The 64,255-nt window shown below is 39.9% G+C and overlaps 4 protein-coding genes across 4 annotated transcripts; 3 read left to right on the top strand and 1 right to left on the bottom strand.

Annotated features, from left to right (window-relative positions):
• Positions 1-24,616: 24,616 nt before the first annotated feature.
• Positions 24,617-26,976, top strand: LOC124880985 (tripartite motif-containing protein 16-like). Its single transcript, XM_047386455.1, has one exon. It carries the CDS (start codon positions 24,617-24,619, stop codon positions 26,261-26,263), a length of 1,647 nt encoding a protein of 548 aa, XP_047242411.1. The 3' UTR covers positions 26,264-26,976.
• A 6,974-nt stretch (positions 26,977-33,950) lies between these two features.
• On the bottom strand, positions 33,951-37,276 carry LOC124880895 (tripartite motif-containing protein 16-like). The gene is made up of 2 exons (XM_047386298.1): positions 37,231-37,276; positions 33,951-36,222 (listed from the first exon to the last, which is right to left on the bottom strand). The coding sequence occupies exon 2, from the start codon at positions 36,110-36,112 to the stop codon at positions 34,499-34,501; it is 1,614 nt and encodes a 537-aa protein (XP_047242254.1). The 5' UTR covers positions 36,113-36,222; positions 37,231-37,276; the 3' UTR covers positions 33,951-34,498.
• Positions 37,277-43,192: 5,916 nt separating this feature from the next.
• On the top strand, positions 43,193-44,928 carry LOC124881008 (tripartite motif-containing protein 16-like). The gene has a single exon (XM_047386484.1). It carries the CDS (start codon positions 43,261-43,263, stop codon positions 44,926-44,928), a length of 1,668 nt encoding a protein of 555 aa, XP_047242440.1. The 5' UTR covers positions 43,193-43,260.
• A 12,366-nt stretch (positions 44,929-57,294) lies between these two features.
• LOC124881031 (tripartite motif-containing protein 16-like) lies at positions 57,295-58,993 on the top strand. Its single transcript, XM_047386515.1, has one exon. The coding sequence runs from the start codon at positions 57,325-57,327 to the stop codon at positions 58,990-58,992; it is 1,668 nt and encodes a 555-aa protein (XP_047242471.1). The 5' UTR covers positions 57,295-57,324; the 3' UTR covers position 58,993.
• Positions 58,994-64,255: the final 5,262 nt, after the last annotated feature.

The following is a 64,255-nucleotide window of genomic DNA, read 5'->3' as shown; positions in this document are numbered from 1 at the left end:
AAAACACCATGAAAATCCTTTTGAAAACTTGGGAGATGTCATTTTGTTCAAAAAAAGCTCTAACCCACATACAGAAGGACACTCCAGAGAACGAGAATCAGTAAAATGATGTTTATTGTGAAACTAATTATCAGGAACGAGAACCGGTAAATCTCCAACTGTATGGAAGGAAAGGGAAGAGAACTGATGAGACAAGGGACTGCAATTAAATGAAAACTAATGATTATAATTCTAAACTGGGGTAGTAAACAGCTTACTGGTTTGAAGTAGTCAGGTCGCCAGTGGTTGAAGGATTCGGGGTTTAAATCCATAGAAGCAGTGTCCGTCTTGATGTTTCCTCCTGGTGCTGTTCTGAGGTGGAGCAAAAACCGTGAGGTAATCCAAATTGAGATGGCTTACGTGGGAGGGTGGACAGGATACGCTTAATGTCCAGATGCTGAGAGACGAAGGAATCAGGATGGCTGCCAGCCAGAACGAAATCCAGTCAAAGGCAATAATCCTGGAAGCGAAGTCTAGAAGGTAGCCTTTAGCCACAGGAAGTCTTCGCATTCATTCTACGTTTCATGTGTCCCGAATTAAGCCTGTGATCACTACGAAGCAGTAGTGATCACAAGCTTAATTTGGGACACATGAAACATAGGATGAATGCGAAGACTAGCAGGTAGACGAAGGCGAACTGCAGAGGGACTGACCACACTCTCTATTTCATAGGGTCCGACGAAACGAGGCGACAGCTTTTGGGACATGGACTTCAGGGGAACATCACACGCCGACAACCAGACTGTTGGGGGTTATGATTATTGATTGATTAATCTTGATCAATAATTATAATTACAAATCATAATTTGACAAAATCAATTTCTTAACCAAAATCCTCATTTATGAATCGAGACCAGAGATGTTTCTGGTGTTGTAATTGCGGCTCAATGCCTTTGACAATTACAACCGTTAAATACTCCGTAATAATTAATAACTATTGCCGGAGATGTCACTGTTTAATCGACACAAATAAGGGCATTTCTCCAATCACGGGGATGGTTAGCTCTAAGTCATGATAAGAACTGTCTATGAGCATGCCCAGGGGTTTCCTTGCGGCTACCTGGATCGGCACTTGGGTTGGATTCTCCACCAAAAGCATGGGCGTGCCACAGACCACCAGGTTCAAGTCCCGGAAGTAGGGAAGAGGTTGGAAGAAAACGCGGGTGTTCTGAAGCTTCTGTGCGGTTTTGACCGTCAGTCGCATCGGTACCCCTGCTGTTCGCTGCGGTATTAGTGAATCGGTCTCACTGATGGCCTGGAAGGCCTGAGGGGTAGTTTGTCCCGACACCATGACCTCAGGGGTTCCCAGGAAGGGACTTGAGGGAGCGTTGGCTCGGGCCCAAACAACCTGGTTAAAGGTGTCTAACTGGGCGCCTAGCCGAACCAGTAGATCTGCCCCGATGAAAACCGGCGGGTGTAGGTGTTGAGCAATACTGAAGGTATGGGAGAGCTGTCTCACGCCCAGCTGACAATTGAGGATGCAGACTCCGGTTGCCTTCAGCAGGCGGCGTGGCCAGCCTGCTGAGAGCAGACTGTGGCTACGTCGCGCCTCAATTAGATGTGGGTTTTCCCGGGACAGACGGTCATATAACTCCCTGCTGATTTCGGACTTCTCCAGCCAAAGTGCTAAGATCACTTGTGAAGGTGTCCTCCAGGTGCACACCTTCCACTATTTTGGGGTTGTAAGGTTTCACCCCTTCGCTTTCCAGAGAGCAGAGAAACGAGTCATGACTGTGAAGGGCAGTTCCCTGGGTGGCCGGATGCACTTGTGCCCCACAGGTGCCCGAGACTGGTTCTGTCGAAGGCATAAGCTTCGCTAGAGGTTCTTTGGGACCCTCCACACTGGAAACTTGGTTGGTGGAAAAGGGCGGTTTACTGCTCGTGCCCAGGGGTTTTGGAGTCTCCACCTGGGCCCAGAGTTGGCCGTGGTGGCAGTCAATGAGCGGGGCTAAGCTGCCCAGCAGGTCCTGGCCAACAAGGAGAGGCTCTGTGTCCAATGTGCAAATGTAAATGGGGTGGACCAAAGTCATGTCTTGCAATGAAACATCCAACCACACCCGACTGGTTATGTATGAGCGGTCTTGGGTGTAGCTGGTTATGCTTACATCGCAACCCTCAATTTGAAATGGTTTACCGAGAGCGAGCATAGCTCTACTCACCTCCTCAAACAGGGTTGAGCACATCAGGCTAATTTCTGATCCGGTGTCCAGGAGTGCGTTCGCCTTAACGCACCCCCCTATAATTGTCAGACAGTATAGGCGACCGGCATGTGTGTTGTTCACCTAAGAATTTTAGGAAGGGAGTCCGGGGTGTTTTTCCTGACGAGGTCTCAAGGGGTACTTGAGGTTTCTCAGGTTTGTCTCCCCACCCGACCAGATAGACTCTCTTGGAGTCTCTCAACGTTCTCTTTACAATATCCCACAGATTCTCTATGGGGTTCAGGTCAGGAGAGTTGGCAGGCCAATTGAGTACAGTGATACCATGGTCAGTAAACCATTTACCAGTGGTTTTGGCACTGTGAGCAGGTGCCAGGTCGTGCTGAAAAATTTAATCTTCATCTCCATAAAGCTTTTCAGCAGATGGAAGCATGAAGTGCTCCAAAATCTCCTGATAGCTAGCTGCATTGACCCTGCCCTTGATAAAACACAGTGGACCAACACCAGCAGCTGACACGGCACCCCAGACCATCACTGACTGTGGGTACTTGACATTGGACTTCTGGCATTTTGGCATTTCCTCCTCCCCAGTCTTCCTCCAGACTCTGGCACCTTGATTTCTGAATGACATGCAGAATTTGCTTTCATCCGAAAAAAGTACTTTGGACCACTGAGCAACAGTCCAGTGCTGCTTCTCTGTAGCCCAGGTCAGGCGCTTCTGCTGCTGTTTCTGGTTCAAAAGTGGCTTGACCTGGGGAATGCGGCACCTGTAGCCCATTTCCTGCACACGCCTGTGCACGGTGGCTCTGGATGTTTCTACTCCAGACTCAGTCCACTGCTTCCGCAGGTCCCCCAAGGTCTGGAATCGGCCCTTCTCCACAATCTTCCTCAGGGTCCAGTCACCTCTTCTCGTTGTGCAGCGTTTTCTGCCACACTTTTTCCTTCCCACAGACTTCCCACTGAGGTGCCTTGATACAGCACTCTGGGAACAGCCTATTCGTTCAGAAATTTCTTTCTGAGTCTTACCCTCTTGCTTGAGGGTGTCAATAGTGGCCTTCTGGACAGCAGTCAAGTCGGCAGTCTTACCCATGATTGGGGTTTTGAGTGATGAACCAGGCTGGGAGTTTTAAAGGCCTCAGGAATCTTTTGCAGGTGTTTAGAGTTAACTCGTTGATTCAGATGATTAGGTTCATAGCTCGTTTAGAGACCCTTTTAATGATATGCTAATTTTGTGAGATAGAAATTTTGGGTTTTCATGAGCTGTATGCCGAAATCATCCGTATTAAGACAATAAAAGACCTGAAATATTTCAGTTAGTGTGCAATTAATCTAAAATATATGAATGTTAAATTTTCATCATGACATTATGGAAAATAATTAACTTTATCACAATATGCTAATATTTTGAGAAGGACCTGTATGCTTTAATGGGGGTAATCAAGCAAACACACAAAAAGGGGAAGAAGGAAGAAGGGAAATAATTTTGAAATAACCCAAACCAAATTCAAAATAAAATTTAAAAAATGGGAACCGAAACTAAACATTCAATGCTGTTCTTAGCTTCAAATAAATGTTAGTGTTCTCTAATATGAATCACCTACCTTCCTGTTAGACAACTAAGTTAGTTTTATGAGTCAGATCAAAACATGCTTCACACAATAAAACCCAGCAAAAATGCTTAAATTTTATCCAAAAGTGGTAATGAATGATTTGTAACTTCAACTTTCAACTTTAAGTTATGTCCTTTTGATCATAGGTGATGGAATAATCTGCCTGTGTTACTGAATTGAGTGATTAAAAAAAAAGAAATCAAAGTAGGAAATGCAATTCGCACTAGTGACCACCAGATGGTACTGAGTGCAGGTCTGCGGTTTGGGAAATCCAGCTGCAATCTGTAATCTATTAAATGGCCACCAGATGTAGGTGTTGTTCTCTAACTGACTGGGAGAATGTTGGTCACAACTGTAATTACGCCCAGCGGACACTGGGGCAGGTCTGCTGCTTATCAGCGCTGGTTTTCTACAGCTGCAGCAGCAGGCTGGCGACTGGAAATTAACTTTAACTTTTCCACAAGTTAAACCAACTTTCACCTTGCATCCACAAGAAATACCTCTGAAAGATAATGCTATCCTTTGCAGTAGAACTGAACACAACCTAGTCAAAATATCCCCTAATTCACAAACGTTCTGTGCGAAACTCAAAAGTCTCACAATACACGTCTAGTTAACGGAGATCACAACTGTTCATTCTGTGCAATAGTGATTTGATGTCTGTCTTTTTAAGGCCCGTCAAAGGAACGCCATATGTTGGGGGTTATGATTATTGATTGATTAATGTTGATCAATAATTATAATTACAAATCATAATTTGACAAAATCAACTTCCTAACCAAAATCCTCATTTATGAATCGAGACCAGAGATGTTTCTGGTGTTGTAATTGCGGCTCAACGCCTTTGATAATTACAACCGTTAAATATTCCGTAATAATTCATAACTATTGCCGGAGATGTCACTGTTTAATCGACCGTTTCTGCCGAAACGTGTGGAACGTTAACCTTATTTTGACTGACGAATCACTTTCGCACACAATGAACACAAAACGCTCTCTCTTTATCTATGTGAATATTTATTAATCTTCACCTACTCAACATGCAAAATTCTACATAACAAGGGTAACACGTCTAACTAAGCAAAAATAAAGAAAACAGCAGTGGGTGTTGAATCAACCAGCATTTATGGCAAAATTGAGAATATGACGAAGAGGTGTGGTGGTGAGTGGAGAGTGGGCGGGGACGCAACTTCAACTGTAACTCAGTGATGTCCTGACCATAAAACTTCCCCCCAACTCCTAAGCACACACAGAGTTATAAAACTTTTGGCGGCAAGCTAGCAAGCAGTGAGGTTGAAGACAAAGGAAAATGGAGAATTTTACCATGAGGTAATTTTAACAGTCCAGTCTTACAACGCACCCGCATTGACTCCCAGATAGTAAAACACGCACAAAGCTAGGAACGCGGTGGCTCCAGATATCAAAATAACACATCAAAGTTTCAATAAGCAAGGTTACATGCACATATCATTCAGAACACATGAGATCCTAACTAGCGATTCTGATCGCTCTACAACCTCTGACCCTGCCCAGGCCTTCTAATAAAGAAATAAAAGATTAAATAAAAGATTGTTTTTACTTGGTGAAGCTCCTTCTGGGGCAGCGAGTGAGAGGGAAAAAGGGGGGTGTTTTGAACCGTTGTTGCGCGTCCGCAGTTACACTCCAAGAGAGCGGTCAGTCCCGTCCTTTGGCCTTCTTGACGAAAAGGAAAAATAGGATCCGACCATCAGCAGTCGACTAGGGATGAAACACGGTGGCGGTTCGTTTCCTCGAACTCTGTGTTTTTAGTTACGCATTAAACTCATGTCTTCGATCGGCAAAGTGAAATTTCTGGCCTTCCTAGTCCAGAAACCTCAGTTATGACTTGTTCGTTGGCCAACGAGAGAGAATAAATGAAGACTCCACATGGGATCTCTTCTTCTCCAGAGGATGCTTCAGTTGCGTGGTAACCGTGTCAAGATTTCCAGCTGAAGGCGGGGTTTTCAACATGGAGGCCTCCATATATAGCGCCCTGTGACGTCAGACGTGGGGCATGTCATATCAGCCGCCATGTCCTGGATACAAAATGGCCAAAAGCACCAGGAGGCCTGGTGTCTGTGCAAGTAGTCCAATATTCAGCAACAAGTGGTCCAACAAGACCTTCGGTCCAGGCTGGTATGTAGGTGCAGGTCGGCGTTTCCGGTCCGCGAAATGCTTGTTTTGCTTGGCAGTCCTCTGAAGAGCTTGGATGGTTGAAGACCAGACAGATTTACAGCGGCGGACATGCTGATGGACCGAGGAAACAGTGATGTCCTTCTCATCACCTGAAAACAAGGGAGGCTGGTAACCAAGGGCAACCTCAAACGGGGACTGACCTGTAGCAGAAGATACATGCGAGTTAAGTGCATATTCCACCCATGGTAAATGGGAGCACCAATCTGTGGGGTTTGTAGATGTGAGACATCGTAGTGTGGATTCCAGCTGTTGATTTAATTGTTCGGTTTGGCCGTTGGACTGAGGGTGGTAACCAGAAGTCAATGAAACCTTTGCTCCAAGAGATGAACAAAACTGTTTCCAGACCTGGGAGATGAACTGTGGACCTCGATCGGACAAAATGTCTTGGGGTATGCCATGTAAACGGAAAAGGTGCTTGGTGAGTAATTTGGCGGTTTGCAGAGCTTCCTGCAAACCGAGTTTCCTGAGTGGAATGAGATGACAAGACTTAGAGAACCGGTCTACAATCGTAAGAATGGTTGTCTTCCCTGATGAAAGTGGTAGTCCGGTAACAAAATCCAGTGCAATGTGGGACCAAGGCCGGCCAGGAATAATGAGGGGTTGGAGAAGACCTGCTGGTGGTTGGTTACTAGACTTGTTTCTAGCACATGTGGCACATGCCTGAACAAATTCCTTTACATCCTTATATAGGGATGGCCACCAAAACCTCCTCTGAATCAAAGCAATAGTTCTGCTAACTCCTAGATGAGCCGAAAACCTGGCCGTATAATACCAGTCAATAAGCTTATAACGAACTTGGGAGGGAACATAAATACAGTTGGTGGGTCCAGTGCCAGGATCCGGCTCCTGATGTTGTGCCCTAAGAATGGTGTCCTCCATCTCCACCGGAGTGCCCCTATCGTCCAGCTGGGCGGCATGATGGGAGCTGGGTCCTTCACAGAGTCATCAGTAGCAAACTGTCTAGAGAGGGCATCGGGTTTGGCGTTCTTCGATCCGGGTCTGAAAGAATTACATAAATCGAAATGAGAGAAGAAGCAGGACCATCGAGACTGACGTGGATTGAGTCTTTTGGCAGATTTAAGGTAAGCCAGGTTCTTATGATCTGTCCAGACTTGGATAGGATGCTCGGCCCCCTCTAGCCAGTGGCGCCACGTCTCGAGGGCTAGTTTTATGCCAAGTAGTTCTTGGTCCCCCACATCGTAATTTCTCTCGGCGCTGCTGAATCTGCAGGAAAAGAAAGCACACAGATAAAATCTCCCATCCTCAGAGTTCTGGGACAGGACAGCACCCACACCGATGTCAGAAGCGTCGACCTTCAAGATTTACTGTTTAGAGAAATCTGGGTGTACTAAGATGGGGGCTTGAGAGAACCTATCCTTTAGATCCTGAAAAGCCGCATCGGATTCTGCTGTCCATGAAAAGGTGACCTTGGAAGAAGTCAGTGCAGTGAGTGGCGTGGCAGTCAGACTATAGTCTTTGATAAATCGTCTATAAAAATTTACAAATCCCAAAAAGCGCTGCAAAGATTTGCGAGAGTCTGGCACAGGCCACTCCAGGGCTGCTCTGATCTTCTCGGGGTCTGAACGTACCTGTCCACCCTCAAGGATGTATCCCAAAAAGGTGATGAATGGTTGGTGAAATTTGCATTTCTCGGCCTTCACAAACAGGCGGTTTTCCAGAAGGCATTGAAGCACTTGGCGAACGTTTGTCTGATGCTCCTGTCTATTCCTTGAATAGATCAAAATGTCATCCAAATATACAAATACAAAAATGTTCAAAAAGTCTCTGAGAACATCATTGATTAAGGCCTGAAAAAGGGCAGGAGCATTACAAAGTCCAAAAGGCATGACCAAGTACTCAAAATGGCCCAGCGGTTATTTTGAACGCCGTCTTCCACTCATCCTCCTGGCGAATCCTGACAAGGTGATAAGCGTTTCTGAGATCTAATTTTGAAAAGATAGTCACACCATAAACCGGTTCAAAAGCAGATGTAATTAGTGGAAGTGGGTATTTATTCTTTACAGTGATCTGATTTAAGCCCCTGTAATCAATACAGGGACGTAATGAACCATCTTTCTTCCCAACAAAGAAAAACCCCACCCCGAGTGGTGAGGAGGAAGGCCTAATAATACCTGCAGACAGTGACTTATTAATGTAATCAGCCATAGACTTTTGTTCTGGATGGGAGACACACACAAACCAAAACCCCAACAGGGGAAACCTCGGGCCCTGTCCCAATACCTGCACTTCCACCCTTGTGTCCCTGAATTGCGCGTTCCCGTTGATGGGTTCGAGTGCGTAGTGTGTCCCAATTCTTCAGAGTCGTCCTTCGCCCCCTCTTTGTGCCCCACATCCGCCCTTCGGCGAAGCCCGCATCTAAGCGGACTTTGCTGAAGTATATTACCCACAATTCACTGCTGCAGATGACGTTCTGAGCAAAAACCAATCACAACCATCAACGTAACCAGCCATCAAATCAGAATAATAAGAACTACGTAAACTTTAGACAACAAGCCAACAAATATATTTTTTTACTGGTTTTCCAGGCTCAACATTGTAAGATACCACTGAGTTCAGAGTGAGTCTGGGCAGTCAGTAGGCCATAACACTGAAGTTACCTTTTAAACAAACACTGGCGCGGTGAAGGTCTGGTGTATAAGCCTCCGTCGCTTCCTGCACTTTCTTCTCCTCAAAACAATTGCTTGTTGCAGTTTTAAATTGTTTTTTAGCAGCAAGACTGTGGAAACAGCGCTGGTTCCCGCCCTTTTTGATGTTGCAGTTAAGGTGCAGAGGTGCAAGTCGATGACGTAACCCCTACTGTCCCAATTCTCCAATTTTGCACGCTTGTAACCTGCGCACTTCAACCCTTACATGCACTTGTACAAAGTAAACACTTCATAGAGGGGCGTAGGGTGTAGTGTGGGTATTGGGGCAGGGCCTCAGGTTGGATCCACCAACATCTTGACTACAAGTGCAGCAAATTTGGACTGAATCAGTTGAAGCATATTTGCTCCACAAAGGTTTCAGTGGGCAGGCGGAGCTGGCATTTTGGCACAATTTAGCCAAATGTGCCAAAACTGTCAGATGTGATTTTACCTCATAAAATGGAACCTGGTCACATAACATTGCTGATTTCCAATGTAGGACGCCTTCTGCATGGAACATAGCCGTTTTGGGCATGTCATTAACCTTGTGTATCATCAAAATGTACCATTAGGCACAGCATAAAATCAATATAATGAAACGAAACTGAAGTGAATTGTAACCTTTTGTCTCCAACTGGAGAACTTTTATAAAACCAAAAGAATAATCAATGATAAAATATGCAATTCAGTGTGCAAAAAGAATATTCTATGAACAACTATTAACACCTCAAACACCCCCTTTCACACCCCCTTGTCCATACAGCTCATTGTCCTTATTTTTATTCCTTTAAATGTTTTTACATGTTGTGGCTGTGGAAACCTAAGTTATATTCCTTGTTTGTAGCACAAAGTTGGCCAATAAAGTTGACTGCAAAAAGAATGGTGCTTTTTGTACCACTTCGTTCGCAGAGTCAGCCATGTCTGACGGACCTTAAAAGTTGCTGTAAAAGTATTTACTTTTCATAACGGTATCGGTATTCTCGGGGCTAACACTTGGACTAAATCTATGGACCTACCATTAGACTTGTTCTGCACATAGTGAGTTCAGTGTGTGCTTTGCGGCAACTGTGTTCCCTAATATTTTCGGACACATTAGATTCAAACTCCTCTATCAGATTTACAAAGTGCGGTTTAGATTCTGGTCAAACGCAGATAGAAAAATACTCTTAAAGTGATTAAAAAGAGCTTGTTAAAAAATGTCAGCAGCATCCTAAATCGGTAACCATACTAAATGAAACTCAATGAATACAATTTGTCCACAGCAACACTCAACTTAAAAAGTGCTGTTTTGGTGGAAATCACCAAACAACCTGTAACCGCAGTGGTGACCAAACCTTTGTCATGTGGGCTGAAATCACAGTTAAAAGTTCTCAGGGGCCACAGTTTTTTTTTCTAAGTAAACTCAAAGATATTTTTGGTGTAACTGTTTTTTTACCTGCTAAATACTAAACTAAACATGTTATATTTTACTGAAACAAAATAGTCAGACTTTTTGTGGAGATTAAATCATTGTAGATCCTAGAAAGGGTTTTGGACATTTGTTTTGATAATAGACAGGAGTTTCCAAATGTTTTGAGATTATGTGTTTTCTATTCTGTTGGTGTAGCTGGTTTACTCCCAGCAACACAACAGAGATATGTGTTCAAAAATACTTGCTGTATTTAACCAAACATAATTATTTGTGGCCCAACTTCCTATGAAATTAAATAAAAGCAAATTTTAAAAAATGCCTAATAAAAGAAAATACTGTGTTTGTACCTAAAGCTTTCTATTTTAGGATAACATTAATTTGTCTCCTTTAAAATCTCACCCAAAAACTAGAAACAGTCCTTCTGGATCATCTGTGTTTGGGTGTTAGATTTGTACCCCTGTTGAACTGCATTCAGGGGCCGCACGAAATTATTCCAAAGCCCACAAATGGTCCAGTGGCCGCACTTTGGACACCCCTGTTTTAGAGAGAAAACAATAAATAAGGCTAGAAAAATCAACAGTTGTATTTATTACTATAGACGTTTTTGTCTGATCATCCCAGATCATCCACTGACTCTGGCTGCTCTGCCTGTTGTTTGCTGCACTTTTTGGAAACGTTTTCACTTTAAAAGTCCTGTTAACAGTAGTGGCTGTTTATCTGCTTAGACACAGCCCAGACCCCTTTGATCTGAGGATCATCCAGAGCTTCACTGGTGGATGCAACACCTACTTTATAACAACAAGGCCACCTTCAGAAGTGCAGAGTCTTATCAAGCTGTTCTAAAACCACATACTGTTAATACTGAGATCCTTCTGATCCTTTGGTCCTCTGAAGGTTTTTTGGGGTTAAATTGGTCTGATTCTGATGTTAGTTGTGCTTCAGATAGAGCTGTAAAACAACATGAGTGTTGACGGAGTTTTACCCAGCAGTTCTCTCCTGGTATCAGGTCACTGACCTTCTCTACAGTATTCTTTCCACATAGAGTTGAGACCTTTGCGTATAATTAAGGTCTGGGGTGCCAGTCAGGTCTCTCTCCTGACATATAGATTTTAATGAAACAATGTTTTCCCCTTGAAACACATAAACCTCATGCAAGTTGTGAACTTATGACAGTGCTTAACACCCTAAATATTATTGAACACACAAAGATAAATAATTTTCATACAATGATAATCAGTTCTTTCATGGCTTATTCATGGCTCAATTTAGTCCGAAAAATGAGAGGGAGAAAAAAGGTCCACGTTTTATCACTCGCCAGTCCAATTGGATGCTGGTAAGGCACTTCACTGCAACCTAGATCCACAGTGAAGACTTCCTGCTTGAGTCAGATGATGTTGCCTCTTTCCACTGGTGTGGGTCCTTTCAAAACAGTGGGGTGTTCCCACTGGAAACACTCGGCTGGTCCTTCTATGTTGGAGGACGTTACTCAAAAAGGAATTGGGGTGCGGCGGTGAGTTTATGGTTTCCCAACATGTAATGGAAAGTACTTAGGCTGTGACACAGCAATATCCTCATGGTTCACTGAAGTGCACCTAGTATATTAGATTGTATCCTGTTGGCTAAAGATGAGACTCCTGTGCTTAAAATATTTACAGAAACCAGAGGGAAGTTTTAAAAGTTTGACAATAATGTACAAGAGGATGATTTTCTTGGGTTTACAGTGGATATTCTTTATGGCACTAAAGAGGAAAGGTAAGTAGTTACTACTTGGGGGTTGGACATAGTTGAGATGTACTGAATAATGACAGGAGGTGGATTCTTACTGCTGAGAAAGACGATGGAGAACCAACGGAGCTGAGCATTTCAGAGGCTGAGGTTGGCAGCCTCATGGTGGTGTATGGTGTAGTGGTAATTGTTTCCTTTGTCTTCCTTTCCAGGTGGAGGGGTGGAACAGTCAACGGGGGACAGGAAGATCAGTGACCAGTGAGTTGTTCTGAAGTGATCCAGACAGCTTGATTACACCACACAAAAAGACTGGTGTCCTTCCATTGGTGCTCTATTGAGAGTATATTGACCTACTGCATCTGAGGAAAGCTTAGAGGAAAACTCTCCAGAAGGTCATCAGTGCGGCCATGTTAGCGGCTCGCTCCACGCTGTTTCCAAAAAGCCCATAAAATAACTGTTACCATCAGGAAGGCGCCACAGATCCATTAAAGCAAGGATAAGCAGACCTAACAGTTTGTATCCAGCAGCAATAGTCAATCTCAACACAGCCAGAATGTCAAGAGAGATGCAGTAATTGGATTTGTGCAGCTACTGTGCATTTGTGCATTTATATAACTTGTTTGTTTCTCCATGCTCTGAAAAGATAGCCTTTTTCAATTTTGTTGTACGTGTGACAATGACAATAAAGGATATTCTATTTCATTTGATTCTATTCTATTGATTCAGCCTGATTACCACTCAGGTGAGCAAAACAATCTGGCATCTGCCTCAAGAAACCAGCTCCTCTTTAAGATCTTCCTGATTAGCCTTGATAAGCTCCAGCTGTGAGGATACACCTGTTGGTCACACCCTATAATGAGAGTAAGAGAGACACACACACCAACCTGCACACAGCTCTGTGGATATGACAGATTATGCATAATTCAATATAGACACAGTTATAAAATCAAGTATCACCACAGTCTTATTCCACATTTCTTAAATAACACACTTTTTACTTTTTATTTTACTACTGTTCGTGTTTATTAAATATTTTGACCAAATATTCTGACCAAAACTTCAGTGACTTTCACACTGGTCAGTTTTTGAAATTCAATTGTATATCAAATCAATTCTTGAAATTCTGATTAACAGCTAGTAAAATAAACATGGTTTTATTGTGAGACTTCTTGTACTGCTGCATCTTTAAATATTTAGATTTTTACTCAATAGCAAGGTCAGTGTCTCTTCAGTACCATGGACAGTTCCACATCAAATTAGATAAGAAGAGAGCTGATGTTCAATCTGGGCAGTAAGTCTTTAGAGCGATGCACACATTTCAACACATTTTGAAACCCCATTTCATAAGGAATCACTGTGTTCAACATTAGAAGAAAATAAACTGACATTCCTTAAATATTCAGGGTTATTAATTAACTCTTAAATCCCCTGGCCCGGTCAGTGACAACATTTAAACAAGAGGACTTACTGAAGGATCTAGTTCCTAGAGTCACTGTGATGTTTCTAAGCAGACACCTGAAGATTCTGGGTCTAGACCAACTGGTATTTGGAACCAGGTGGGCAAAAAATAAAATTTGTCTCAAGAGAAGTAAACATAGACAATACTGATGCTACCATCATGTTTACCTGTGGGTAAGGTGTCCTTTTGATTATTTCCACAGCGTTATTTTTGTGTCAAATATACCTTTTAGAATTTTAGTCACGTTTAGCCAGGTCTGAATGTTTTCTTTGAAAGATCTCTATACTCCTGTCCAGAAATACACAAATTAAAGGAGCCTGTTGTTACATCGCATGTAGAACTCAACCAGAAATATCTGCCATCTCTTCAGTGTCATTGTTGCCATTTTGCTCATTTATTAATCGAGACCAGAGATGTCTCCTGGTGTTGTAATTGTGGCTCAACGCCTTTGATAATTACAACTGTTAAATACTCAGTAATAATTGATAACTATTACCGGAGATGTCACTGTTTAATCGACCGTTTCTGCAGAAACGTGTGGAGCTTCAACCTTATCTTGACTGACAAATCACTCTTGCACAAAATAAACACAGAACGCCTTCTGTTACCACCTATGTGAATATTTATTAAATCACAGCCTGATACAATCCGTTCTTCTGATTTAATAATCTTCACCTACTCAAACATGCAAAGTTCTACACAAAAGGGGTAAAATATCTAACTAAACAAAATAAAGCAAAACAGCAGTGGGTGCGAATGGAATCAAACCAGCAGTTATGGCAAAAATGATAATATGACAAAGGGATGTGGTGGTGAGTGGAGGTTGGGGCGCAGCTCCAACTGTAACTCAGTTATACTCAGTCATAAAACCTCCCCCAACTCTTGAGCAGACAAAGAGTTATCCAAATTTTTGGCGGCAAGCTAGTAAGCAGTAAGGTTGAAGACAAAGAAAATGGTGAATTTCACCATGAGGTTATTTTAACAGTCCAGTCTCACAGCGCACCCGCGCTTGCTCTCAGGTGTTCAACAACCCCGCAAAACACACACAAAGCTGGGGAGCGCAACGGCTTCCAGACATCCAACACAGCACATCAAAGTTTCAATAACAAGGTTACCTGCACATATCATTCAGGACACATTAGATTAAATAGCAAATCTCATCGCACTAAAACCTCCTGTACCCTGCCCAGACTTTCTTAAGGTGCGTTCACACCAAACGCGATTTCTGCGAAAGGAGCGGCCAATTTACATGTTATCCCTATGTAGAGGCGCGTTCAGGAGCGGAGCGGCGCGGTGCGAAGGACGCGGAGGGCGCGGAAGGTGCGGCAAGCGAAGCGGAGCGGGAGCGGAGTGGCGCGATGGACGAGTTGAAAAATCTGAACTTTTTCCTAAATTTGCGTCGCGTCAACCAATCAGGGACTGGATGTGGCTGTGAGGTAGGGTGAAGGACCAAAGCGGAGAAGAAGCAGTTGTCAATGATGGAGGATCAGATCATAGTGGCGGTGTGCGGCAAGCCAGAGTTGTATGACTCAATTAATTACTTTTACCGAGACAAGTACAGAAAGGACCTGGCCAGGTTATGTTTACGCACAAATATCTTAAATTTAGGAGATGTGGACATTAAAAATCAGCTGTTTTTTTTACTGAGCTGAGATTTATTTACTCACCGAAGACTGATGGACAGGCATTCAGCAGTGGGGATACAGCGCCGGCAAACCGCGGTGAAGTTAGTTTGAAGTTGGATGTTCAAGCTCCGCGGAGCTAGCAGCATCTAGCTCACGGTTGATCCGATTCAGGCACTCAAATTTTCCACGATTGTTTGGTACGGAAACTTATTGACGGTCCGTAGTGGACCACCGCGCGTCAGAAGAGGGAGCAACAGAGAGCAGCTAGCCAAAATCTGGGTGCCTGACTCGGATCGGCCATGGGCTGGATGCCGCTGGCTCCACGGAGCTTGAGTGTCCAGTGTCCGGCTTCGGGCTGGCTACACTGCGGTCGCCGGTAGTTGGCGTCACGGAGGCCGATTTGTCTCCCAACGCGGGGCAGCAGATCTTCGAACTGGGTCCTGGATAGACGGAAGTACCGCTGAAATCGACCGCCATCCAGACGCAGCTCCTGGAGTAGGTGGTGGTAATCTCTGAACTGTTCCCGTCCCTGAAGAATCTGGTGAACCCAGGGACATTGACGTCAGCTGCGTTTTTCGGCTCTACACAGGTGAAACACCGTGATTACACGTGAAATCCATGTCCGCCATGTTCAGTTGAAACCAGCAAACAGCAGATGGAAGCTCCTCCTATTTGATGACGCGGCAAAGCGTTGCTGCCTGTTGCCAAATGCCAACGCGCAGTTCACGCGGAATGTCAAGCGGGCAAAAGCACACAATTGAGGCGAAAAATTTGCAGAATCCGTGTTCGGATTGAACGCACCATAAGAAAGAAATAAAAAAATAAAAGATTGGTGTTACTTGTTGTCGTCTTCCTTCTGAGCGGGGTTGAGAGAGAATGGGATGGAAGTTGGAAGTTAACGTGCGTCCTCAGTTAACTTCAGGAAAAGCGGTCAATCTTCATCTTCTGGCCTCCTTGGCGAAAGGGAAAATATGATATGACCATCACAGTCGACTAGGACCAAACAAGGTGGCTCCTTGAAACTCCGTGGTTTTTTAGTTCCGTGTTAAACTCATGTCTTCAATCGGCAAAGTGAAATTTCTGGCCTTCTTATTCCAGACCGGGACCTGTCCTGGAGAAGAACATCATGTTAGGAGAGTTAGTGGAGGCTCTGAAGAAGACTGAACTCCAAGCTGATCCAGCTGGTCACAGATATGCTGGACCTGAAGACCTGTGATGTCTGCACTGGGAGGAAGATGAAAGCTGCCAGGTCCTGTCTGGTCTTTTTGGTTTCTTTTTGTGAAAATCACCTCCAACCTCACTATGAATCTCCTGCTTTTATAAAACATAAAATTGTTAAATCTTCTGCTAATCTTCAGGAGAACATCTGCTCTCATCATGATGAGGTGATGAAGATCTTCTGTCATACTGATCAGCAGTGCAGTTCATTGTCAGAACTGATCTGAGATCCAGTTGGTTAAAATGGAGCTACTTTGTCATCTTGTTTGTTGTTTTGTTGATGTTGTCATCATGATCATCATCAATCAGGACATCAGTCGTTATTTTACTGTACAAACATCAGATTCTGATTAGCATTAAATTACAGGAGTCATTCAGCATGAGTCACATCTTTTCCGCACTAGAAGGAGAACATATCTGCAGAGGTTGGTTGCAGCTCAACCAAGGTTAAAAAAAGAACATGGCACTGTCCAGGCTTTGCTAACATAATTTTGTGGAAAAAAACACAGTGAAGACCTTCTGCTCAAACTGTGTGTACACCTAATTGGAAGTTGAAAACTGAAAGTAAGTCACCATCTAGAGAGAAGACCTGGATTCCAGTGTAGAAAACTGGCCTCATTCTCAACACAGATGTCTGCATTAAGCAGTGGTGGGCAAAGCTAACCAAAAAGTTAGCTTCACAAACCCATATTCCCCTAACGAAACTATTAACTTCTCTAACACTAAACAGATAAAGAATCTGTCACTGAGGCTGTGTCCAAATTCAGTGACTGCATCCTTCATAGGACCCGGACTTTGTAGGCTGGTCCATTGATGGCCACAAAAACGATGATGGCCACAAGTCACCAGCTGTTCCTGTCCTTACCTTAGTGTGATGTCTGTTGCCTAGCAACCGTGACAGCATAAAGCACAGAGCTATAAAGCCGTGCAAAAGGAGCCCGAAGGTTAACCCGCTGTCTTTACAGTATTTAACACCACATTGTTTTTATTTACCCCTTTACATATTCCTGATGACTTATAAACTTGTTTTATTTAAAATGTTCTTGTTTTATTATATTTTCATTTTATTCTTGTTCATTATTTATCCATTTAAAATGTTCAAAATAATTTACATGTTCATAAAAGTAAAAAATACCCCCCAAAACAAAAAAAAAACAAAAAAAAAAACACTGTAAATAAATAATATTAATGGCAATACCATTTATTTTTTGGTAAAACTTTTAGCAACTTTAACATCTTAACTTTCTGAAAAATGTTTATATCAATTTATTCGTAGAGCATAATAAACATAAATGAACCAAACATTAACCCTGAATTATATCTGTGTTTAAGTTGCACTCAGTGGTGAAACCCAGTGGGAGTTTAAAAACCATGTGAAACGAGAAAGCTGTTGGCACAGTGGGGGCGGACATCTCTGAACACATCGGCATGTTTGCAATTAAGCAATATCTTGATAAACCGAGCAGATATTTCAGGTTTAAGCTGCTATATTCTTGCCTAAAAACATTGTAAAATTCATTCATTTTTTTAACAGAAACCGCAATAAAGGGCATATGAAAAGTGATCCTCCCCCCTTACTGATTTTTTATTTTTTGGCATATTTGTCACACTTAAGTGTTTTATCATCAAATAAATTTAAAAATTAGTCAATGACAACACAAGTAAACACACTATGCTGTTTTTAAACAAGGTTTTTTATTATCAAGGGCGAAAAAATTCCAAACCTACATGGCGCTCTTTGAAAAAGAGACATCTGCTAAGTGAAGTGTGTACACACCCCATAGGCAATAAGGGGTCAAGGAAAAGTAAACCTCAGGGTCCTCCTGACACTCACATTACATAGACAATGAAACAAAAATGTGGAAGAAAAGTATGTTTGAATATCTGGAGTAGTAAATTTGGCTTTCATGAAGGAGGTTCCTTTACTTTGGAACAAGATAGAAAATTAGAAAATAAATTGGAAAAATAAAAACAAAACATTATGAAATAGAAAAGCATTAAGACTGAGATGAGGAAGTTGGGTAAACACAGAGGAAGTATGTGGAAGAAAGATACACAGAAAAAATGCTTTGGGGGATTAGATGTGGACAAATATGTGGCAGGAAGAAAAGACAATAATTAATTAAAATCATCAAATAACAATTTAGCAGATAAACTACTTCTGCGTAAATTGCCTCCATCATACACCAGTGACTCCTCTCCTTCTCTTTAACCTCCTCTGCCAGTTCTGCAGGCCCTGAAGCCTGATCCAGATCTGGACTCCTGCCCCTCAACAGCAGCACAACCGCAGCAAGGAGCACAACAGTAACAGCATCAAGCTCCTCCTGTCCATCTCCATCAACAAGGTTAAAGTCTGCCCACCAGTTTCTCATGGTGGAAGAAGTGGCTCCAACTGACCCAATTTTATTTTACCGCCCCTGCGATTCACTGCCAATGATGTGGAAGATGCAGCCAAATGGACTCCCTGATCCAGTTCAGTCAGAAGAGTGATTTACTGAACAACCCACAGTTTCAAGAGTTCTGCCCCACAGGAGCTGGAATCAGGCATCTCCTTGCCAATAAACTCAGGTAGCTGATCTTCACAAAATGTCATAGTTCCTGCTTTTATCTGAACCAAGACTTTAAAATGTTAATTGCGGCCAGGGGGATAATAATCCCTACACTGACATGATGAGAACACTGAGGGGTGAAATCAAGAAAGCCTTCTTACAAAGAATGGACATGTATATTCCAAGCAGTATTAAACAGAAACCAGATGAATTTGTGCATGATTTCATCCACCGCTTAGAAGAATCTTTCAACAAACATTCAGGCCTGACTAAACTTGGTAACTTGGAAGACCACCTTAGGCATGGGAGAACCACATTTGCCACATCATCCATAAAGGACTGCTGCCTGACCTTGCAGGTGAAATCAAGCAAACATATGTGGGGTGCAACACTAGGGCACACTTTGAGGATCTTCGCCACGCTCAAGTCAATTAACAATAAACCAAAAGAAAGAAGGATGACAAATTACAGAAAGAGCTTCATATGGCAGCTCTCACAATGTATCAGGCAGTAGGAGACCAAAGATACCCTCCACTGTGATTTTTGAGTTTCACAGATCATGAGGGCTGCATTACCAGCCCCTGCACACAATCCCCTGTATCAGCTGAAACCAGGGGACTGGTTAGTGGAGTAGGTGCTTTACAGAAAAAATTGGAGATCCAAACACTGGAGAAGTCCCTTCCACATTTGCTCACGACTTACACTGGAGTGAGAATCGCTGAAAGAGCCAGTTGGATTCCCGCATCTCACTAAATAGATTCCAGAATCAACCCAAGAACCCAATGCATTGCCCTAGAGTTAGAATCATAAGGTCATTTGCCTCAACGCACACACACCATGGTGAAAGAGACACATAGGAACATACAGGGAAGATCTCTACACATTGCACATAACCTTTCTCCAATTCTTCTTAATCTTTTTATTTGGTGGCTACTGGGCACTCCTTTGCCTGGACAACGAGGTCTGCCATGGTAACCAAGGAGTGTGATCCCCCCAACAGTTACAATTATAGTTCAGGAAAATATAACTGTTTCTGCTTGGTTTCGATGTGATGTTGTGAAGCACGGCAGTTTCTCAAAGGGATGGTCCACATATGATGTCCGCGTGTTTCCTCAGGGTCAGCCTACCTATTCTTCTAGTTGGTGCCCCTTCTGGTCGACTGTTTATTGGATTTCTATCAACTTGGCTCTATTAAATGGTGAGCGGACAGTTTAAACAACAAGTAACATTTATTAAGGATTATTCGGGAGGTTCTTAACCATGTATTAAGCGCAATCCTCTAATTCTTACATCTAAACAAATGTCTGCCAGTCTCTGGGATGGCTTTGATTTATGTTGGTTCTAGGTGTTGATGTAAAAGGAGCAGATGCACGAACTCTTGAAGGTGCAGCTAATTCCTCCTAATGTTCTTCTATTCCGCAATCTGCCCCCCACCCCCACCCCATCCCCTAATATTTATCCTACTCTTCCTCCCTCAAAGGCTTTCATTTCTTACCTAAATTCATCAGACCCCCCCAACAACCTGCCCCTTCTGTTTTATACAAATAGGCCTGGGTTTGACTGCATGCTGTCTTTACAGATCACTCATCACCCTGCACATTGTAACACTCTATCTGCCCTATTCCCATTTGCTATATCAAATATGATTCCTCCTGTTTTCACACCCAGAAAAGGAAACTATACTTGTCTCCTTAGGAATAATATCACCCATTTTGGTAATATGACATTTTCTCAGTGTAGCTTCACAATATATGTGAATTCCTGGGCTAATGTTGGCACACGGTCTATAGCTAGAGCTGACTTATTTTAGTGTTTGATATTGTGTTAGATACAGCGAGAAATGGGCCTTGTTCTTTACAAACCGGCACCGGTATTCTCAGGGTTAACACTTCGACTAAATCTATGGTCCTACAAGACCATTAGACTTGTTTTGCACATAGACGGTTTCAATGTGAGCTTTGCTGCAACTGTGTTTCCTAATATTTAGGCACATTAGATTCAGGAATTTAAGGGAAAAAAAAACTGGCTGCGTTTGAATAGGTTTTAGAGACGGCGAAAGATGTGTATCAATCTGCTAAACCCACTGGTGGGACCTTAGGATCTTCTTCTAGGAGCCTTCTTTGGCTTCATACGGTGCTCTGAGTGTGCTCCATCCTCATCCTTCTATTCTAACACTTCTATTCATCCATGTCTTACAGATATTACCATAGAGACTTTAGGAAAAAAAGTCCAGTTCACAACCTTTAGTTCTTATTAAAGGAGAACCAGTGGAGCGTGTTCAGTATAACAAGTACCTAGCTGTTGTCGTCGACAATAAGCTGGCACTCAGTAAAAACTCCAACAAGGTCAGCAAAAAACACATCAAAGATTGCACTTCCTTCACAAATTGAACCAACTTGGAGTGTGTGAAATGTTGATGACCATCTTTTATATCTCTATGATAGAATCAGTCCATTTGCTTTCATCACCTGGTTCGGTAAACAAAAATAGGATAAAGCAAGTGGTAAATGTGGCATGTAAAATTACTGACACTAAATTACCTAATCTAACAGAATTTATTTATTGAGAGTTAGACAAAACGCCAAAGCTATTCCTCACTCTCCTCATCATCCAGTTCATGTCAAATTTGAGCCCTTACCGTCTGGAAACAGATTCAGGCAGCCTAGATCAAGGACCAATGGATGGAAAAACTATTTTATTACTCAGGCCATTATTCAGACAAAAGCGATTGGTTGCGGCATTCTTAGTTGAATTGTTACTTGCAATGTTGTAGAGTGATTGCATCTGTGTTTTGTTTTCAATGGTTTTCACTGCTGCAAGACATTTTCATCGCTGCAAGCAAAACTTTCGGTAGGGGAACAACAATAATGTTGAGTCAGGAAGTCTAGCCTTGAGATTCTAGTTCATTAAACACTTCCGTCAAGTTCAGCTAAGGTCTGGCATCTCACCAGAGCATTATTATCAAACTATTTAAATTCTCATTCCTTGATCATCCCATGCAAACTGTTTATATGTCCATAAAAATCTCAGTGATTTACATCAAGCTCACCTATCACTTCTGCTCAACTTGTTTCTGTAATTTGGGCGGTCCTAAGTGGGCTTGGAAAAACGCTATTTCTTGAATACTGCAACCACACTGAGTCTCCTCCCAAGCCTTCAACCAAGCCTTTCTTTCTTTTCCTGCTCTCGGTGGAGGTGGACGCTTTTTCTCTGTCTCCCGCACCCCTCCCATATCTGCCCTGCTTCAGCTCTGTGTCTTGTCTTTTTGGAGCCTCTTTTTGCACATCTTCCAAATTCTTCCAAAATATGGATTTTGTCAGCTGGTCTCTCAATGCAATTGATCAAATTTTCTCGACGAGAAGACAGGGGTCGGGAGAGCCCACCTGCCCGGACGGGACATTTTTCTCCAGATACACGATGGACTCCTGGCAGAAGTGGAGGATTGTGTGTTTGTCGATAATGTCAGTCGAGGATGTGGAAGATATGTATATAATTGGATGTTTGATATCAGGATTTCTGGTTTTTGGAGTCAGCGGTTACCTGGCATATCGAGAAATTCGGAGAATGTCAGCAGCTGTTCTGGCCATTGTAAGGTTGCCTGGCATGTATGATGGGATCTTCAGAGCGATCAACACTCAGACTGAGATGTTACGTGAGCTGAATCGCAGACTGGATGTGATCCTTAGGATCGCAGGCAGGTTGCGGTTCCTGGACTAAGGGTTGAAATGGGATAAATCTTGGAGAAAGTTGTTTGCTCGGATCTGGCAGAAAGACCAGGAATTTGGCTGTTTGGATTCGCCTTTGAGAAGCACCAGCGAGACTCTCAAGGTTGACGGAAAATCAAGAGTCAGCCTATCCCAAATAATTATTGTTTTTCTGAATCTGGCTCCCCTGCACGGCCTTGATGGCTGGCTATCTTCAACTTCTCCCGGAAGTTATGTAAACATGACGCTCTGGTCCCTCTGCCCCCTCCCTTCCCTGAGGACATCTGTGGACCTGCTGAGAACTTTGTGGCCGGTTGATGAACCTTACAACGTACCATCAAGGACAATGGCCTCTGGGACAGTGCTTCATGGACTTACTTGCACACACACACATCCTCAAGATAAACATATGCACCCCTCACACCACCTTCACTGATCCCAGCATGATGTTGTTTTGTAAACTTGTTGCTTCTTTGTGCTGAGGTTTTTTGCAATCTCAAACTGTATCCTGCTAAGGATAAAGTATGAAATATGATTTTTTTCCCACTACTTACCTAATGTGGCCTCTTTTCTCATCTAGCAAGGGCAGCGCCTGTGATGTGGGCAGCAAAGCCTCGGTGACCCGTCCCCCCATTGTCTTGTGTCATGATGTCTGTTTGGATGGGTTGTACTGGAATTCTAATTTCCCCTCGGGGATCAATAAAGTATCTTTGAATTGAATTGAATTGAAGTATCCCCAGATAACCCATCCTCAGTCGTAATTCATCCATTCCCTTAATTTCTTCCTTCAATAAATGCTTAATCTCATATCTCCGAGGCTTGGTTCTTGCTGGTGAACAGCATTTTAATGCTACCATCTTGTGGCAAATGTGTAACTGCCAGTTTGGTGATTAACTGCACTTAAGTCAGGTTGAATACCTGAGGCCGATCTGTAAACGGCAGTACAAGGTGATCATGACAGAGAGATGATCTGTATCTGAATTTATTTAACTTTATCAATGAGAATGTTTTTTCCCAGATGTTGGTAGATCCAAACAGAACCAGACTCATCTGAATGGGCCTCCTCAAGTGTACCAGTGATACTGACTTAAAGTTCTCTGATGTGTAATTGAGCTTGAAACTTTATACTTTAGAATAAGATTTATTACCAAAGAAAGTCTTTTCTCTTTTAGTTTATAAACATTCTGTGGATGTGTACTGCTTAAGAAGAACACAGGAGATTCTGCTTTCTGCCTTTTCCTCAAAATATTATTTCTACTTTATTCTATATATTTAACTTTAATCACAAAAATAGATTTTTTTTTCTGAAGTGTCAACTTCAATCTCAATATTTTAATTTTATTATTGGGAAATAAAAATAAAATCCACCAAGTAGCCCGAATATTCCTTTTTAAACAACGTTATATTCTGCATTAATCTTTAATTTTTTAGCGTTAGCTGGCATATTTAAGGGCTAAAGCTAATGTCTTGGAGGCTGTTCAACACATTTCCTGATGTTCAGATGATCACTGATAACATTCATGTAGATAAGCAACAGAGGATAATGATCATCACTAAATTCACCTACATTATTGCACATCACATGTTCACCTAATACTGTGCAGCCCTAGTCTAGTGCACTATAGCTGAGTGTTGTTGCACACATAGAGACTGTAGCTCTGTAAACAGGATTATCGACTTGTAAATAAAGGACAGTGATGGCTGCCTGACCTTGTTTTTAAGTCAGAAGTGGTGCTGGAGGTTCAAAGGTTGCTATAATTGACATTTACTGTTTAGTTATAGATGTGGCTTTACAAGCTGCAGTTGGCTTAGTTTAAAATGTTCCTTTATGTAGTTGCTGGTCTAACTGCGTCTGTTGTTTGTTTCCTTTTAATGACAAGAATTACTTTTTTAGTTGGAGATGTTCTAGTTTCCTAAAAGTGACAAACTGATGTTAAAATCAGAAGACTGATTATTAAACCTGGATCTACATTTAAACACAAACCTCAAGGCTAAAGTTGCTGCTGTGAAAAGAGTTAAATATTCAGTTCCTGCTTCAAACTGCTCCTCTCCCTCTAGTTACAGTCATATGAGTCTATCTTCTTCCTGCTATAACACACTGTAAGCTCCACTTTGTTCAGTCTGATGTTTATTGCCCACCCAACCCTTTAGATATTGGTGGGCAGAACATAAGTGGAGGAGATAAAAATCTTACTAAAGTTCAAACTGATTAAACATCTAAAACAGAGAACCTCACGCAGTTGTTGTTACTGAAAGGTAAAATGGCTCAGAGAGGAGCTCAGCTGGAGAAAATATCATGTACCATCTGTTTGGGTCTACTGAGGGATCCAGTGACTATTCCCTGTGGTCACAGCTACTGTAGGAACTGTATTAAAGACTTCTATGACGGAGAAGATCAGAGAAGAATCCAGAGCTGCCCTCAGTGCAGGAGAACTTTCAAGCAAAGGCCTGTTCTGGAGAAGAACATCATGTTGGCGGACTTGGTGGAGGATCTGAAGAGGACTGGACTCCAAGCTGCTCCAGCTGATCACTGCTATGCTGGACCTGAAGATGTGGCCTGTGAGGTCTGCACTGGGAGGAAGATTAAAGCTGTCAAGTCCTGCTTAACCTGTCCTGCTTCCTACTGTAGGGATCACCTCCAACCTCACTATGATGCTCCATCATTACAGAAGCACAAGCTGGTGGATCCCTCCAAGAAGCTCCAGGAGAACATCTGCTCTCGTCATGATGAGGTGATGAAGATCTTCTGTCGTACTGATCAGCAGTGTATCTGTTATCTCTGCTCTATGGATGAACATAAAGGTCATGAAACAATCTCAGCTGCAGCAGAAAGGACTGAGAAGCAGAAGGAGCTCCAGGTGAGTCGACAACAAATCCAGCAGAGAATCCAGGACCAAGAGAAAGATCTGAAGCTGCTTCAACAGGAGGTGGAGGCCATCAATGTCTCTGCTGATAAAGCAGTGGAGGACAGTGAGAAGATCTTCACTGAGATGATTCATCTCATCCAGAAAAGAGGGTCTGATGTGAAGCAGCAGATCAGATCCCAGCAGGAAACTGAAGTGAGTCGAGTCAAAGATCTTCAGGAGAAGCTGGAGCAGGAGATCACTGAGCTGAAGAGGAAAGATGCTGAGCTGAAGCAGCTCTCAACCACAGATGATCACAACCAGTTTCTCCACAACTACCCCTCACTGTCAGCACTCAGTGAGTCTACACACTCATCCAGCATCAATATTCATCCTCTGAGATACTTTGAGGATGTGACAGCAGCTGTGTCAGAGCTCAGAGATATATTACAGGACATCCTGAGAGACACATGGACAAACATCTCACTGAGAGTCACTGAAGTGGATGTTTTACTACCACAACCAGAACCAAAGACCAAAGCTGGATTCCTAAAATATTCACAAGAAATCACTCTGGATCCAAACACAGCAAACAGGAAGTTGTTATTATCTGAGGGGAACAGAAAGGTAACATTAATGAAAGAAAAACAGTCTTATCCTGATCATCCAGACAGATTCACTGATGTTAAACAGGTTCTGAGTAGAGAGAGTCTGACTGGTCGTTGTTACTGGGAGGTGGAGTGGAGAGGAGGAGTTGAAGTAGCAGTTTCATACAAAAACATCAGTAGAGCAGGAAGGTCTGATAAATGCAGGTTTGGATCCAATGACAATTCGTGGTCATTATATTGTAACAAAAACAGTTACACATTTTATCACAACAACATTAAAACTCCAGTATCAGGTCCAGTTTCCTCCAGAATAGGAGTGTATCTGGACCACAGAGCAGGTATTCTGTCTTTCTACAGCGTCTCTAAAACCATGACTCTCCTCCACAGAGTCCAGACCACATTCACTCAGCCTCTACATGCTGGAGTTTGGGTTTTAGCAGGTTGGATCTTCTGCTGAATTCGTTAAACTGAAATAATCAGAACTGTTCTGAGGTCCAGTTGGTTAAAATGTTTATTTTAGTTCCAGTTTCTTTAGTCTCCATCATTGTTGCTGAGAGCTCATTGTTGTGTCATTTCTTCACTGCTCAGAGATCAGCTGTCTTTATGGAGCTACTTTGTCATCTTGTTTGTTGTTTTGTTGATGTTGGAGTTTGTTTGGGTGCTGCCCCTTCCTGTTTCTGTTCAGCCATGGAGGCTATCACTGCTCAGGAGGATTTTTATTCACTTAAAGTAATTACATTCATATTTATTGCTTTTTCAAATGTTGTTGTTGTTCAAATCCATGTACAGATGAGCTGATGGAAACTATAATTAACATGTTCATCATCAATCAGGTCATCAATCAATATTTTATTGGACAAACATCAGATTCCGGATCAAACTGATTGTAGAAATGAATTAAAATAGATCAGAAAATTACTGAACAAGAGTCCTTATCAGAGTTTACTGTTTTATGTTTTGAGCAAATATGTGGACACAAATATTGTGTTTACATTTTTATAGTTTACAACATTTTTTTTTTTGTGCAGACAAGTGATCACATCCTTAAAATGTATTATTATATCCAGCAATCTGTGGCTGTAAATGTTTTGTTTATTTGAAATTTTATAAAATTCTATGCATGATTTGATTAAAATGTAATGTTAGTTTTTCTTCCCACATTTAACTTAATAAAACACAATATTCAACACTAGAATGATGATTTATTTACACTCTGAGCATACGTTTACCTCCTCCCAGCTGCTAATGAGAGCAGCCGCCACGGATTATTTGTCCGGTGTCCGCTATGCAACCACACAGCCAGACTGAGCCACCTTCGGCACATGACCCAATGCCCTTTGGACCTTTTTCAATTCTGTTCATCAGAACAATTCATGTAAGAGGTGGTGTCTGGGCTGAGTAATTTAGTTCTTAATTAGTTCTTAATATTATGTCAAGCCCATGTGAAACTAAAAGGGTTGCTAAATACGGTACTTTTCTTTGTTAGCTACAACCGCTAACTGCTAATGCTAACACCAGGCCGGTCAAATATTTATATCCAGCTTGTCGCCATCTTTTGAGAGTCCATAGAAGTTCCATTTTAGTAGTCTATTACTCCATGTGATGGCTACTTAACATGAACATCAGAGGTCCAAAGAGTTTTGATTTCTAAAGTTTTCTAAAACATTATTTTTCTAGAATAATGGTGGCTGATTGAAACAACATTAAGAACATTAGTCAAAAATGCTTATTGGTGTCTAATTAGGCAAATCCTTCTTTAAAAGATTATTTTATTATAATAATGTTTCATCTGTTCTTCCCATTTGCATTGTGAATTGATTGTTTGAACACATACCAATCATTGATAATTAGTTTTCAAACTAATTTTACCTCATTTCCAAATTCCTCAAAATAAACCTTGATTCTTAAAAAAAATAATAATGATAACACTAAACTGTGATATCATTGCTTCATTTTATTGGTTATGGTTTTCAATCATTTTATTTGTTCCTTTTTTCCTTCATTTGTATATAGTTCATTAGTTTCTTTATTCTTGCAGGTTTGCTTGGTAGTTTAAGTGAAATAGTTTCTTTCCTAGTTAAAGAGTTATTGACTGTTTCCATTTTCCTTTAACCTCAGAAGACGCTTAGTTGCTATTATGAGGTTTTTAAGAATGGCGGGTTTGATTTTCCTAACAGAGATGCAGAGTCAACCAATCATTGATTGGTTGAGTCTTCTGATGTCGCATTTTCAGCTCCACTCGGCTCACTTGGAACCCAGGCTGAGTAGATACAAAATTAGGAGGTGGTAACAACTACCGGTACCTAAAGGAAAACCCTAAAAGTCGAGTTCAGTTGGTACTAGTAGAAAATTGGCTTAAAATGAATGCTTTTGAGTGGGCCAGCCAGAGTCCCGAATTTAATCTGATAGAGTCTGTGGAGGCAGATGCAGATTAGGGTAATAGTAAAGAGGCCCTCCAACCACATAGATTTGGAGCTCATCAACAAAGATACACCTTCAACATACCAGAGGAAACATGCAACACCATATTCAGCAATTATAAGAAGGGTTTGATGCTGTCATGCCAATAAACATTTCTCATCTAATTATGACATGTAAATAAAAACAGATGGTTTTTTTTAGAGATACTCTTTCTACATTGGTTTAATAAATTTTGAGTGCCTGTCTCCTTCTCTACCCCAAAAAGACTTTTTGGATGAATAAAAACATTTTTCACCTTAAATCTGCCAGGGGTGTGAGTACTTTGGGGTTTACCTGCAGGTTTAGTAATATTACAGTAAATATAAATTTTTGTTTGCTGTCATTCCCCCACTCCAGCCATGCTTACAGCATTATGATACATGAGACCATTTGTGTGTAGATTCATTAATACTATAAACTATCACGCCCTGCTGAAGCCACGTTTCTGACTTTTCATTGATTTAACTTGTTCACTATAAAAAAAACTTTGGTGTAGAAGAAGCAGAGAGGTGAGTCAGACTGTAATCAACAGGTTCTGCTCCCTAGTTGCTTCAGGTACTTTAACATACATGTCTGGACCTGATTATGGAAATTCAAGCAGGTAACAAATGGAAAGTTTTCTCTTTAGTTTATTCATCATATTTTATTCATTGAGACATAAATGTTGTTTTAATTTAAAAATGAGGAAGAATATAAAACTGTGTAATTTTCCTCTGTTTAGATGAACTTAAGAACTCATTATAAAATATTTAGTTTAAAATGGCGGCCAGTAAAACATGTTTCCTCCCTTCAGATGTTCGTATCTGATGATGGGTGGAACCAAAGATGTTCACTGTAGCAACATGTTGTTCAGAATGAAACTGACAGTCAGTACTGAGAGGTAAGAAGTGAATTTCATTCTGAATTTCATTAGAAATGATTTCTCTGATCATCTCTAAGAGAAGGTTTCTACAAGGCCATGGAAAGGAAGGGTGAGGAGGTGCTGTAGCTTCCCCTGGTGGAAAATAGATGACTCACATGAACTGATAGACCATGAAAATAATTCATTGGAAATATGCACACCAAAGTCAATCAATAAAACTAAAATAATTAACCTAGTTAAAGTCTATTCACTTTGCTAATAAATGCTATCTGCATTAGTAGGCCATAAAGCATTAACACATAACATGAAACTTTTATTTATTTTGTTTTGTATAATGTATACCAGTGTTCCCATTGGTCTGGTGTCCATCATAAGACAGATTTTATTTCTTGTTACAAATTCTGGGTAGAAATATTCACAGTAGCTCTTAAAAGCCTTTACTGTTTATTTCCAGGTGAAGTAAAACTGTGGACGTTGCTTTTTTAATTTGACTCTATGAAGATTAAAACAAACTTTTCCTATTTTCCAGTTGTTTCAGGTCCTTTTACCAGAACCGTTTTTTGCTCTCTGTTTAAATGCATAGGGCCTCCACAAGCCACAAGAGGGACCTGAAGTTCCTCTTAGTACAATAAACATTGCTCATATTAATTCGTTATAAGCTTAATAATAAATATATGATATAATATATGACACGTAAGCCGGGTCTCAGGCTTTTGTGGCACATTTATGATGTACAATTAAACTGAAAAGCAAACAAATCTGTCAAGCAAAATTCTGTTAAATACAAGCTGACCAGTGAATATTTCTTATTTTATTTGTATGACTTTAAAATAACATGCTGGTTATTCCAAGCAATAGTCGATGCTGATTTCTTTTTATCATGTGCTAAACAAACAGATCTGAACGGGGTTGGAGTGAAACTCATAAAGTTTCTGACAGATTCCAGTATTAGTCATCTTTTTATTAGTAATCTCTTTGCATAGGGCCCCGGAAAACTAGAAAAGGCCATGCCTTTTTCTATACCTGTCTGGACTTCAATTCAATTCAATTCAGTTTATTTATATAGCGCCAATTCACAAAACATGTCATCTCAAGATCTTCACAAATGGTTTGGAATGATATAGGGTTGTCGGGGAGGTTAGATTAAACTACTGAGTGTTAGAGTTTGGCCATTTTAGAATGGGCCATATGTAGGGGTACTAAGTAAAATAATACACTGATAAAGTGTGTCTATGTAGAGCCCACTGGTGGTCATTGTTATACTAAAAACCACAATGATTGGGGATACCTCTCTCTGTCAGACTGATTATAACCATTGGAAAAGAGAAGGGGTCATACAGGTAGCAGAAATGGAGGGTGTGTTTGCACCTCAACCATAACTGAGCTGGTTTAGGCTAAACCTGACTCCCCCTTACTCCATCCAACAGGGAGGGAGAAAGACAGAGGAAAGAATAAATGGAAAGTGTTGTTTTCTGTTGTTGGGACCCACAGCCATGGATTACAGCATGAAGTCCGGTACAAACTTTTCTGGAACTTTCAAAATAAATTGCATTAACCAACTTCCAGCACAACTTTGGAAGGGGGGGTAACAGCGGACTTCCTGTGAGGTCACTGCCTGTATAAAATCCCCACCTTTCCAATGAATCGATCTCTTCCACTGCTCCCCTGCGGGACTGGACAGGAGGGACACAGCACGCTAATGTCTCTTTGCAGGCAAACAGACATAACTCTTCAAACTGGATCCAAGAGTGTCATAAGAGTGCAGATTGGCATCAAACAGCTCTCCCATGCATTCAGCATTGTTACAACAGACCAAAGGGGGGTCACATTATCCTATGCCCATTACTCTCCTGTAGGGAGCCATAGGAGCTATAAAGCCACACTCCACACCCTCCTACAGATGGCGCACTGGCCTCCAACATCTCACGACACCCAGGTCTACAGGTCCTTCTCAAAATATTAGCATATTGTGATAAAGTTCATTATTTTCCATAATGTCATGATGAAAATTTAACATTCATATATTTTAGATTCATTGCACACTAACTGAAATATTTCAGGTCTTTTATTGTCTTAATACGGATGATTGTGGCATACAGCTCATGAAAACCCAAAATTCCTATCTCACAAAATTAGCATATTTCATCCGACCAATAAAAGAAAAGTGTTTTTAATACAAAAAATGTCAACCTTCAAATAATCATGTACAGTTATGCACTCAATACTTGGTCGGGAATCCTTTTGCAGAAATGACTGCTTCAATGCGGCGTGGCATGGAGGCAATCAGCCTGTGGCACTGCTGAGGTCTTATGGAGGCCCAGGATGCTTCGATAGCGGCCTTTAGCTCATCCAGAGTGTTGGGTCTTGAGTCTCTCAACGTTCTCTTCACAATATCCCACAGATTCTCTATGGGGTTCAGGTCAGGAGAGTTGGCAGGCCAATTGAGCACAGTGATACCATGGTCAGTAAACCATTTACCAGTGGTTTTGGCACTCTTGCATGTCTGATGTTTTGTTTCCAGTCCTTGTATAATTATATCAATATTACTATTGAATATTGTTCCAGATCATCAGTTGTTTTCTCTAAATGTTTTTGTCTGTTTCTTTCACCATTACTGACTGACTGTTTCTTGAATCCACTTTAACTTGGTGAAATATGATTAAACTTTGAAAAATATAACTTTTTAGAAATTATTCACCCCATTATTTTCCCTAATTGTGGCCAAAGTTACATTTATGACTCATTAGCTAATACTGCAGCTCCACAGTTTTTTCCTTTACACACTCAGATTAGATGAACCCATAAATAGTAGCCAGTTGTTAATTTCCTCAAGAAGAATCAAGCTGCTCTTCAGCTGCTACCAACTGGCTCCAATAATTAAACAAGACTTTTTCTTCAGTAAATTAAGACACACGGTGGTTTCTCCTCTCTGGAGTTGCTAATTAAATGCTGTCTATAAACCTCTGGGACTAATTCATAGCATCATAATCAGTTTTTCTCTAAACTCAGAGCAGATTATTCCTCCTGAGCTTCACCAACTACAGGTCCTTCTCAAAATATTAGCATATTGTGATAAAGTTCATTATTTTCCATAATGTCATGATGAAAATTTAACATTCATATATTTTAGATTCATTGCACACTAACTGAAATATTTCAGGTCTTTTATTGTCTTAATACGGATGATTTTGGCATACAGCTCATGAAAACCCAAAATTCCTCTCTCACAAAATTAGCATATCATTAAAAGGGTCTCTAAACGAGCTATGAACCTAATCATCTGAATCAACGAGTTAACTCTAAACACCTGCAAAAGATTCCTGAGGCCTTTAAAACTCCCAGCCTGGTTCATCACTCAAAACCCCAATCATGGGTAAGACTGCCGACCTGACTGCTGTCCAGAAGGCCACTATTGACACCCTCAAGCAAGAGGGTAAGACACAGAAAGACATTTCTGAATGAATAGGCTGTTCCCAGAGTGTTGTATCGAGGCACCTCAGTGGGAAGTCTGTGGGAAGGAAAAAGTGTGGAAGAAAACGCTGCACAACGAGAAGAGGTGACCGGACCCTGAGGAAGATTGTGGAGAAGGGCCGATTCCAGACCTTGGGGGACCTGCGGAAACAGTGGACTGAGTCTGGAGTAGAAACATCCAGAGCCACCGTGCACAGGCGTGTGCAGGAAATGGGCTACAGGTGCCTCATTCCCCAGGTCAAGCCACTTTTGAACCAGAAACAGTGGCAGAAGCGCCTGACCTGGGCTACAGAGAAGCAGCACTGGACTGTTGCTCAGTGGTCCAAAGTACTTTTTTCGGATGAAAGCAAATTCTGCATGTTATTCGGAAATCAAGGTGCCAGAGTCTGGAGGAAGACTGGGGAGAAGGAAATGCCAAAATGCCAGAAGTCCAGTGTCAAGTACCCACAGTCAGTGATGGTCTGGGGTGCCGTGTCAGCTGCTGGTGTTGGTCCACTGTGTTTTATCAAGGGCAGGGTCAATGCAGCTAGCTATCAGGAGGTTTTGGAGCACTTCATGCTTCCATCTGCTGAAAAGCTTTATGGAGATGAAGATTTCATTTTTCAGCACGACCTGGCACCTGCTCACAGTGCCAAAACCACTGGTAAATGGTTTACTGACCATGGTATCACTGTGCTCAATTGGCCTGCCAACTCTCCTGACCTGAACCCCATAGAGAATCTGTGGGATATTGTGAAGAGAACGTTGAGAGACTCAAGACCCAACACTCTGGATGAGCTAAAGGCCGCTATCGAAGCATCCTGGGCCTCCATAAGACCTCAGCAGTGCCACAGGCTGATTGCCTCCATGCCACGCCACATTGAAGCAGTCATTTCTGCCAAAGGATTCCCGACCAAGTATTGAGTGCATAACTGTACATGATTATTTGAAGGTTGACGTTTTTTGTATTAAAAACACTTTTCTTTTATTGGTCGGATGAAATATGCTAATTTTGTGAGATAGGAATTTTGGGTTTTCATGAGCTGTATGCCTAAATCATCCGTATTAAGACAATAAAAGACCTGAAATATTTCAGTTAGTGTGCAATGAATCTAAAATATATGAATGTTAAATTTTCATCATGACATTATGGAAAATAATGAACTTTATCACAATATGCTAATATTTTGAGAAGGACCTGTAGAACGCTCTAAAGAAACGAGGTCCAAAACTTCTTTGGCCACTAGAAGGTCTTCACAACACAGTCAGAAGAATCAGAACCAACTTTATTAACCAGGTTTCAGGGGACAAACAAGAATTTTGACTTGGGTTTCCATCACTTGCATCGTAAATCAAACATCAAACCACAGAATATAGTGAACAAAGAAAGGTTTAGGATTTATTAGGTTTACCAGGAAACTGAGTTTCATTATGAAAACACTTCAACAACTTCCTCGAACAAGAAGACTAAATGAACGTTCTTACACACATCAAAGCTAATATTATAGGAAGTTGGACTTCCTGGCTGAGCTTTTATTTCAGTTCATGTCATGTTTGCTCCCACCTGAACCCAAACAGTTCTGCTGATAAGAAATATGTTAAAGAAAATCAACTACAGGAAGAATAGATGTGATGAAAAATGCTGCAGAAGTCCTTCGTGTTTTCCCACAAAAAACTCAGTAAATCTGACTGGTTCAGTGATTTGATCCCAAAAAATGATGTTTGTCCAATAAAATAATGACTGATGTCCTGATTGATGATGATCATGATTATAGTTTCCATCAACTCATCTGTACATGGATTTGAACAACAACATTTGGTCTGACAAACATAAATAAAGGTAATTAGTTTAGGTGAATAAAAATTCTCCTCAGCAATGACTAACTGCTTTCAACCAACTGGACCTCAGAAAAGTTCTGATTATTTCATTTTAACAAACTCAACAGAGGATCCACCTTGAACATAAGCTCCAGCATATAGAGGCTGAGTGAATGTGGTCTGGACTCTGTGGATCAGAGTCATGGTTTCAGAGATGCTGTAAAAAGACAGAATACCTGCTCTGTGGTTCAGATACACTCCTATTCTGGAGGAAACTAGACCTGGCAGCATGGTTACTGTTTTGTGAAAAAATGTGGAAAAGCTTACGTTACAATGTAACGACCATGTTTTGTCATTGAATTCATAGGCTTCTCCAGTGGAGATATTCTTGTATGAAACTCCTATAACAACTCCTCCTCCTCTCCACTTCACCTCCCAGTAACAACGTCCAGTCAGACTCTCTCTACCCAGAACCAGTTTATAGTAAGAGATCGTGTCTGAAACATCAGACGGTTTCGGTAAAACTGATGTCATTTTTCTGTCACCCTTAGAAAATACCAGATTGAACTTTGTCGTGTTTGGATCCAGAGTGATTTCTTGTGAATATTTCAAGAAATCAGCTCTGGTCGTCGGTTCTGGTTCTGACAGTAAAACCTTCACCTCAGTGATTGCCAGTGAGATGTTTGTCCATGTGTCTCTCATGATGTCCTGTAGTTTATCTCTGAGCTCTGACACAGCTGCTGTCACATCCTCAAAGTATCTCAGAGGACGAATATTGATGCTGGATGAGTGTGTAGACTCACTGAGTGCTGACAGTGAGGGGTAGTTGTGGAGAAACTGGTTGTGATCCTCTGTGTTTGAGAGCTGCTTCATCTCAGCATCTTTCCTCTTCAGCTCAGTGATCTCCTGCTCCAGCTTCTCCTGAAGATCTTTGACTCGACTCACTTCAGTTTCCTGCTGGGATCTGATCTGCTGCTTCACATCAGAGCTTCTTTTCTGGATGAGATGGATCATCTCAGTGAAGATCTTCTCACTGTCCTCCACTGCTTTATCAGCAGAGACATTGATGGCCTCCACCTCCTGTTGAAGCAGCTTCAGATCTTTCTCTTGGTCCTGGAGTTTCTGCTGCTTCTCAGTCCTTTCTGCTGCAGCTGAGACTGTTTCATGACCTTTATGTTCATCCATTAAACAGAGATAACAGATACACTGCTGATCAGTACGACAGAAGATCTTCATCACCTCATCATGATGAGAGCAGATGTTCTCCTGGAGGTTCTTGGAGGGGTCCACCAACTTGTGCTTCTTTAATGGTGGAGCATCATAGTGAGGTTGGAGGTGATCCCTACAGTAAGAAGCAGGGCAGAATAAACAGGACTTGGCAGCTTTCATCTTCCTCCCAGTGCAGACATCACAGGCCACATCTTCAGGTCCAGCATAGCAGTGATCAGCTGGATCAGCTTGGAGTCCAGTCTTCTTCAGATCCTCCACTAAAGCAGCTAACGTGATGTTTTTTTTTAGACCAGGCCTTCGTCTGAAAGTTTTCCTGCACTGAGGGCAGCTGTGGGTTCTCCTCTGTTCTTCTCCATTCCAGTGGTCTTTGATACAGTTCATACAGTAGCTGTGTCCACAAGGAATAGTCACTGGATCCTTTAGTAGATCCAAACAGATGGAACAGGATAGGTTTTCTTGCTCCAAATCAGACATTTTCTGCTCCATTTCACCTCTCAGTAACAATGACTGTTAGTTTCACTGGTCTGAGTTCAGATCTCAAAGGTTTGTTGCTCTAGAGAATCTCAGTAGATAAATCCTTCATCTGACTTGTGCATCTAAAAGAAGAAACATGAAAATATGTTAGTTCACAGTAAAAAGAAGGTTAGCTTTCAACACAGATTATTAGCCTATATAACATTAATTACTATATCAAAGTTTTCAGTAGCTTGAAGAACCAACTTGCTGAGGCTAAAACACAATTATCTGTAGTTTTTTACCTTTAATATTTATCAACAACTTGTGTTTTCTTGACAAACACTGAATTATTTATTATCGTGTGACTTACAGCATCAGTGCTAAGAGGCTTAATAAACAAACATTCATTTCTGAATTCTCAGCTAGAAGAATAAAAAGGAACTGTAGTGAAAACATTTTGCAGTTTTAACTAAAGGTGCAAAACAGGAGCTACTGCTGAGATCCTTCCTGATTGTAGCTGTTTATAACATCCCCCACCCTGAAAGGGAACCTACCATCTACATAACCAACAATCCCTCCACCCTTCATAAAATAGTTAAAACAGAGGAATAAAACTATTTAAGCTCCATTTTCAGGTATTTCTCTGTTGTTTTCATCTCAAACAAACAGCATTTATGACTTCATCTCCTTACATGTTTATTTCTAGTAGCACTGTTTTTGACTTGTGATGTAAACAGATTACCCGGAACATTTAGGAGGGAACACCGCCTAGCATAACAATAAACTGGGTCCTAACTTTGAGAACATTGAATCTATTTGTTTGTGCTGTGAAAACCATTTTAGACGCTCTTGGTTGAATGTAATCTGTCTAAACGAGACAAAATGGTTCAATGTAAATGCTGCAGGTATAAAAACCGAGTTAATATCAGAGAAGCAGTGAAATAAAACGTTCTGGTTAAACTGTGTTAGCATGGCGAAGCTACAATGTGACCGAGTCTGTAGTCAGTGTTTGTGGCTGTTTACAGCTCTCTGTTCTACGACGAGACGATTTCCAGTCAGAAATATTGACTAACTTCAGCTTCCAGGTGTTACCACGATGTAATAATTTATGTTTTAAACGTTTTTAGTCAAGATAAAACGTTACTTACCTCGGTGGAGCTCTGCTGTTGTCGCTCTGGTCTCGCGGGCTTCTTTAAATGATTACGTAGAGCGTTCAGCGCAGAAGAAGAAAGGGGGAGGAGCTTCTTCTTACGCTGTTTTACGGCGGTTGGCAGAGTGACTGTAGATTCATTATCGCCACTTACTGGACTGGAGACAGGAAGGAATTTATTTTTATTTTATTTTATTTATTTATTTTTATTGTAAGAACGAATGAAACAATTTACAAACATTATCAAGCAAATAGTAACAGGAATTTACCAGGTTGAGTTAAAAAATAAATAAAACAATAATAATAATAAAATAAAGTAAATAAATAAATAAGGGTTTAATCAAATCAAAGTTGCTAATAAACGTACAAAGTTGTTGAACAGATTTACATTTAACCAAAATAAGAGACTCACAAAAACTTTTCCAGTAATTGTTCGAAAAATAAAGATTTTGCTTAATTTTAGAAAATCTACATCTGTGAATGAAAAACTTCCCTAACAATATTATGTTATATATAAGGAATTCTACTTTAGTGTTTTGAAAATAAACACTTTATAATCGTTAAAGTGAGAGCTGGCAACTGAATTCCTCGGCCTTGGAGCCAACTCCACATATTAATCCAAAATTCACGAGTGAAATTACAAAGGAAAAAGAGATGATCTGAATCTTCTTCATCATCACAAAATGTACATCTGCCAGTATCAAATTTAAATCTTATCCTGATAAAAACATTGGATGGGTAAATGTTATTTAAAATTTTGAAGGGGAGTTCTTTAACTTTTGGAGGAAGAGCAAAGGATTTATATTTTGTTCTAATTTTACATATTAATTCAGTACTAAACTCAACAAGAATATACTGCCGCTTAACTTGAGCAGGGTACGTTCTTTTCTGTAAAATTTCCCTCAATAATTTATTTTTTTATCAGTAAAATCTATGTTTTCTATACGCAATCGACACAGACCAGGGAGAGTTTGAGAGTGAAACAAATCTTCTATAACCATAGATTTAAGAGGTGTTGGTATTGCTTTGATCAGTTTGTTGTAAGTCCTAACATCAAAACCAAGATTACATTTCAAGCGGAAATCATCAAACGATAGTAGATCTCCAATCTTATTCATAAGATGTGAGATAGCCCAGATTCCTTTAAAATACAGGTTTTCAAAAAATACAGATTTTCTATTAAACAAGACATACCTGTTGTTCCATATGTCCATTATGTTTGTACAAACGTTTCCAATAAAGTAGAACCAGTTGATGAAAATCTGACAGTTTGATGGGCAACTTATTATAATCAAAATCACATCTCAGCAGAATATGTATTTCACCCACAGTTTTAAAGATAGAATTGGGGATTTCAGACAATTCAGTTTTAAGACATCATTCATGGCACTAAAATCAATGACATTACCACCACCATCCTCATAACCTTTAAACATATCATCCTTTCTAATGTAATGACATTTGTTCTTCCATACAAATTAATATTAATTTTGTTTATAGCCTTGATAACATTTGGAGGGATTGGCAGAGAATATGCTGGGTAGATCAATCTGGATAAGCTGTCCATTTTGGTTAGGAGGATTCTTCCAGAGATAGTGACATCTCTTTGCAGCCATCTGTTTAAAATTGATTTACATTTTTATATATTGCTTAAGATATTATTTTCTTCCGATATTGCTTTATCTTTACATATTATTATACCTAAATATTTTACCTCTTTCCTCACTCTTAAGTTATACAGTGGTTGCAAGGAAAAATCATGGATGGTCAAAATCTCACATTTATCTATATTTAATTGCAATCCAGATGCTTTAGAAAAACAATTTAAAAGTTATAAACTTTGGGAATTTGATCACTGTTCTTTAAAAATAGAGTCGTATCATCAGCCAACTGACTTATTCATATATTTTGTCCAAATATATTAATGCCTTCAATGTCACTGGTCTTAATCAAAATAGATCACATTTCTGCCACCATTATAAACAATAACGGGAATAAGGGTCATCCCTGTCTTATTCATCTATTGATATTAAATCTAGGGCTGGTACCGTGATTCAGAGAGACAGAGCTATTAATGTTATTATAAAGCATTCACACAACATTCAGAAACTTTTGTCCAAAACCAAAATAAGACAGGGTTTGCATTATGAAGGGATGTTTGACACAATCAAATGCTTTATAAAAATCTAAAAATAATATAAATCCCCCTTCATCAAACAAATCACTATAGTCAAGCAGATCTAAAATAAGTCTAATATTGTTGTGTATTGATCGATTTTTTAGAAAACCAGATTGTGTTCCAATAATTATTGATAAAATCCCTTCTTTTAATCTTGCAGCAACAAACCCCGGCGAGAATTTTTTAATCTGTGTTTAATAAAGTAATTGGTCTTAGATTATTTATTATTCGTTTATCCTTTCCAGGTTTGGGAATTAAGGTAATTAAATCTTCCTTCATACCAGAACTCAATGTCTTTCTCTCAATACATGTATTAATAGCCCTAAATAAAAGATTTTTAATATCCTGAGGAAGTTAGCGGGAAGCTAACCTTTGTTCACAGAACGAACGCACCTTCTGATCGGAAGAAACTGAAGAAGTTAGCGGGAAGCTAACTCTTTGTTCACGACGGATATCTTCTTCAAACTTCGCCCTTGGACAACATTCCCTCAACAGGTTCAGAGGTTGGGTTTTGGGCAGATTAACAGATTGGTTTAGGATGAAATGATCTAAACGTTTTCATGTTATGAAGTTTGTTTTGTGGAACTCGGCTATCTTGGTGCTAGCATGCTACCTGTAGCACCCAGGCCGGTTCGTGTTCTTTGTATGTTTTAAAGCTAAGATAAACTTTATTTAAAGGGTGGTTTTAACCAGAACATTGCTCATAACGCGCCGTCAGCGCTTATGCATTTTAACCCATGGTATTTTAAAGGTATGTGTTGATTCTGGCGCTAAGCTATCTCTAGCTTAGCACTTTAGCTAGCTTCTTTGTTAGCCCAACGGCCAGCCGGTAAGAACACGTGTGCTAGCATTAAGGCTAGTCAACAGAAAGGTTGTTGGTGTTCAAGCTAGTGAACAATAGTCCCTGAACATCATTTGCTAGAGTTGATAACTAAGTAAACACCATTAAGCCCAATTTCTCCAGAAAGATTTGGCTCTTTTCCAAAATACTCAATAATATTTCTTCAAATATTATTTTAATAAATAAAGGCAGTTAATTAGACACCGTTGAGAATTAGTCATCCAGGAGGTTGGTTTTATTCAGCAGATCATTATTTTAAACATTATTTTATTAAAATAATATTTAATCTGATCTTGCATTGTGAAGGGTTGTCTAAATGTTGCTGATTATTTTCTAAGTTAGTTCCAAAACTAAATTCACTTCACTTCCAGATTCTTCAAGATAATCCTTGGTTCTCAAACATAAACATTGCATGGTAATGTTGCATCACTCTTTTTGGTCATGATTTCCAATCATCTTTAATCAACTTGTTTATATTGTACATAGCCCATTAGTCTTCATTATTCTTTAATTCTGCTTGGTAGTTTAGTTGGATTATTTTAACATAGTAAAGAGTTTGTTGATTGAAATATGTTTGACTTTGAGTTGACTTATTTTTGTTAATAAATTCTTGTATTTTAAGAAATTGTGTGAATTCATTCCATATATGTGCAGAGTTTATGCTGTTCAATAATGTCAGAGCTCATCTCACACCTTTCTATTCTGTCCTAATACCATCGCCTTAATAGGGCTGGTATTCACAGGACAATCCTTAACAGACCGGAATATTATTTGGTAAAATATTTATATAAAAATATTAATATTAAATATTAAATAATATTCTCAGATTCATATTTACAACACACGTAAGCCAGGTCTCAGGCTTTTAAGGCACATTTATGATGTACAATTAAACTGAAAAGCAAACAAATCTGTCAAGCAAAATTATGTTAAATACGAGCTGACCAGTGAATATTTCTGTTTTATTTGTATGATTTTAAAATAAAATGTTGGTTATTCCAAGCAATAGTCAATGTTGATTTCTTTTTATCATGTGCTAAACTGTCATGATTTGTGGGTGTTTTTGGTTTAGTTTTCTTATTATTATTATTATTATTATTATTATTGATAGATTTTGAATCATGCTTTTGGTCATGCTTTAGTCTTATTGTTCATGTTTTTGTTTTTCAGGTTAGGTTTTTTTTGGATCTGTTTTGCTTTTGTTTCATGTTTTTCTAGTTATATTTCTGTTCATTTGTATCCTTGGATTTCCGTTCTGCTCTAGCCAGGTTTTGTTTTCTCATGTCAATCAACTTTATTCAGTTCACCTGCACATAGCCAATCAGTTTCCTTGTTTCATCTGGTTCACGCTCCATAAATACACACCTGTTCAATTACTCATCGCAGAAACATTTTCAGATCATGCCTCCTGTGTTTCGGATCATGCTTTGCCTGTCTTTTCTGCCCGTTAATTGTTTTGTTCCTGCCTCCTCTTTTAAGTGAGTTTTTGTTTTTCCTTTATTAAATCTTTTTACCATTATGCTGCCTGCTTGTCTGCATTCCCGGGTGCTACGCTGCACTAACCTTGACACTAAACAAACAGATCTCAACGGGGTTGGAGTGAAACTCCTTAAGTTTCTGACAGATTCCAGTATTAGTCATCTTTTTATTAGTAATCTCTTTTCGCATAGGGCCCCAGAAAACTAGAAAAGGCCATGCCTTTTTCTATACCTGTCTGGACTTCAATTCAATTCAATTCAGTTTATTTATATAGCGCCAATTCACAAAACATGTCATCTCAAGATCTTCACAAATGGTTTGGAAAGGTATAGGGTTGTCAGGGATGTTAGATTAAACTACTGAGTATGAGTTTGGCCATTTTAGAATGGGCTATGTGTAGGGGTACTAAGTAAAATAATACACTGATAAAGTTTGTCCATCTAGAGCCCACTGATGGTCATTGTTATTCTAAAAACCACAATGATTGGGGATACCTCCCTCTGTCAGACTGATTATAACCATTGGAAAAGAGAAGGGGTCATACAGGTAGCAGAAATGGAGGGTGTGTTTTTACCTCAACCATAACTGAGCTGGTTTAGGCTAAACCTGACTCCCCCTTACTCCAACCAACAGGGAGGGAGGAAGACAGAGGTAAGAATAAATGGAGAGTGTTGTTTCCTGTTGCATTGTGTGAAAGGTGGGTAACTTTAAAATGGGCTAAGTCAATTCAAACTAATCATATAGATTTCAATTCAGGTACATACATTCCAATTAATAACTAACCATTGAACAGTACAGTCAGATTCAGTTATTTATTCAAATTGGATAAAAAGTTTTTCTATCTAAGAAAACCTGGATGAGCACGTAGCAACAGTGGACAGTCACTGGCGTTGACTTTGCAGCAATCCCTCAGAAATTTGTGCAGAAATGTTCAGCAACATAATTTCCACCAATGTTAAGGAATTTATTTTAGGATATACTGTTCAATGAACTGTGTAGACATGAACAGTATCTAATTTTATTTAAAAGTTGAAGGAAATTAAGCAGCTTCATTACTTGTGTTTTGGAGAATAGAATTTAATACAGTTAATTGTATGTTAAAGTACCAATAAGCAGTAAATGACATCTCAAAGCACTTTACTAAAACAATTAATCCAATATATAAACATAAATAATCAGTTTAAACCAACTAAACAAACGGACTCAATGTCAAGAAATCCATTTTAAATCAATTCTATTTGTTAAACAAGTTCAGTTTATTTTAGACGAGCAGCTTTGGATGAAACTCTGAAACAAAATAAAAAACTAAGCAACCTTTTTAAATCCACTCAGTTGTAAAAACATGTTCAAGGGTTAACAGTGTTCAGATCAAAGTGCTTCCTTGTTCCCTTCTCCCTCTGGTTTCCAAACGTAATGATGGGTGGAACCACTGACGTTCCCTGCAAGAACCTGACATTTACACCTGACATCAAACCAGTTTCTGTTTTACTGAAGAGAAACTCACACAGTCGTCATTACTGAGAGCTGAAATGGATCAGAGAGTTCAGCTGAACCAAGATAACTTCTCATGTTCCATCTGTTTGGATCTACTGAAGGATCCAGTGACTATTCTCTGTGGACACAGCTACTGTATGAACTGTATTAAAGATCACTGGAATGGAGAAGATCAGAGGAGAATCTACAGCTGCCCTCAGTGCAGGAAAGAGTTCATACCGAGGCCTGTCCTGGAGAAGAACATCATGTTTGCTGCTCTAGCGGAGGATCTGAAGAAGACTGGACTTCTAGATGCTCCAGCTGATCACTGCTATGCTGGACCAGAAGATGTGGCCTGTGATGTCTGCACTGGGAGGAAGATGAAAGCTGTCAAGTCCTGTTTATTCTGCCCTGCTTCTTACTGTAGGAATCACCTCCAACCTCACTATGATGCTCCACCATTGAAAAAACACAAGCTGGTGGACCCCTCCAAGAACCTCCAGGAGAACATCTGCCCTCGTCATGATGAGGTGATGAAGATCTTCTGTCGTACTGATCAGCAGTGTATCTGTTATCTCTGCACTATGGATGAACATAAAGGCCATGAAACTGTCCCAGCTGCAGCAGAAAGGACTGAGAAGCAGAAGGAGCTCCAGGTGAGTCGACAACAAATCCAGCAGAGAATCCAGGACCAAGAGAAAGATCTGAAGCTGCTTCAACAGGAGGTGGAGGCCATCAATGTTTCTGCTGATAAAGCAGTGGAGGACAGTGAGAAGATCTTCACTGAGCTGATCCATCTCATCCAGAAAAGAAGGTCTGATGTGAAGCAGCAGATCAGATCCCAGCAGAAAACTGAAGTGAGTCGAGTCAAAGATCTTCAGGAGAAGCTGGAGCAGGAGATCACTGAGCTGAAGAGAAAAGATGCTGATCTGGAGCAGCTCTCAAACACAGAGGATCACAACCAGTTTCTCCACAACTACCCCTCACTGTCAGCACTCAGTGAGTCTACACACTCATCCAGCATCAATATTCATCCTCTGAGATACTTTGAGGATGTGACAGCAGCTGTGTCAGAGCTCAGAGATAAACTACAGGACATCCTGAGAGACACATGGACAAACATCTCACTGAGAGTCACTGAAGGAGATGTTTTACTGTCAGAACCAGAACCAAAGACCAGAGCTGACTTCTTAGAATATTCACAAGAAATCACTCTGGATCCAAACACAGCAAACATGAAACTGTTATTATCTGAGGGGAACAGAAAAGTAACAAGAATGAAACAACAACAGTTTTATCCTGATCATCCAGACAGATTCACTGATGTTAAACAGGTCCTGAGTAGAGAGAGTCTGACTGGACGTTGTTACTGGGAGGTGGAGAGGAGAGGAAGAGGAGTTGATGTAGCAGTTTCATACAAGAACATAAATAGAGCAGGAGGGTTAAATGAATGTGTATTTGGAGCCAATGATGAATCTTGGTCATTAGATTGTGACACACACTGTTACACATTTTATCACAACAACATTCTAACTCCAGTATCAGGTCCAGTTTCCTCCAGAATAGGAGTGTATCTGGACCACACAGCAGGTATTCTGTCTTTCTACAGCGTTTCTAAAACCATGACTCTCCTCCACAGAGTCAAGACCACATTCACTCAGCCTCTATATGCTGGAGTTTGTGTTCCAGTTGGATCCTCTGCTGAGTTTATTAACCTGAAATAATCAGAACTGTTCTGAGGTCCAGTTGGTTAAAATGTGTGTTTTAGTTCCAGTTTCTTTAGTCTCCATCATTGTTGCTGAGAGCTCATTGTTGTGTCATTTCTTCACTGCTCAGAGATCAGTTGTCTTTATGGAGCTACTTTGTCATCTTGTTTGTTGTTTTGTTGATGTTGGAGTTTGTTTGGGTGCTGCCCCTTCCTGTTTCTGTTCAGCCATGGAGGCTATCACTGCTCAGGAGGATTTTTATTCACCTAAACTAATTACATTAACATTTATTGCTTTGTCAAAACAAATGTTGTTCCTGTTAAAATCCATGTACAGATGAGCTGATGGAAACTATAATTATCATGATCATCATCAATCAGGACATCAGTCATTATTTTATTGGACAAACATCAGATTCTGATTATTTAATCTTTCAACATTGAGAACATTTACAAGAATAAAGATCAATACAGATTATTTGTTTTTCAGCTCTTTTCTTTTAAAGTTTTATTTTATCATAAAAATAGAAACATTCATACTTTTTGAACAGTCTTCATTTTTAACTGGTAGAAAACTTGCATGAAATCTGTATGCCACACTGTGGAAGGTTCAATTTCCGTTTTCTAACATGTCTAGGAGAGAATTACAACAAGTTTCACCTCGTCCCCACCCCAGTGAGTCTGGGTCCCATGAGAATTACCTTGAAAGCTGTTGAAGCTGTCATAAGAAGAACCTTTTCTCTGTCTAGGCAGAATGATTTGGCAGCACTCCTGAGCACACGTCCAATAAAAAGTCCTTCTCTTGCAAGATATTAATAAAACTGAATCTGAATGACAATCGTCTTTCTCTGTCTTGATAAAAAATAATTTTACTACAACAATTGGCGACGATGATGGGATTCCTTGACTGATTTCTTCTGAGGAAATCGACCAAAGAAAGTTCTTATCAACCTGGGAAGAGCTCCCCTGCCTCAAACCTGATTATTGCCAAAAAGTCAAGGACTTCTGATTTATTGTTCTTGGAGACTCAGCACTGGAATCTGAAAGAACCATTTTTTTTTCTTCCAGAGACAGTGAGAAACAATTAATCAGCATAATTTAATTAATTAATATCAATATTAATTTGCTTAATAGTTTGATAAAAAAATTTTGCCAAAGGCTTGAAATCCAATCCAAGTTTAAAATGCTCTGATATTTAAACCAAAAGTAAATGATAAAAGTTTTCTACTGGGGACAAAGGTAGGATTTTTCCCACTTTAGAACAGGGAGAGAGGTGGACGGACCTCGCTCTGTGTGCGGTTAGTGGCCACACCATGGTGTGCAGTGAACAGCCATTCATGGGCAAAAATCCCCCTCTCTTTGGTGATAGAGTGGGGCTCTCCGGTGTCTAGGAGGAAGGCTATTAGGGTGCCAGAAAGCTCTAAACTCCCACGGAGATGTCTGCATCTTTTAAAGGAATATTTCCCCCATTATCCAGACAAGTAAGGGGATAGTGGTAAGGCTCTGTCAGATGGGACTGGAGACAGGAACAAAGACGTTGTTATGGGACAGGAGCAGAGTTCTAAGGTATTACCTCCTCCCCAGGGAGAAATGTTTGATTAAATGGTGAAAATATGGAACACAAAGCACCGAGTGCATCAATGAATGGGTTAAAATTTGTTCAGCTCTACAATATTAAAAAGGACTGAGGAAGTGACAAAAGAGAGAAATAAAAAAAGACAATGGATGACAGGTATATAGACAATTAACTGACTGACAATACTTCTGTTTGTGCAAAATCTGATCCATGTACTAAACCTTTTCCCCTGCCTCTTACACACACATGCACATGGGGTTTTAAGCACTCCCTCGACATCAGACACCTGCCCTCCTCATGGCTTCAATCCACCAGAGACGCTTCAGCATGACCTGAATCCATGTGATTATTATAGTAGTTTCTGCATAATGGAAAAGGTAAAAAGTACAAACAACATTATTTTAACCTCATGTAGCTGAACCAACTGTTGGGAATAAAGGGGTTTAGACCTCAACAGATCTAAGGTTTAAGACCACCAAGTAATACAGTGTATATAATGCAGACTCAGAATGGACCAGTTTTACTTATAAAAGTAACTGTCCCTATTCAAACATTTTTGAGCTTTAATATGATATAAACTGAGTTAGGAACCTGGTGTAATAATGAACCACTGCATTTGGATTGCAGGCCAGAACTGTTGAAGGCCACAGATAAACCATAATTGCCTTTTCTTAATTTTCTTAATTTTAACTTAATTTTAGGGGATCAAATTTTAGAAACTGGAAATATTAAAAGAGTTTTCTTCTTCTTGAATATTACTACTAATAATTCTACAGCTTCAATGTGAAACAAAAAAGGTTTGAAGCACTATTTTAACTCGCTCCTCCATACCTAAACATCTATTACTGTAGAAGTTTGTGCAACCATATATGAAGTCTTCTCTCCAGTTGCAGCTGTCTGCCATTAGCAGGATGCAGTCACTGACTGCAGCGAGATTATTGTCCCAGTTAAGGAGGAGACATCGAAGGTCCATGAGAATCTCCCAGAGATTCCCAGAATACAGAAGATGGGACTCTTTGCATGTTTGTTGCTTTTTGTATTCATCATTGTTGTTATGTTGGCTTATTCCTTTCCAAAAGCTTATCAGGTGTGACAGATCTGTCTCCACAGCAGTACAACTGAGACACGTAACCATAAAGGTACCTAAGAATGTTTTTCTCAGCAATATCTCTTAATGCTCTGATTGATCTGTTTTGCTTTGACAATCCTCAGGATTCTGTTTAAAGATGCACACAATTCAAAGAGATCTCAAATAATTTAGAAGCACAGCAACAGTCTTCTCTTACATTAATCCAAATTTCCTGCTGCTCAAATTCTTTGCTAATTCTTTATCCTTTAAACATTGTAATGACAGCAAATATAAGTCAAGAGTTGCTGTTATAATTCTCTTTTTGTTAGGGTTTAATTTGATCACAGCTGTATTTAAGAATTCCTCTGCTCAGGTTAAATGCAGACAATTATTTTATGACATTTTTGCCAACAAACTGGATGAGACATTTCTGACATTTTTATGGCTTTATCCCCAAAACAAACACTGTAGTGGTAAAACGTAACCAGAAATTAAACAAGGGATTTTAATCCCCAACTAGATTTTGTTTTATTCAAGATTCTTTATTGTCATTATGTCGCCATAATACAATTTTGCTGAGAGCCGACTCAAAAGATACACATGTATTGCACAAACATAAATTAAAACCACTTGCAAAATTTTAAAACACTTATAGAAAAGTGGGCATATGTACATGGAATGTGGCATGTAGTATTTAGTATTTACATAAAGTTCAGCTTGTGCTGTAACAGTCTATGAGATGGACTGGTGGTCTGTTTGATTGTCTTGAGATGTTCAGTGTCTGCCCTGCAGGGGGACAATTGCCTTCACTGCTTTTGGAGAGAAACTATTTCTGAGCCTGTTTGTTCTTGCTGTGATGTTCCTGAATTGTCACAAACAGTGCATTGCCCCAGTGGGTGTGGTCTACAGCAATTTGTCTGCCTCTTTTATACAAGTACATTTACCATTTACCAATGTTGGGCCTTCTTTACCAAGTGGGAGGTGTCCACAGTCCAGAAATGTAAATGCTCAAGAACCTTTGCTGTCCATACGCTCTACCACCTCCTGAAGTATGTAGAAAGGAGCGTGTTCAGTTTTCATGGACGCCCTGTAGTCCACTAGGACTTCCGTGGTCATGCAGGTGCTCAGGATGAGTTTGTTCCTGTAGCACCACTGAGTCAGACTGTCTCATCATTGAGACCCTTCAGAGTGGTGTCGTCCGCAAACTTCACAACCAGAGCTCAGTTCTTTCACCAGTTTAAATGGTCTGCATTTCACTGCTGGGTATTCTAAATCAGCTTTGGCTTTGTTGCTGTAAATGAACTTTGATCTTCCTTGCATCTGTCGGACCGGAACAAAGCACGGCCAGCTAGCTGGATGTTATTGTCTAACCAAGTCTTGTTGAAGATCGCCACACAGCTGGTCATCTTCTGTGAGACGATCCTCAGTCGAATCTCATCCAGTTTGTTGGCGAGCATGAGTAGACTGGGAAGAGCTGGCCTTTATGGGTTAGCCTTTAGCCTAGCTCGTAGCCCTCTTTACCCCGCTTTTGTTTACTGTCCCTCCCCTGTCTCTTAGAATAATTTTTATTTGTCAGTGCAATTGTACATTCTGCATTGAACCCGTCCCTTAGGGAACAGTGGGCTGCCATTGTGTGGCACCCAGGGACCATTCAGGGTCTTGTTCAGGGAACCAGAGCTCTAGCCATTAGGCCGCAGAGGGGGTATGCTAAGAGTCATGGTGAACTGCTGCAGTTTGGTTGGAATAAAGTCCAGTTTTGGGCTTCTGTAAAGTAATGGGCTTTTTGCCAGTTCCAACAGTTCAGGTCTTCCATATTGGAACAATGGTTGGAGGGGTGAAAATACAAACAAAATCACACAGACAAACGAAAAGAGCCAAGAGCCTTCAGCCGTAGCTGTTACCTGCTCACCAACTCTCTAAGTTCTTTTATCATGGTGCTTCAAAAGGAAAACAGAGATAATTTTCTTTAAATCAGGCCTATTAAAGTTTTGAGTTGGGGAAGAAACTTCTTCTCTGGACCCCTCTTATATAATTCAAATGCTGATAAATGTTCCATTATTTTAAATACTAGTAATTTGAAATGATCTTTTGTACTAATTTAAAATTAGTTTGGCACTCTTAGGTAGTGTAGAATTTAATTATTATTTTACCCTACAAGGCCCAAAAAGTTACATGTCAAACTCACCCAATTCACCGTGAAATCAAACATTTCTCCCTGGGGAGGAGACTTGAGTTTGAGCTGCTCTTTCTCTTTAGTGTTAAAAGACGGGCCTTTATTTTCCCCTAAAATAAAGGACTTTATCTGCCTTTATGCCCCACAAAGAACTTTCCTAGGATTTGAATTCCCAAAACCCTAATTACTTCTGCCTTTACTCCGTTAAACATTACTCACTATGACTTTTAATTTCCTAATAATTTCACCTAATAATCAGAGCTCTAATACAAGGCACACAACAGCATACACAGATAACAAAAACAGTGATTACAATTTCCATCATTGTCAGTCATTGAGGTTCTTCAGTCCGAATCTCAGTCAAAGTTCTCTGTGTGGTGGTCTTGAACAAAGAAAAAAACCCAGTTTTTATATTCTTGGCTCCACCAGTTGCAAAGAGTGGAGCTCATGCCTATAATGTTATCAGTTAGATTCATGTGTAGCCTGAAGCGGTTCTAACTGGTTTGAAAAGTGTGGTCAGCAGGTGTGAAATCTGGCAGGTCTGGATGCTGAGGATGAAAGGTAAGTGGAGAGACTTGTCTGCACTAAAGAAAATGTAAACTATAAAAATGTAAAGACAATGTGTCCATTCATTTGATCAAAACACAGAACAGTAAACTCTGATAAAGACTCTTGTTCAGTAATTTTCTGCACTTTTTAATTCATTTCTACAATCAGTTTGATCCAGAATGATAAAATAGCAGTAAACCAATCAGAAAAAGGATCTACACCAGAGTCTTCTGCCATGTGATGAACAGGGTGCTTAATCCATCCAGAGCTCTGGTTACTGAGTCATCAGGAGCTGTGTTATTTGGAATAAAAGTGCAGCATAAATGACCAAACATGGCACCAACAGCTCCCTTTTAAGCCAACAACATGACGAAAGCCATTTTGTATTGCCAAGACATAAGAGAAATGGAGGATAATAAGTTACACCTACTACTACATCTCTGGTGAGATTTGTTAAGCGCTGCATATTGTAATGGACATAATTAATGCAATCTACATTTTTGTTAGGAGTAATCCAAAGAAACATTGATTCAAACCCATTGACAACAAGATTGGTCAGAAGAGGTGGTCAATACCAGAAGAGGTTAGGAGGTACATCAAGGAGTGAATTAACATTAGTCCAGGATGTGACATTTGTGGTATGTGCATGCAATACATTCGATCGTATTATTAATTCTACTGGAAAATATCATCCACTCCAACCAGGTGTTTTTGTCAGTAAATCTGGTTTCAACCTGCAACATTACTTCAGATGATGAGACATTTAAGTAAGTGACCAATGCTTGAGGGGTTGTAGTTGGACTAGGAGAAGGGCTAACACCAGAAACATCTAAGGCATTTTCAGTAGCGTTTGGATAGTTAGGTTGATCTACAAACTGAATTTTAAAAGTACCGTATTTTCCGCACTATAAGGCGCACCGGATTATAAGGCGCACCTTCAATGAATGGCCTATTTTAGAAATGTTTTCATATATAGGGCGCACCGGATTATAAGGCGCATAGAATAGAAGCTACTGCAGTCAAACGTTTGACTGGGGTTGCGTTATGCATCCACTAGATGGAGCTGTGCTAAAGAGAATGTCAACAAAACAGTCAGATAAGTCAGTCAGTCAAACTTTATTAATACACTACAAACCAGCGTTCTGATAACTCCATTCACTCTCATGGTAAGGTCTCCTCTACATAGAATTCTATTGAATAGAGCCAACCGCACGTTAGGAATGCATTGGAGTCTATGAAGTTGAAGTTGAAATCAAACGTTAGTTAAAACGTGAAAGGGAACTTTTCCCTGATTCAGTAAACACGTAAAAGGAACAGTTTGATGCACTAAATCAAACGTTAATACTGTTAACCTTTCCTGTTTCTGTCCCCTGACCGTAGTCTGATGACACAGGGGAGACGCTTTCTCCAGGGCCGAAGTTACTAGTTTCCTCGGGGTTAACTCCCTCACTCATACGTTGCTGAGTTCAGCATGAAGAAACAGCATCAAAACACTGAGTTGTTGACGAGATTCGGGGTTCTTTTTAATGACTTTGCAGCACGTAAAAACACAGGGCTTACAGACTCATACACCGCTGCTCCGGTCGCCGTCTCTACCCACCCCACACACACAATAATACCGACGTCACTCCTTCACTCTTGATTCTCAGCTACGGCATCACACAGCGCCACCTCTGTCCGGAGGAGTAATGTCAACATCTTCCATACACACACACGAAACATACACCCCACACACTGAGCTTCTAATCACCTATAGTTCAGGCAATTCCTGCAACAGTACATTCAAACGTTATACACACACAAGTGGTGTTGGACTAGGAGTAAGCATAGTACAGGTGTTTACCGCTATTACTTCGGCGACGCCCCTGACTACGGTAGCCGTAATGCTGCAAGCGGTGTGGCTTTGTAGTTTACCAGTCGTACTGAAACATTTTGACAGAGCGCCGTGTACAACCAGTATGGATCAACCAATTAACCAATTGATCCATATATAAGGCGCTCCGGATTACAAGGCGCACTGTCATTTTTTGAAAAAATTAAAGGTTTTTAAGTGCGCCTTATAGTGCGGAAAATACGGTAATAGGGGATCTTTTCCAGATACAGCAACTCACAATGTCAAAACAAAACTCATGGATTTCACATCAGCTGTTGGCCATAGATTCTTCCAGATTTCTTTAACTGTTGTTGCCAGGGGGTTGCACCTGAGGACAGATCCAGATTGTGAGGATTAATCTCTAATAACAGTAATATGTTGTAGCAGTTCCTGTGGTACCCCAGAGTAATGAGCTAATATAACCTTTCAGATTGGTGTTCCAGTACGCATAGGACCAGTTTGGACACAATCTTACTTCTCTCTGCAGTCCATGCGCACACATGCAAATGTACACGTCAGCGTCCTGATACCAACTGTCATAACTTTCACAGGGGACCGCGTCACAGAGGTCAATCCTCGCTGCCACTGTGGTATTCTTAGGGACCTTTATGGTCACCTGTTTTGGTTTTCTTTTCTTTCACTGAGACAGCTCTGTCTCAGTGATGAGCTTCTGAGCAACAAACCCCACCATAACATAACATTGGTAAATACAAAACAACTTCAGAAATGCAATATTATTTTCCCATCTTCTGTACATCTTCAACAGGGATGGTCAGAGGCATTTTCTCATCCGTGATCTTATTTTAAAACAAAACTTCACCCACATCTTCATCACTCCCCAGTAATTACCTCACAGTTCTTTGGCTTGTGGTGGGCCATTGTCCTTCAAGGGGTGATCTCTTTTCTTTCCATCCTGTGATCATTGGAGTAGTAGCAGATCAGTAGCCCGTTTGCTTGGGCCAACGTCCCTCAGGAGTGGAGTTGTCTGGTGGATTAGGAACCCGTCTGCAGTCAGTGGCCACTATTCGAGTCACCAGTTACCACTTTTGATGTCTTGTCCTTTGCTGGTCCAAAAACCTCATAGCAGTTGCTGTAGCATGACTGCATCCTGCTAATGGCAGACAGCTCACATCTGGAAAGAAGCTTTGATATACGGTTGCAGACAAACTTCTATAGTAATGGCTATACTATGTTAGGTATGGAGGAGCAAATTCATTTAGAGCTTAAATGTTTTTTTTTTTCATATTAAACCTGCAGCATTAATAGTAGTAATATTCAAGGAGGAAGAAAACTCTTAATATTTCCAGTTTCTAAAATTTGATAGGAGATATCTTGACATAATTTTGTTCCCCTAAAATAAAATGTTTACTGACAATTTATATGGCAATTATGATTTTTCTGTAGCATTATTTCCATAGTTTTCAGAAAACCCAAAGAGAATTTCAAAATGGTCTAATCTGTGGAGATGTATAATTAACACCGTACATTCAGACAACATTTCAGGGTGTGCCCTTGGGGAGCTGGGCACCAGTTTTATAGACTAAACGCTAAGTGCAATCTTCTCTCACAATGGCACTTCTGTTCCCCATAAGTGTCAGGATCTTTCTATGTTAGGTTTTTAGTTTCGGTTCTTTGTTGGTTTCTCTGCACTTCCCTGTCTGTGTTCTTCTCTTGCTTTGTTTCTGTTCTTTCAGGCTTATTAGATTAATTCCGGTTTAGTTTGGTTGCTTCCCTGCTTAAATCTGGTTCCCCATTGTTAATGTTCTTCTGTTAGTTTCATTGTTTACTTGCTTCAGTTCATTTAGATGTTTTTCTGTTTTCTCCCTGCTCATTTGCGTTTTTAGTATTTTCTCCCTCAGTTTTCCTTAGGCTCCCTTTCATCAGCTGCTCCTGATTCTCTCCTTGATTAACCTCCTCAGTTCATTGGTCCATACTCCACTTCCCTCTGTATTTAAACTTTCTGGTTTTCATTGTTTCCTGCTGGTTCCTCCTGATTACTACCCTGATGTCTACTTGTCTGTTTTCTAGTGTGGTTTCCTGCCCAAATCTATGCACCTGCCTGTTGATCATCATTGTGCCTTTTGTAATCCTGGCTTAAGGATTTATTATTAAAACCATTTTCTACTCACCATTATGTTCCTCGACTCTACTCTCCACATGGGCTCAACACAACCCAACACACACGTGACAATAAGTGTGAAAACTTTTATAACCCAGTGTTTCGTTTATTTTATTACGGCCAGTATCTACTAAGGCTGACATCATCCATTATACATGGTCCAACCCATGCGTCCAATTAGCAAAATGATTGAAAAATGTTTTAGCAATCAGGACCACTGTAAAATAACATTTTAGTGCCTTGTTTTCTACTTGATACTCGGCAGGGCCTGATAAAAGTATTCACACCCCTTCTGTGTTGTTCTGTTACAGACTTGATCCTAGGCGAGGGTTAGGACAGATGGTCTCTTTGGTCTTAGAGAGATGGTTCCTCAGCCTTCTCCAGAGCCCTTATATGAGATAACATGATTAAACAAATCTCCATGTCCAGCAGTGATGTTATTTTTGTTAGTCTCCTTTTATCTCCCACCACCTGCACTGTGTTCAGTGGGGAACCTAGGACAGAACTGGCCTTCTTACTGATCTTATCCAAGCGCTTCCTCTCAGCTGCAGATAAGCTGCTGCTCCAACAAACTACACCATAGAAGATGGCTGATGCCACCACAGAATCACAGGTCTGCTGTGACCCTTCCTTTAAAGAGAAGAGATCTGAGGGAGTACAGGTCCTTCTCAAAATATTAGCATATTGTGATAAAGTTCATTATTTTCTATAATGTCATGATGAAAATTTAACATTCATATATTTTAGATTCATTGCACACTAACTGAAATATTTCAGGTCTTTTATTGTCTTAATACGGATGATTTTGGCATACAGCTCATGAAAACCCAAAATTCCTATCTCACAAAATTAGCATATCATTAAAAGGGTCTCTAAACGAGCTATGAACCTCATCATCTGAATCAACGAGTTAACTCTAAACACCTGCAAAAGATTCCTGAGGCCTTTAAAACTCCCAGCCTGGTTCATCACTCAAAACCCCAATCATGGGTAAGACTGCCGACCTGACTGCTGTCCAGAAGGCCACTATTGACACCCTCAAGCAAGAGGGTAAGACACAGAAAGACATTTCTGAACGAATAGGCTGTTCCCAGAGTGCTGTATCAAGGCACCTCAGTGGAAAGTCTGTGGGAAGGAAAAAGTGTGGCAGAAAACGCTGCACAACGAGAAGAGGTGACCGGACCCTGAGGAAGATTGTGGAGAAGGGCCGATTCCAGACCTTGGGGGACCTGCGGAAGCAGTGGACTGAGTCTGGAGTAGAAACATCCAGAGCCACCGTGCACAGGTGTGTGCAGGAAATGGGCTACAGGTGCCGCATTCCCCAGGTCAAGCCACTTTTGAACCAGAAACAGCAGCAGAAGCGCCTGACCTGGGCTACAGAGAAGCAGCACTGGACTGTGGCTCAGTGGTCCAAAGTACTCTTTTCGGATGAAAGCAAATTCTGCATGTCATTCGGAAATCAAGGTGCCAGAGTCTGGAGGAAGACTGGGGAGAAGGAAATGCCAAAATGCCAGAAGTCCAGTGTCAAGTACCCACAGTCAGTGATGGTCTGGGGTGCCGTGTCAGCTGCTGGTGTTGGTCCACTGTGTTTTATCAAGGGCAGGGTCAATGCAGCTAGCTATCAGGAGATTTTGGAGCACTTCATGCTTCCATCTGCTGAAAAGCTTTATGGAGATGAAGATTTCATTTTTCAGCACGACCTGGCACCTGCTCACAGTGCCAAAACCACTGGTAAATGGTTTACTGACCATGGTATCACTGTGCTCAATTGGCCTGCCAACTCTCCTGACCTGAACCCCATAGAGAATCTGTGGGATATTGTGAAGAGAACGTTGAGAGACTCAAGACCCAACACTCTGGATGAGCTAAAGGCCGCTATCGAAGCATCCTGGGCCTCCATAAGACCTCAGCAGTGCCACAGGCTGATTGCCTCCATGCCACGCCGCATTGAAGCAGTCATTTCTACCAAAGGATTCCCGACCAAGTATTGAGTGCATAACTGTACATGATTATTTGAAGGTTGACGTTTTTTGTCTTAAAAACACTTTTCTTTTATTGGTCGGATGAAATATGCTAATTTTGTGAGATAGGAATTTTGGGTTTTCATGAGCTGTATGCCAAAATCATCCGTATTAAGACAATAAAAGACCTGAAATATTTCAGTTAGTGTGCAATGAATCTAAAATATATGAATGTTAAATTTTCATCATGACATTATGGAAAATAATGAACTTTATCACAATATGCTAATATTTTGAGAAGGACCTGTAGATTTCAATTCAGGTACATACATTCCAATTAATAACTAACCATTGAACAGTACAGTCAGATTCAGTTATTTATTCAAATTGGATAAAACGTTTTTCTATCTAAGAAAACCTGGATGAGCACGTAGCAACAGTGGACAGTCACTGGCGTTGACTTTGCAGCAATCCCTCAGAAATTTGTGCAGAAATGTTCAGCAACATAATTTCCACCAATGTTAAGGAATTTATTTTAGGATATACTGTTCAATGAACTGTGTAGACATGAACAGTATCTAATTTTATTTAAAAGTTGAAGGAAATTAAGCAGCTTCATTACTTGTGTTTTGGAGAATAGAATTTAATACAGTTAATTGTATGTTAAAGTACCAATAAGCAGTAAATGACATCTCAAAGCACTTTACTAAAACAATTAATCCAATATATAAACATAAATAATCAGTTTAAACCAACTAAACAAACGGACTCAATGTCAAGATATACTTTTCAAATCGAATCTATTTGTTAAACAAGTTCAGTTTATTTTAGACGAGCAGCTTTGGATGAAACTCTGAAACAAAATAAAAAACTAAGCAACCTTTTTAAATCCACTCAGTTGTAAAAACATGTTCAAGGGTTAACTGTGTTCAGTTCAAAGTGCTTCCTTGTTCCCTTCTCCCTCTGGTTTCCAAACGTAATGATGGGTGGAACCACTGACGTTCCCTGCAAGAACCTGACATTTACACCTGACATCAAACCAGTTTCTGTTTTACTGAAGAGAAACTCACACAGTCGTCATTACTGAGAGCTGAAATGGATCAGAGAGTTCAGCTGAACCAAGATAACTTCTCATGTTCCATTTGTTTGGATCTACTGAAGGATCCAGTGACTATTCCTTGTGGACACAGCTACTGTATGAACTGTATTAAAGATCACTGGAATGGAGAAGATCAGAGGAGAATCTACAGCTGCCCTCAGTGCAGGAAAGAGTTCATACCAAGGCCTGTCCTGGAGAAGAACATCATGTTTGCTGCTCTAGCGGAGGATCTGAAGAAGACTGGACTCCAAGCTGCTCCAGCTGATCACTGCTATGCTGAACCTGAAGATGTGGCCTGTGATGTCTGCACTGGGAGGAAGCGGAAAGCTGTCAAGTCCTGTTTATTCTGCCCTGCTTCTTACTGTAGGAATCACCTCCAACCTCACTATGATGCTCCGCCATTGAAAAAGCACAAGCTGGTGGACCCCTCCAAGAGGCTCCAGGAGAACATCTGCCCTCGTCATGATGAGGTGATGAAGATCTTCTGTCGTACTGATCAGCAGTGTATCTGTTATCTCTGCCTAATGGATGAACATAAAGGTCATGAAACAGTCTCAGCTGCAGCAGAAAGGACTGAGAAGCAGAAGAAGCTCCAGGTGAGTCGACAACAAATCCAGCAGAGAATCCAGGACCAAGAGAAAGATCTGAAGCTGCTTCAACAGGAGGTGGAGGCCATCAATGTCTCTGCTGATAAAGCAGTGGAGGACAATGAGAAGATCTTCACTGAGATGATTCATCTCATCCAGAAAAGAAGCTCTGATGTGAAGCAGCAGATCAGATCCCAGCAGGAAACTGAAGTGAGTCGAGTCAAAGATCTTCAGGAGAAGCTGGAGCAGGAGATCACTGAGCTGAAGAGAAAAGATGCTGAGATGAAGCAGCTCTCAAACACAGAGGATCACAACCAGTTTCTCCACAACTACCCCTCACTGTCAGCACTCAGTGAGTCTACACACTCATCTAGCATCAATATTCATCCTCTGAGATACTTTGAGGATGTGACAGCAGCTGTGTCAGAGCTCAGAGATAAACTACAGGACCTCCTGAGAGACACATGGACAAACATCTCACTGAGAGTCACTGAAGGAGATGTTTTACTGTCAGAACCAGAACCAAAGACCAGAGCTGAATTCTTAAAATATTCACAAGAAATCACTTTGGATCCAAACACAGCAAACAGATATCTGTTATTATTTGAGGGGAACAGAAAGGTAACACGAATGGATGCAGAACAGACTCACCATAATCATCCAGACAGATTCACCGATGTTAAGCAGGTTCTGAGTAGAGAGAGTCTAACTGGACGTTGTTACTGGGAGGTGGAGTGGAGAGGAGGAGGAATTGGTGTAGCAGTTTCATACAAGAACATCAGCAGAGCAGGAAGACAAAATGAAAATTTATTTGGATATAATGACAAATCTTGGTCATTATTTTGTGACACAAAAAGGTACATATTGTATCATAACAGCAATCTAACTCCAGTATCAGGTCCAGTTTCCTCCAGACTAGGAGTGTATCTGAACCACAGAGCAGGTATTCTGTCTTTCTACAGCGTCTCTGTAACCATGACTCTCGTCCACAGAGTCCAGACCACATTCACTAAGCCTCTATATGCTGGAGCTTATTTTCAAGTTGGATCCTCTGCTGAGTTTGTTAAAATGAAATAATCAGAACTGATCTGAGGTCCAGTTGGTTAAAATGTGTATTTTAGTTCCAGTTTCTTTAGTCTCCATCATTGTTGCTGAGAGCTCATTGTTGTGTCATTTCTTCACTGCTCAGAGATCAGCTGTCTTTATGGAGCTACTTTGTCATCTTGTTGGTTGTTTTGTTGATGTTGGAGTTTGTTTGGGTGCTGCCCCTTCCTGTTTCTGTTCAGCCATGGAGGCTATCACTGCTCAGGAGGATTTTATTCACCTAAACTGATTACATTTACATTTATTACTTTGTCAAAACAAATGTTGTTGTTCAAATCCATGTACAGATGAGCTGATGGAAACTGTAATTATCATGATCATCATCAATCAGGACATCAGTCATTATTTTATTGGACAAACATCAGATTCTGTTCATTTCATTTCTCAACATTGAGAACATTTACAAGAATAAAGATCAATACAGATTATTTGTTTTTCAGCTCTTTTCTTTTAAAGTTTTATTTTATCATAAAAATAGAAACATTCATACTTTTTGAACAGTCTTCATTTTTAACTGGTAGAAAACTTGCATGAAATCATTAAACAAATCTCCATGTCCAGCAGTGATGTTATTTTTGTTAGTCTCCTTTTATCTCCCACCACCATCTGCAGCATCTGCGTGATGCTATCATGTCAATATGGACCAAACTCTCTGAGGAATGTTTCCAGTATATTGTTGAATCCATGCCACGAAGGATTAAGGCAGTTCTGAAAGCAAACAGGGGATCCAACCCAGTATTATCAAGGTGTACCTAATAAAGTGGCCGGAGTGTAAATTGGTTTTGTTTACAAACAAATATGAAAAAACATTGTTTGTGTCAATGTTATATTAAATTTGTACTGAGTAATACCATTTGAATAAAATGATTTAATGAAAAACAAGCGCTTGCATGCTCTGTAGACCTTTGATTTGACTTTGACATTGAAGAGGCTTATTTGTTGGAAACAAAGGCCAATTTAAAACGACGATGATCGATTTATGACAACAAAAGCATAATCCAAACAAAGGGCCGAATTATTTTTATAGACATAGATGTAACGACTTTTTTTTCTTAATAACCAAGTTTGTAATCTCGTAAAAAACGGACACAGAAATGTGTTCTTCCAGATGCTTCTTGACAAAGTCATGTGGCCAGTTATGGACAATGATGATGAGGAGGATTGTGATGCTGAGTCCATGAACCGCGTCACAGGTTTTCCCAGAACAATCACTGAAACAGGTGTGGCGTGTTCAAATTGAATAATGCATCGTTAATAAATGCATCTACACTATAAAGTTGATATTGAAATAAAAACTGGATATTTGTTTGCCTAACATTTTGTCCTTTTTCATTCTGTCTCCGTTTAGCTTCATCAGATACTCTGGTTCAGCTGCTGAGATTCTGTGGAGGCATAGAGCTGTCTATTAGCAGCTTCCCTTGAGAGGTCAGAGTCCAAACGTCTTCCTATCGTGTCGTTTTTCATTAGTTTTTAGTGGAGAAAGCCATGTACATTCGAGCTATACTGACTAATGCTAACCAACCAATAGGCAGAGGTTGACCCCTGAAGACACGCCCCCTCCTCATTTACATAACGAGGCAGAAATGTTAAAAGGAGAGACAGAAATATATTGCATGGAAGAAATAATATAAACAGAGACATAAACATATTAAAATATATTAAAAATAAATATATTAAAACATATAAATACATAAATACATAAGAAAAAGTAATTAATAAATAGAGTTGACAATTATAATGGATACAAAATAAATAATAAGGCAATTATGTAATTATTACAAAAGTGAATAAATAAAGAATCTAATTAAAAGAGATACAGTTATGTCCCATCATATAATTTAATTACTGCTACCTTATTTCTGTATTTAATTGTTAAATATGTCAGAATTGGTCCAGTTTTTAGTATTCCCCAGACCCTCTTAGGGTGTTAATCGTATTAGTATTTAAAATATTGGTGTAATATAATTTCTTACTAATTCTTATAATATCAGTCAATTTCTTTGTATACATTTTATAACTATGTTCAGATTCTTCGTTCCTCAGTCTTATTAATTGTGTATATAAAGTATTTTTCTTCTTACAAGCATTTTGTAAACCCTTAGTTAATCATGGACATTTTATAATCGTTGTTTTTACTAAATTGACAAATTGGACAGTTTTTACTGCATGCTGAACTAAGGATATCTAAGAATTAATCAAAAGCACAATCCAACATCTTTTGGGGCAGATGGTTCAGTTATATCACAGATCATTAGGCCACTGACATTTGTAGACTCCATATTATTTGTAAAAATGTTGTCAAAGAGAGTAGCACTGTGTGACGTAATTCTACTGGGTTTTGTAATAGTTGGATATAGACTCATATTGTACATCTTATTGATATATTCATCAGTTGTTTTATGTTGATTTAGATTTATCAAATAAATATTATAATCCCCACAGATAAATATTTGTTTTGTTACCTATTCTTAAAAGTGTTTTTTCAACCCACTCTATAAATATTTCCAATCTGGAGCCCAGTGACCGATATAAACAACTCACCATAATATTTTTCTCTTTTTCATTGAGTATTTCTATTGTTATGCATTTTAATACACCATTTATTGTTAATGTCATATTTTCAATCACTTTAAATCTGAATTTTGTATGAATATAAATTCAAATCATAACCATCTAACTCAAAATGAACTCTGTTATCTTCATTAAACCGTGTTTCTGATATTGCTGTAATACTAAATGGTTGCACAAATTGTTGGAAATATTATTTGATGCTTGTAGTCCAGGATCCTTTGATGCATCCCTAAATCATTGGATGAAATATGACTGGTTGCCATTATTAATAGGTGCCTTTTTCCTCATTAATGTGATTATTTTGTTACACCAGACATTAGTGAATTTATTTTATTTACTTTCAGATAATGATTCTATTTTGATAAGTAGCATTTATACAACCTTATCTATATTTGCCTAAGTCTACTATTTCTTTAAAACTCATGTTCTGTCCTTGGGTTGTATCATCACCTTACAATTTCTGGTCCATGTTGCTGTAATTTTGTTTTGTTTCTTAAGAATCCTAAGTTTCTCTTTAGTACAGTTGCTAAACTTACACAGAGGCATAGCTCTGTTGAGCCATCCATTCCCTTAGCTCTTAGCAGCGATGACTTTATGGGATTCTTCTTAAATAAAATTGATTCTATTAAAAAGCCAACTCCACATATTAATCCAAAATTTACGAGTGAAATTACAAAGGAAAAAGAGATGATCTGAATCTTCTTCATCATCACAAAATGTACATCTGCCAGTATCAAATTTAAATCTTATCCTGATAAAAACATTGGATGGGTAAATGTTATTTAAAATTTTGAAGTGGAGTTCTTTAACTTTTGGAGGAAGAGCAAAGGATTTATATTTTGTTCTAATTTTACATATTAATTCAGTACTAAACTCAACAAGAATATACTGCCGCTTAACTTGAGCAGGGTACGTTCTTTTCTGTAAAATTTCCCTCAATAATTTATTTTTTTATCAGTAAAATCTATGTTTTCTATACGCAATCGACTCAGACCAGGGAGAGTTTGAGAGTGAACCAAATCTTCTATAACCATAGATTTAAGAGGTGTTGGTATTGCTTTGATCAGTTTGTTGTAAGTCCTAACATCAAAACCAAGATTACATTTCAAGCGGAAATCATCAAACGATAGTAGATCTCCAATCTTATTCATAAGATGTGAGATAGCCCAGATTCCTTTAAAATACAGGTTTTCAAAAAATACAGATTTTCTATTAAACAAGACATACCTGTTGTTCCATATGTCCATTATGTTTGTACAAACGTTTCCAATAAAGTAGAACCAGTTGATGAAAATCTGACAGTTTGATGGGCAACTTATTATAATCAAAATCACATCTCAGCAGAATATGTATTTCACCCACAGTTTTAAAGATAGAATTGGGGATTTCAGCCAATTCAGTTTTAAGACATCATTCATGGCACTAAAATCAATGACATTACCACCACCATCCTCATAACTTTTAAACATATCATCCTTTCTAATGTAATGACATTTGTTCTTCCATACAAATTAATATTAATTTTGTTTATAGCCTTGATAACATTTGGAGGGATTGGCAGAGAATATGCTGGGTAGATCAATCTGGATAAGCTGTCCATTTTGGTTAGGAGGATTCTTCCAGAGATAGTGACATCTCTTTGCAGCCATCTGTTTAAAATTGATTTACATTTTTATATATTGCTTAAGATATTATTTTCTTCCGATATTGCTTTATCTTTACATATTATTATACCTAAATATGTTACCTCTTTCCTCACTCTTAAGTTATACAGTGGTTGCAAGGAAAAATCATGGATGGTCAAAATCTCACATTTATCTATATTTAATTGCAATCCAGATGCTTTAGAAAAACAATTTAAAAGTTATAAACTTTGGGAATTTGATCACTGTTCTTTAAAAATAGAGTCGTATCATCAGCCAACTGACTTATTCATATATTTTGTCCAAATATATTAATGCCTTCAATGTCACTGGTCTTAATCAAAATAGATCACATTTCTGCCACCATTATAAACAATAACGGGAATAAGGGTCATCCCTGTCTTATTCATCTATTGATATTAAATCTAGGGCTGGTACCGTGATTCAGAGAGACAGAGCTATTAATGTTGTTATAAAGCATTCACACAACATTAAGAAACTTTTGTCCAAAACCAAAATAAGACAGGGTTTGCATTATGAAGGGATGTTTGACACAATCAAATGCTTTATAAAAATCTAAAAATAATATAAATCCCCCTTCATCAAACAAATCACTATAGTCAAGCAGATCTAAAATAAGTCTAATATTGTTGTGTATTGATCGATTTTTTAGAAAACCAGATTGTGTTCCAATAATTATTGATAAAATCCCTTCTTTTAATCTTGCAGCAACAAACCCCGGCGAGAATTTTTTAATCTGTGTTTAATAAAGTAATTGGTCTTAGATTATTTATTATTCGTTTATCCTTTCCAGGTTTGGGAATTAAGGTAATTAAATCTTCCTTCATACCAGAACTCAATGTCTTTCTCTCAATACATGTATTAATAGCCCTAAATAAAAGATTTTTAATATCCTGAGGAAGTTAGCGGGAAGCTAACCTTTGTTCACAGAACGAACGCACCTTCTGATCGGAAGAAACTGAAGAAGTTAGCGGGAAGCTAACTCTTTGTTCACGACGGAT

This window comes from Girardinichthys multiradiatus, chromosome 14 (assembly GCF_021462225.1).
Source record: "Girardinichthys multiradiatus isolate DD_20200921_A chromosome 14, DD_fGirMul_XY1, whole genome shotgun sequence".
NCBI classification, from domain to species: domain Eukaryota; kingdom Metazoa; phylum Chordata; class Actinopteri; order Cyprinodontiformes; family Goodeidae; genus Girardinichthys; species Girardinichthys multiradiatus.
This window is presented reverse-complemented; position numbering and strand designations above follow the sequence as displayed.

Coding starts and splice junctions, on each gene's coding strand:
- LOC124881031 (XM_047386515.1), top strand. CDS start 57,325: ATGGATCAGAGAGTTCAGCTGAACCAAGATAACTTCTCATGTTCCATT.
- LOC124881008 (XM_047386484.1), top strand. CDS start 43,261: ATGGATCAGAGAGTTCAGCTGAACCAAGATAACTTCTCATGTTCCATC.
- LOC124880985 (XM_047386455.1), top strand. CDS start 24,617: ATGGCTCAGAGAGGAGCTCAGCTGGAGAAAATATCATGTACCATCTGT.
- LOC124880895 (XM_047386298.1), bottom strand. CDS start 36,112: ATGGAGCAGAAAATGTCTGATTTGGAGCAAGAAAACCTATCCTGTTCC.